The following is a 72089-nucleotide window of genomic DNA, read 5'->3' on the forward strand; positions in this document are numbered from 1 at the left end:
GTCGCAGCGACCGTTCAGCGCCCATGGGAATGATGGGTAACACACATATGCCTGGTCTTCGTACTTGTGGGCGGTGAATCGCACTTGTGGCTTCGTTATTGTTCTGTTTCGGTTTTGTTTCGAAAGAAAGGTTAAAGCCTTCTGAACTTCGTGACCTGTTTTGAAATGGTAAGTCTAAAAGAATAAGATGGTGAAGCGCAACCACTGAACAATTGCTGATTTTTGTTTCGCGAGAAAACAGCTCCAAGCCACACGACCACGCACGGAGCCAAAAGCAGGCCAGAAGTACGAAGATTGGACAAATGTGTGTGCTACCCATCATTCCCTTGCTCGCTGAAGTGCCTTGCGTTGCAGCTCCCATAAACACTAGTGCCAGGGTTCCTTTTAGTGTATATTAGGAAACTCTATGAGTGCAAATCCACAAAAATACTGGTCAAAAAGCAAACCAAGCGCATCCCCCAATGTGCAGATCTAAAGATAACATTTTGTTTCTCTGAGCTGGGATCCTTTCATTACCTCACATGACATGGAGTAACGATGACATTGCTTTACATGTGGCACTTTCTAGCTTTCATAAGTAGACCACTAAACAATAGAAAAAGACAGTTGTCAGTGAGCCATACAGCCCACTTTATGCGCGGAGAACAGCCTTCTGACTAGCGGGGCAGATGGTGTTCTCCATGTAGCAGCTGCAAACTACCTTGTGCGACGGAAGTGTAACATTATAAAAAAGTGTGTAGCAGTATCCGCTGCAATAAAAAGCAGAAGGCAACATGGTACATTCAAACGCACACCGCGCACTGTGTGTTCAAAGCAAAAAATAGTGGCTGAGGAAAATATCTTATACAAAGCAATAGTGCCTATGCGTTTCTACTTTGACGATGCTGTAAAGTATCTAAAGTTGCATTTATAACCCTGAAGGATCATTTCAATACTATAACATTTATCTATCGTACTGACCTCGAGTCAGAAAAGAAAGCCACATTTTTGTAATCTACTGTTGCGGGCTCAGTGTACATGTCAAGTGTTACCTGCATGAAATAACTTGACCAGCACGTTGCAGCCTCCGTGTAAGTAACACTAATACGTCAACCAAACCCCGAGTCGAGCGATAATGATAAATCTGGAGGCAAAATAAAAGTGGGGATATATGTTGCGCATATAATAAAATGTGCTACAAATAACATCAGGAAAAACCTCTATTTATGTTTAACATTGCAAAGCTTTCCCACAAAAGCAAAGCAATCAACGCAATAGCGACAAATTGGAAGGTCATGCGAAAAACGGCAAGCGGATCGAAACGCACCCCGTGTTTCTCTCGCACAAATGACGCAAAAAACGTGCTGGCAGAAACGGATGAACGCAAATAACCATATCAGTGTTTACGTCGCTTAGCATAAAACGTGTTTCTCAAGTTTCAGAGGTCCCTAGTTCGATTGCGCACACCAGAGTCATTTTCAGGGTTATTTTTTTTCTTTTGTTTTCATATATATAGATACGTATACATACATGGTGAGTGATGGTGACGCCGACGTTGACGCCGACGTCGACGCCAGTGGCGAAATTGAGCCGAGAGTGTCCTCATAGTTGCTATCGCAATAAAAGTACAGCGGGACCATAACACGCTGCACACACCACAAAGGCAAATGCCTTAACCACTCGCCTGTACACCCATCTGTACAGCAAAAAAAGTCACAGCATGTCTGAGAAGTGAATGAGGATTACTAGGCGAAGCTCCGAGTAAACGTGGCATCAGTCATGAGTAAACGTGGCATCAGTCGTGATGTTTTTGACCTGGCATCCTCGTTGGGAGTTGTGCTTCTATCCCCAATCTGTATGTGAAGCATTGAAATTTCCACTTACGATGATAGGAATCCCCGGGTACGTAGAACGCAGATGTGCTATCCATTAATAAAATTTGCCTTCAATTTGATGCTCACTAGAAAAAAAACCCCCGTTACAGAAGGACGCACTCTGAGCACTATCTGTGCAGAAACAAATTGCCGCGTTGAACTCGCTGGTCGTAACCTCCCTAGTTTAGGCAAGGTTATGCGAGGGTTGGGCCACACTGTCATGTTTTGGCAGTGGTGAAAGAGGGGAACTAGACACGAAGCTCAGGCCGTAAGACGGCGAGCGCGTGCCGCTTTTTTATAGTCTATTTCTGCCACCTTTCATTTAGTCTTCGGAATGTTAGCTTGATGGCGTTACTTTTCTATCAGGAATATATGATTAATATATGATCAAAAGATGCGAGGTGGTGGTATATAGAGTGTTCACTAAATGGACGAACGAATGAACCGACGCAAGGACGGAGGGTCGAGCAGACAGACACGCAGACAGAAGCCCGGCCGCACAGACGGAAGGATGGATGGACGCGCGGACGGACAAACGAACGAACGCAGGGATGGACGCATGGACGGACGAATTGACGAACGGAAGCAGAGATGGACGCACGGATGGTCGCACAGACCGATGGACGCAAGCAAGGGCGAATAGACGGACGGAAGCGTGAACGGACTGATGGATGCTTCACCCAACTCATCACGAAAAACCCCGTTGATGTACTGTGACTTTCTTTTTGCTATGGTGGAAACGCGCCGGGAAATTTCGGCATCTTGCATTCTCCGGTTTCTCCACCTGTTCTACGTTACAATGCAGCAACACTGTCACATAACTTCGAGGCAAGCGAGGCCACCTGACTTGCGCTTTCTATTTATTCTTTCCTGTATAACCTTGCCGAATAATGGTGTCCGCTTAGGAACCCGAGCCACTCATAACGCCTTGAAAAAAGCATAGGTTGTAACGAAACAGCCTTGCTGTGAAATAAAAAAAAAGGAAAACAGGGTCATTCCATGCTGTTAAGATAACTGATCAGCAAAACTGTACGTAGTCACATATCACCATCCGGTGTACAATGCTGTACGTGTATGAGCTATTGCTATTTTCATAACGGATGTAAAAAGAGGTGCTGCAGGAGGACCCATCACTGACAATATTTGGCAAATAGCTCAGAAAATCAACCGTGATTCTATTTCTCTTTCGCAAAACCATCTAATGCTTTTGCCTTAAAGTTCAGATAGAGTATGTCATGTGAATTTTTTGAGTGGTGCGTAGGTTTAAACTTTAGAATAATTCTGGCGACCTTGGTGCAGCCTGTTTTACTTGCATGCAGCGTTCGTATGGTTCGGTTTTGACAAGGCGCATCCTAAGACCATGGACGCGGATTTGATATTGAACTTTGGCAACGTCTAAACCTTTCGAATGTGTACACTCCTTCATGTTATATCGAAAGAGTTTAGAAGGGACCTATATACCATTTGCACAAAGTTCAACGATGTTTTTTGGAAAATGGTGTATAATCGTGTGTATTGTCCACGAGGAACGTAACTTGTTATGATGGTTCAAATATATTCACATCATACAAGCACGAATATGGAAGTGATTGCTTAGCCAAATACACTGGAATTCAGACCACATGAGCTAGGGTTCCAACGTAGACCCAGTAGAACTTTATCAACAGCAGAACTGTACTACATCGGCGTGAAAAGCCGTCAAAGATCTCGTTAGAGAAAGACTTGAGCGAATGAAAGAAAGAAATTCAACGGAGGAGAGGGAAAATATAACAAAAAAGAAAACAAAAGGAAACAGAAAGAGGAGAGAGGAATGAATTGGGGGATGAAGGTAAAAACTGGCAAAACTTAACAACACAACTGAAACCTGCACCACCTAAGTGTTCATTAGCTCTGCTCTCTTTTTGGCATTGCGCCTTTCGGGAAGCGGCAATATTTTTCATTTGATTACCTTCTGCGTGGCAATCATCACCTTACGTGCGTTGTATCGGCGTACAAGTGTCCATTATTCACAATAGATGTCCTAAGTTGGCCAAGCACAGGCTTTCGACTTTGGGCTGCAATAGTACTAAAAGTGCGGTACTTTAATGAATGTATGCCACTAGCGCATGCCTAAAAATAAGTATTACAACGCGTTGACTCGTGTGCAATCGTGCTGACTTAGTATTGTGGAAAGTTTTTCAGGAAAGGAATGGCTTTTCGAAGAATTTTATTTGTTTAACTTGAGCGTGTTGGAATTATTGGCAGATTTTTATAGCACTCACTGATGTGGTTGTGCCAACGCTAGGATACTCGCCTTGACAATTGCCACCAGCAACTGCTTGTTGCGATTACATTGTTACATTTGATTACTACCTTGAAGTCACACCTGTATGCGCCTGCCACAATGAAGCAATGATTATGGTGTTAGACGGCAGGCCCGCCGGTCAAGGCTATGATCTAAACCGCAGTGGTCGCATTTGCATTAAGGCGAAAAGCCAGAGGCGTGCAATGTCGGTGCCTGTTCAAGAACACAAGATGGTCTTAATATCCGTAACCGTTCAAGAACGGTGCCTCCCATATAGTTGTTTTAACGTAAAGCCTCACAGTATGTGTCAAAGCTATACGCCAGATGAACTCCGGCAAAATTAGTACGTTTTTTTGTTTCTTTTTAACGCGAGCATAGAGTGCTTTTTCGTACAGTGGGCATATCGCGCAGACGTATGAAGACAAACTTCTAATCTTCATTGCTAAAACAAGAAACAACAGCCAAAGGCGTAATTATGTGTTCTCTATTTTGTACTGATTAGCCTCGCAGTTTATGAGGCATTGTATGTCACATAAAAAGCGATGTAAGCAGTTTTTATAAGATTATTCGAAATAAGCGGTGATAAGCTTGAACCTTGAAGAAACAGCGAAAAATTAAGCTCGGTGAGCAGCCAAAAGTTTAATGTAGCCGGTTTTTTGATACACACAAAGAAAATTTATAGTTATACTGCTCTATATGATTCATGGCTCCTTCCTGTGCACGTGTTTTGGCATATTATACCTCGCAGGTGAATACTGATTCCTTTGGGAAGTGAGCGCTGTTCATAAAGTGAAGCTTGTAAGACCATGCTCTGTGCATAGCCATTCACGTGCACGATCCCGGACGATACGCATACATTTCGACGAATGAAACAATTACTTAGGGTGACGCTTATCGTTCAGAATCAAATATAGAAATCGGGGAGCAAAAACTTCCGGCGTTCCTGACAGTCCCAGCTGCCGCCAGCAGTTGTAAGATTGGAATTGCTATGCTGACTGCACAATTTACATTAGCATTAACCAGACGTTGCTGACGTCGGCACCCACGTGCTGCCTCTCTTGCTCAGCCTATACAGTGGCTTTATACACATGTACAAATGTAGCGCTGAGCTATTTAGCACACTCGCTGCCATAGCCACATATACGACCCAGTTTCCGTGAGTACATAACATTTTGGTGCAAAAAACATTTTTTTGAATTTCTTAGTAACTCATACTGTGTGATATTGCACGTCCATGGATACGAATATGTTTCGTTTAGAACTAGTAACGCAACCTAATCAGATGCTCTTTAATATTGGGCACACCATCCGAATCTGATGCACCAGAACATAAACGATCTTAGTTTGGATTGAAAAAAATTTGTGGGAGTATAAATGTATTGTCCGTTGTCTGCAGAACTAATACACGTGAACTTAAAATCAATGTAGTTTTCACGTCCAATACAAGTGTAACCATGCCAATGAGTCGGCACAAAAGATGAGGTGCAATATCTTTAAATTTAGAGTGCATCATCCTATTAGTAAACATCGGCTGTGTCAAGGCAGATTGCAGTGAATGATGAGGAAATCTGCGCATATTAGTGTGAATCAGTGTTAGCTATGGAAAAACTTGTGAACAAAGGGCAAGTCTAGTGACTTAGCTTTATTTTCGGTTTACACCAAATTACTCACGTACAAACAAATAAACCAATCTAGCAATGAAAGAGCGAAATATTGTACATTAAAGTGAATATGAAGAAATGAAGATAGGTTACTGAGAGATAATGATTGAGGTGACACCGCAAATATCCGTGCTGAAAAAACAAATAAAGCACAGACCAAGAGTAAGGTCACCTAAGTGTCAACCAAAATATATCACTTGACTTTAGAATAAATGAAGGACCAGTGAAAGGGCATAGGTGTTTTTTGTTATTTTCTATTGCGGCGAAAAAGAGTATATTAAAACCAATCTACAGTAGAAGGCATCTTCCGAATCAACAGTGAATACGAGGAAAGAAGTGTGCGTACAAAAGGCATAACTGATGGAAGTTAGAGTGAAGAATAAATCAATCTAAAGTACAGCAGAACAAGAATAACCAAATTTAATTGAGTTCGCCTACCAGAGAACAGGCTATGGTTTTAGGGACAGCTGAATAGACCCAGTAGGAGTTTGCGCAATGGTGAATCGGGTGATTTAAACGTTTACCAAAAATATCGACGACCGTTTTGAGATGAAGCCTGAGATTTTGTGCCTACGTTGAAGCAAGCCAACATTGTCGTCACAACTTCTACTCGTTTTGTTGCGGATTTCACGAAGAATTGCAAAGTAGCCTTCACGCAAGCGGCTCTCGAGGCACCGAATGGGTCTCGAACAAGCACAAAACGCCACCACGCATGCTTGCGAATTCTAATCGGAACCATGCACGACCCGAAACTGCAAACTTGGTTCCCCGGAACCACGTACTACACTGAAAAATTGCGGAACTTCATTTCCAACCGACTTTTTCAGTTTACGTGCAACTTTCATCTTGACGTTGTGTTTTCATCATCGAGAACGTGTTTTATCAGCGGAGGAGATTGCAATGCGTACCTGTTTCTTTAGATAAATGTTCTCGGGCTTCGCTCAATACACTGTTCTCAGAAATAAAATGAATGCATCGTATATTGCAACCGGGTTTATTCCACTATGTAATGCGCTGCTGTTCCTACGACGTAAAGAAAATAGTCTCTCAATGTGCCTAATGCACACCGATATAAAACGCAATTGTGCTTTACTGTTTAGCTTTGATTCGCATTGACAGGGTTAATGCCTCATTACGTGCTATACCTAGACGCGCAGTAAACATTATATTAAACACAATTTAAAAGCTGCGTATACACGGGTATACAGGGGAGACACACTAATGCCGGTTTTATCAACATGAAGCTCCAGGCCATCTGCGAATGGCCAACAACCGGTCACAATTTTATCGTTCACGTTCCGTCCATTGCGCAAATATACTTTCTTTTTTCGTCATCAAATTCATCACTTGATCACAATTTCCGACAGCAGCAACATTAGCTAGACCCACAAGGGGTTCCTTTGTGTGCCTCAAGTAAGGAAGACCAAGTCAAGAAGGGACCAAAGTCATCAAAACATGTGGTGCTGATGCAGTCAACGTTCGGACAGGCGGACTTGTAATCTTCGAGGCCACAACTCCTAATCCTTCTCAGGTTATCCAGCATGTTGAAATCTTCTCTTCACCGCATCTTCGAAGGCTTTTTTTACCGCGTATGTGCTGAAGAAGTGCAGCTGTACTCAGTGTACTTATAAAATATTGCTAGTAAGCAACTCAGTTTTGCGTACGTTGATTTTATTTGCAGAAATCGGCAGCAAGAATTCATCCCACACCATGTATTTACTAGCACTGGTTGTGGCATTTGCTCTATACTTCCTGCTGAAGGCAGTTATACAACGGTGGCGTAAGGGCAGAAGGTTCCCTGCCGGTACTGTACGTCCTCCCATGCCACCCAGAAGCACCATTTTCGGTCATGAAGAGCTTAACCGCCCTGGTTTCCACTGCACCAAAGCAGTCGAGTGGGCGAAACAGTACGGACCCGTGTACCGGTAACCCATCTTTTCTCAAGTTGACAGCTCACGACACGCACCCGCTGCATGAATCGTGACTATTCAAAAACTGCATATACGTGAAAAACGTGGGATTAATAATAATAATAATATAATTATTCTTAATTATAATATTTTTATTAATATTATTGTTGTTGTTGTTCTTGTTGTTGTTGTTGTTGTTGTTGTAACCCATAGTGCTAAAAAACAGTGCGCGTCTGGCTATTGAAAATGTTTCCCTCGATTTATGGCAATCATAAATATCAGGGCACATGTGTTTCGACAGAAGTAACCCCGAAAGTGAGTGCATAAATGATGAAATGAAAAACACGAGTGCATAAATTGGCGAAGAAAATTAACGTGAAAACAACCGACGTATGTCTCAAACTAATGACTTATGTTTGTGCCAACACTAATAGGTTGGTTGTATAATTTTTTTCTACCACAGATTGAACCTCAATTTTACGGATGTGGTTGTACTCAGCGATGTTCAGAGTATCAAGAAGTTTTGTAAGAACGCTGACGGATTGTATCGCTCGGGCTGCTTTATCGTTGGTCGCGACTACAACAAAGGTAGCATGCCTTGTTATTTCTAAAACAATCATGTTTACGTTGGTGGCTGTCTTTTACAGAAAAGTCACGTCTCGTTGTGTACACAATACTTCATGTCTGATGAGATACGCAGTTGATGTAATACGTACCTTTGTATTTAATGTTTTTTTAAAGAAGGAAAACTTTCCTGGCCTATTTTTCTTTGTTAGGCACATCACCAATTAAACCTAACAGACGAAAAAGCCAAAGACAGCCCAGGCGCTTTCCTTGGCTTCGTATGACCAGGGCTGTCCTTAGCTTGCCGCTAGGATTCTCTTGGTTTTCTTGCTGGCTATACGTAATTATCACTGCCATTTTTGTTACTTTGACATAGTCAGTTTTTTTCTACATAACAAACACTGAGTGATCCTGGCCGTTCTTACTGCAATTTGAACTATTTGTCGGGCCCTGAGGGTATTCTAATAAATAAATAAATAAATTAGCACCATGATAAATATTTGCGATGTTTGAAAAGCGATCTTTACAACGAAGGTTGTACAGTTGTGTTTTTTTCTGCACAATTATTGTAGCCATTGTAATCAAAAGAATATGATAATCAGGACACGACACATACGAAACCTATAACGAAAATTTAGAAAACGTTCGTAAGTACACGGCATCACAGTAGGAAAATTGTGCAGGTGTGCAAGTTTGGATTAACCAAGAAGCCACGTTACATGGTGAAAGTTATTTTTTTTTATCTCAGTCGTTACAAGAAAAAGGCCAATAAGTACAGACTAGACCAGTGCCCAGAGTTTTTCTTTTGAAGGGAATGGTGAGCTTAGCGAACACCCACAAAAACACCTATTGCTGTTATTCGTCCTCGGTAAAACAACATTTCCCCTTCCGCACTTGAGGAAGGTTGAGGTGTGTGCCTAAGGCACCCCGCTTCCTACGGGCCTAGTACAGACGCGATAATTTTTGATTGAGTAACATATTTCGAAGATATATAACAGCGCACAAGAAAAGACATCAGACACCAGGAGAAGATGGTAATAAAACTTTAGATCTGAACAATGTCTATACCGAGATTTCAAAAAAAAACGGTTTCGAGGTAAAACAGCTCAACTTAGACACTCTTGTAGCCGTTTTTGTGCCGCTGTATTGTTTTTCATCCCAGGACTGGCGACGCAAAACGGGGAATGCTGGGTGGCAAACAAAAGGTATTGCATGAGCGTTTTACGTGACCTTGGCTTTGCGAAAACGTCGATGGAGAAACGCATGATGGTGAGAAGGCCCTGTGCTTGTAGTTTCCAAAACACTTGTATTGTAGGTGCTATATCCGATAATCTTTAAGTATCTTGTCCATGTGCGGCAATACGTATTGCAAATTGGGTATTTGTATATGTGTTTCAGGCACATTTAATAATGTATATTTTAAAATACAAGAAATAATACACAAAAAAGCGCTAGCAGTGTTGTTGGTGCTCTAGGACTGTTAGGTGATGCGGCATTGCGAAATTGGTACTATGCTTACGAGTAAGACAAGACTGCCCAGTGACTATTCCGCCATCACGTGGAGGCTTCGTAATGGTTTTTGCAAGTAGATGGCAACCTGATAACTGACCGCGAAATAGAGCACTGACATCTATAGATAACAAAAACATCACGCAAAAATCACTAACAGAGCAGCTTATGAAAAGCTGTCATCTTAAACAGCAGACGAATTAGTTCTTCCGGTATGAAACCTGTATACTTTGAGCGATAACTACTAAACTTTCGGGATGCAAACAGTTATTTCAATAACTTTAGCCAAGTTAGATTCACATTTTTTTATTTCAGCATTCGTCATAAAATAAATGCTAAGATAGGATCAAAGGACTCTCTTAAAACAGCTTGACAAAGGCCCCTTCCCCTGCCCCTGCCCCTGCAGAATTTCGCAGCAGACAGTGAAATTCTTTGATGCATTAACAAAAAGGTACCTCAAGTCTGCCGAGTTGTTCGCTTGCAATAGGTTGCAATACTCACATTGGCTACTTAACCTCAAAATACTGTTTCCTCCTCTAAACTTCCAGCACACGGTGACTGCATGTCTGTCAACACGTCAGTGCGACGTAGACGTGGTTGGCCGGGTGATGTAGCAGACCATCATCGAGGTGGAGCAGTGGGTGGCTGGTCTCTTGAAAACACTGTTTAGTAAATTGCACATCATTTCAGAATACATGTTAAGGTTCCGATGCTGAGTTGGTATGCTATTAGGATTATTCCTGTAGTATGAAAGTTCATGTCAGCTAAGTGGCGCTTGCAACTGGACAGCACTTACAAAAGTGAATGGCCACAACTTCGGCAGCTCCACCTTTCGGTGGATCACGTGCACCTACAGTTGGCGCAGAAGAATGGATGCGATGCAATTTTTCACTACACGTAAACACCTTTGGCTCAAATTTTAAAAATACATCTTTTTAAAAACATTACTATTAGAACACTGACGTGTGTTATAAAAATGAACAGCTCAATAAATATTTTATTTACGTTCTTTTACATACACACCAGAAAACACTTGTCATTTTTTGCAGACAGTACAGTTATTTCGAAGAAAATCGCCAACCTGTGTGACATGGTGAAACAATACACAGTCTCGGGCACCTAAGAGTATGCAAGATGACTACGTAGGTCTTTGCTGCTTCAATGTGTACATTTTATTTGTATAATTTTAAATGTCCACCAAAAAACCTTAGCACACCTTTGTGATGTATTGTACCGGGCACAATAATCCCGGAAACAGCATCTATCTGTGTTTGAAAACTGCGTGGTGGGGTGTCTTTCCCAGCGCTCAGAACACCTTCCAATCACGTATAAGTGTAATTGTAATTGCGAGTGGTTGAAGCATAAACTTCGGAAGCCATCCTACACACATTGGCACTTACTTTTACGCTTTCTTGTTGCCTGGTAGAGCCAAATGTTTAGCTGAATAGGAAAGATAACATACGAATAGCTGATCTGAGACGTGACGCAGCGTTAAAAATGATCCTTTTATTACATCATTTCTCTGCCATGGGTTTCTGCTGAAGGAAATCACGATCTGAGAATCCGTGTTACCTTAAAGACGATATTCTTTCTTGGGGACCTTTGACGCGAAAATATTGGTCTTTCCGTCTATCTGTACATGTGTCTGTTTGTGCTTTCTTAATGGCACCGGTTACTTGAAACTGCCGACCCCATCCGCACCACCCACAAATGTTGCTCAAGATTTAGCGTTCATACTTGTGCAATTGTCAACTAATAAGCAGTTATTGCACATGTATGGGGCACCATAACAATGCGTATATATTCTGCATGCGCATATTTTACTAGAAAAGGCATACATAAGTAATTTTGAGGACCGTAGCACTTATCACGCTGGCTGACCATGCAACGCTTGCACGAAACGGTGAGTGTTCCCAACGCTTTGTTAAGACGAGGCGGTGGTGGCACCTACCCATCGCCTTGCGTTCTACACCTTATCACCTCTGAGACGGGCGCGCACACCCGTCTCTGAGCCACGTTCTTCGTTTTTCAAGAAAACTGCCAGATGGTGCTCATGTCTCACGTGTGACGTGACTTGATACGCTCAATCGCCTTCGCTGCACTCTCGAGACACTTCAACGCAGCGCCTCCAGAATACCATTCACTGATTCTCTTGCGGAAAGCATCAAATAAATTGTTCACTCCTTCACACGCAAGACTATCGTCTTTCGACGACATTTGCACATTAACATGCATACACGGGGTCATTGTTTATTTTGTATTTCTTGTTCTTTAATGTATTCTCACTTGCTTCTTTTTCTAACACTCGATAAACTCGGTGTTACTAAAAATATTTCAAAATATAAGTAAGTAAATAAATTACCATGAAAACCAATGCGAAAACTTTATTGTAAAATCTAAAATTTATATCCATTTTCTTGGCGGAACTCGCACGTACAGAAATTCTCAATTGGACAAGTGCTTCCACTTCGAACATGTTAAAGGAGACAAAACATAGGCGGAATCAGCGGGAAACGAGGGCGCTTATGCCAACTGTTGGTTTAATAAGACGAATTTACTTACCGTGGCCATAAAAAGCGTTTTTAACTTTGCGTGCTACATAGAGACACATACGTTGCCCTTTCAGTCTCCAGGAAAAAATTTTTCTACTAAAGCCATCACGATTAACGCTTCGTATATCAATTTGTACCTAAGTATTCGAGATCTCAAGGAAAATCCTTGTACTGTTTACTATCGTGTGGACAAAATTTTTGGATTCCTCTAGTACAGCGTCAAGCATAATCATATTGTATCAAGCTCAATTCACAAAACAAGCAATGCGACTGTATCTTCAATTAAAATGACTCGTAACAATATAGTGATTTTGGGAAGGTATACCCATATAAATATTCTTACATGTACTATCTTTTAGGTTGTTTGTATATCTAAGAAAGCCCACTTGAGTGCAAAATAAGGCTAGTCATTAACCTTTTTAATAATAATGGTTTATGTTCAAAAATGTAATCTTGTAATACAGTAGTGTATAGTAATAACCTGTATTTTTGTGTTTCTCAATGGTAAGTATACGTGAAAAGCCTGTGGTTTAAACTACCCGTAAACAACCCAGAGGTCACAATTCAGTTGTGGGGAAAGTGTGCACGATTGTACGACAAACACGGAGCCGTGAAAATTTGTCGAAATGGTGCAGTAATAGTGGAGTTCGACGCGTTTGATTATCGAAACCGGGACGACCAGACCTTTCGCTCTCTCCTGCGCACCATCCGCTTGAATCCTTTCCCACGCAGCTTTGCCCTCTCGCGAAGCACCCCTCCGAATCTGGCGTGGCAAACGCCATTGCTGTCGCGCCGCTTCAAACACCGTCTACTTCCACTTGCCGCTAATCCAACCGTCGACTTCGTCAATTCATACTTGTTGACGAACCGTGGCTGCCGTAATTGTGCCGGTATGGAACCTGCGTTGGGCACATGCCTTCAAAAGATTGCCAACGCGAAGGACCCGTACGGGGACACACCGTGCCCCGCACATGTTACACACACGCAGGCAATACGATGAACAACGACATGCAGTGCGAAGAGCTGCTTGCAGACCGACCGGAGGTCGTAGGCTCTTGCTCGACAGCATATTTGGCATGCTTGACTCGGCGCGCCAGAGATGTGACATGGCACGTCACGCGGAGGCCCGAAAGGCCCGGCAAGGAGGAGGAATTGTTTCTTGGAATTTGTAGCACCCTGCTACGTGCAGAATGATTGATCCCGATGGCATTCTGTACACGATGAGCGCGTTCAATTGAAATGCTGGAAAAAATATTGGAAGTGGTTTAGGGACACTTCAAAGCTTCCCGCCCACGTTAAGATGCCTAGCTTTTAATATTCTTTGTCAGCAGCCACGTGCAGCAAAACAAACTGCACACAATACAATTCCCGGCAAGTTGGACCACTTGTCACCATTGCCTTCAATTTTCGCGAAAAAACTGCATAACTCATGTGTGATGAAAGGCTCTCTAGAACGAAAAAAAGCCACATAAGGCACCAATATTAAGCAACATTTCATCTCGTTTTGCAGGACGACTTTCGCCAGCTCGAGTCAAGGTTAAAGGATTCAAAGGCCGAACCTGTGCACATTCGGCCACTCATCCTTAGATGCGTCACCAGCAACATCATGTCGTTCTTCTATCCTAATGGCCTGCCCGGCGAGGAAGCAGCCCTCCTAAAGGCAACGACTATTCTGGACAGCATGAGGACCACGATGCTCGGAGGAGCGGTCATTCAATTCTTACCAAGCCTGGTCCGGAATTTTCTATACCATCTTCCGTTCACGAGGAATGGGAAAGTGGACGCAATAATGGCTGCTATGGATAATTTTGTTCGGTGGGTGTTGCACGTGTTTTTTACTCCGTAAATCGAAATATCTCCTTATTCACTTGTGGGTAGCTTAATTTCTATTTTTAAATTTAGTAAGATGGCATGCAGAATATGAAGAACAAAGTTATGACCTCCCATGATATTCCGTCACATTGCCGACAATATTGTTACGGACACATACCTCGTTGCAGTGGGCTACTGTAAAGAAAACGCAACAGTGGCGATCAGTACATGCCATTGTTTTTTATGGGCGAAGCTCCTTAGGGTGTGGGTTAGTCCCGCGTCAGCGTCTGTTGCAGCCATCCCTAATACCAGACAGACAGACAGACAGACAGACAGACAGACAGACAGACAGACAGACAGACAGACAGACAGACAGACAGACAGACAGACGGACGGACGGACGGACGGACGAACGGATGCACGATTCACGGTTTACCGATGAAACCCTCCCAATTTTCACCACCCTCATCATCATTCACTCCGTGGATATGCTGTGATTTTTTTCGCAACGTTTCGACGGCACTGTCATGTTTTGTGAAGATACCAAACTAATAACAGCCCCCAGCGCATCGTACATTCCAAGCATGTCTAAACGCGCGCGAGCAGATGGCAGGAACGCGGCTGTAGCAAAGATCAAACAAGCCAGCCCATTTCCATGGCTCGAGAGGCGCGCTGGAAATGCTCATTACCCCCATGTGTTTGATCTTGAATGTACTTGGAAGCGCCAACCAGACAATACATGAAAAGAACGAAATATGATCAGTGTTACACCTGCCATCGTATACTCCGCAGGTATTGAAGGGCCAGTCTTTTTAGGGGCTAATCTCTTTAAAGCGGCACCCGTTCGTCCCTCGTAGTAGCATAGACAAATAAAAAAAAAAAGGTTAAGAGTGGACACTCCCGTAGACCCCAGCGGCCCAATCGACCCTAGCACACCTGGTGGTTGGTGAGAGCAAGTGGCGTGCCCTTCCTGTTTCGGTTTCACTGGCGCAAATTTTGAATTACTTTGCGTAACCGACGTTTGGCTATGACGAAAGTTCATGATTTCAGACCACTTTTCATCGCCTAAATGGATAGTTTTTGTAGGTCGTTTTGATTTAGCGATTCCCTGTTTTGTTTTGTTCAGTGGTTCGTGCGAATTGGTCGTGACCTAATTTTTATTTCGATTAAGTTATAATAAAAAGAGATGCAGGTAATGATAATTCACTACGGTTTTATTCATCGCGCTTGTGTTTTTCTTTTGGAACAAGTGATCAATGTATATATCAGTCAAAGAGACAGAGTATCGGCAATGTTTTATTCAAAGGCAAGGTAGAGTCTGAGAATATAAAAAGCACAATATGACAAAGGTATACAACAAATGCACCTCGCCTTACAAATAAATTGTAACAAATATTGTAACAAATACAGAGAGAACACAGACAACACACACATCGCTAGAGTTGGCAGAAGCCGAGAAGCTGGTGAAGTATGACACACCGAGCCAGTGGGTAAGGAAGGATCTACGGCAAAAACACAGCGCACAATGCTGATGAAGAAGGAAGAAGTGACATATACACAGCAATGAAGTCGCGAATCACGCCTCCTCGGTGACGTGCGGTCGGATAACTTCAAGGGCCTTTGAAGTCGATGACGGTGCTTGGTGAGGCTGTCTCCGCAGTTTTTTGATAGTTTTCCGCTGTGCTGCTACTTTGGCTTGCAGATGTTTAATGGTTTGCTTGTACTTCATCGATGGAGACATTGTCGCTGGCACACAGGAACGCACTGCAATGAACAAAAAAATGGATGTAAAAGCGAAGAACAACTAATCCCATACGAGCACTTTCCTCGCTCTTTCAGACCCAAGGTGCACAACTTTCTGTGGTGCAAAGTTTTCGATTCCTCTACCTAAAAACAAACCATTCACAATGTTGACAATGCACAAAAAATTGAAAATCACTGAGAGCCCACCCTTACAATTTGTAAGTGCACACGTAGTGTCCTTTTGAAGATAGTTTCCTCAGAATGTCCTAAACACAAAATAGCACATTAAAAACAGCTGCAATAAAAGCATAGTCACCATTTTCTCTAGAGCACTCAGGCGTGGAGCTGTTGGCCGAGACGTCTTCTAGAGGGTCTTGTGAAGCTTGTTCAGTGCCTCGGACAGTGCTGTCGGAACATTCTTGCGAGCGGCCTGCGGAAGTCTCTATATCAATACGCTCTGGTGTTGAAGTGAACATACAACTTACCGGTCACACAAGTTCCTTTTGTGACAGCTGAACGGCTGGTTAAGGTTTTCTCCGGCAAGACGAAGTCAGCAGAAATTCTTTCACCAGCTACAGGGGAGCTGCCACTTGCAGAGGTTTGTTAAACAGTCAATTTGGGTAAAAAAAAAGAAATCGCGACACTGAACGCACCCTGCTCATCGGGGCACCTCAATGTGTGGGAGCCGCTTTTTGAAGCCTCTACCGCAGGTCCTGAAGAAATGAAATTACGACAATGTGTCAGTAAGAGGCTTAAAATAACACAAACTGAAGCTCATCCGCACCTTTCAGTGCAGCTTCTGCAGTCATGTCAGAGTCACTATTTGAAGCGACGCTGAGAGAACCTGCATATATGTGCAGTTGGTACAAGTTACAAAGCTTGTAGCATGGGGAAACTTAAACAGCTCTTTCAAACGCATAAATTGGTCGAACGTGGAAGAAAAGAGAAGGCACCAACTGGGAAACAAGTAATTTGTGATTTTTGGAATTATCAACAGCGCCAGCTATCACTGATGAAATGTATATGTACATGTGCACTTAGGCTTGAAGATAACGCGACATAGCCCTTTAAAGTCTTTCAAAACAAGTTGCGCAGGTCAAGAGCATCAAAAAACGACAGAAATGTAAAGCTGCTGTTAAGAAGGTAATAGCCCACAATTCACAAAATTGAAGACTTTCCAAGTGTTACTTGTATAGTGAGGTTTCTCCATCGGCTACAAAGATCTTCGCGGTTAACTGTCGCCACTGATTCAATACAAGTGGCTGCTATTGCACATATTTGAGTTTCAGTCAATCACATACATGGTGCAGCTGGTTGCACACTGGGAACAGCCATTCTTGTAAGCCTTGTGTGCCCAGGTTCCATGAAACTTTGAGCAGTAAAATGGTCGCTACAAACCCTGTACGTTGCGTACAATACGCTGGCCGGCTTACTCAGGAGATCGTCGCGTCCAGCATACTGCATCCATGCCTTCATCCTGCATTGGCTATGAACCATCAGCTGAAAGGGGAAGTGCTTGAATAGTGATTTTTTATTGTTACGCTCACTGAGCAAGTACGAACAGTAAGCCTAAAGGCATGCAAACCATACAAAAGCTTTAACAAACCTGCCGTCCCGTGGTATGCGGAAGAAACTCGTCCCAGGCTTCTTGTGGGTTCTGCCATTGTCGAAGCACCACGATACACAGCAGTAGCTGCCGTAGCTTGGACCGCCAGACGGCATGGCATCAGCGCAGTCTGAAAATGTTAGTAAGTGGATGCTTCGCTGTCAAATTACGAAAAAGATATGTGCACGTCATAAGTGTACCAGCAAACCCCTTTGAATGATTAGCTAATCGATGCACAATACAAAACCAGTGATACATCTCTGACCCATAAAACTCTGACTTACAAAGATATACGTCAAGACCACGTACAAAGATCTTCAGAAGTTTCCAGGCCGCTATCCCTTGTAATGCAATGGTATCGCGGCCTCGGAACTTTAGAACACCTTCGTACGTACGTATTATCAGCAGTACATTGGGAAGAAAAATCGTAGTTGAAATTTGTGCGCTAAAATTATATTGGAAACGTCGAAAAAATTTGTGAGCAGCTTGCACTAGTGGCACAAGGCTAGCGAAGAAACGAAGATGATGGCCACTTGGCTAATCCAGATTTGCCTCCGGCACACCAAGAATTATTCGTGTTCCGAGCCTTCGGGAAACGCGTCGTGAAGCATGCGAGGTCCAGCGAACGCTTCTCAATAATTTTGCACCGAGCCACCGAGCCTATGACCTAGATGCCCAGCTATGCTCAGCGCACAGACGCTCGCGTCCGTGGCAGACGCAGCACGCGTCGCCTCGGCTTGACGCCGTGCCGCCTTTGCTATACTGCATACGTTGCACAATGTTCCCATCTAGCCGCCGCATAGAGCCACAAACTTTCTTTTTAGCGAACCTCCCAGTCCTTACAAGCTTCAGAAAAAGGTTACAACTGCGTGAATGAGACGCCACGTAAGAAACAAACTCGCGCACACGAAGCGCAACGTGTGTGTGTGCATCTTTCTATGTTTGTTGCATGGTGTCTTATTCGCGCAGGCGTAACCGTTTTCTGAAAAAATGACCCATCAAGCCCAACAACATGTCAATCAGCAAGCTTCGCTTGAAAACGTGCCTCACCTGTTATCTCACGCACGAAAACGCCGACGCAGCCGACGTTGACGAAAGCGACGAAAGCTTCTCGCTGTCAGTCATGCTTGGGCTTGTCGCTGGGTGGATGGTGTTTATGACAGTACGGCTGAAGAAAAATAATCGCGTAAGGTGTGTTGAATAAATTGTTTTTATGTATATAGATCATACCAGATTTGGGCGTATAATTATTATTTTGTGAAAACAATTCTGTTGCATTGATTATAACTGTTTTATTTGCGCTTGCGCCCTCTGACGTTTGGTGAGAGCACTAGTTCGTTACGTAGTCGTGACGCACTTCCTGAGGCCAGGTTTCGCAGAGTGTCCTCTCTTGTCTTTTTCTTTCTCTATGGTAGTAGTAGTCGTCGTCGTAGTGTGTAACCAGTCTTACATTTTGACCTCCGCGGTGGTGCCGGTGGGGAATTTCTACTCTGCGTTGTTGAACAATAAAAAAATCGCAGTGTGCGCGTTAACTAAAAGCCGAATTATCATGTCTCTCATTCCCCCTTAGCAGCCATTGGCAAGTACATCGAGAACTATCTGACAAGAAAGGGTTGCTACGTTATACTCGCTGGGCGTAACCTCCTTGGTTTTAGAAAGGTTTAGTGAGCGTTGGGCCGCAGTGCCATTTATACAGTGAACTAGTATATACCATGAACTCGAGGTGGTTAAAGGTGGGAAGTAGACACGAAGCACAAGCCGTAAGAAAGTGTGCGTGCGCCTCGTCTCGTTCAGTCTTTGGAATTTCCGCTGCATGGCGGTGCTTCTATATGAGGAATATAAGATGAAAAGATGCGAGATGGTGGTACTTGGAGTGTTGAAGAGGTGGACAAACGGACACACAGACAGATGCATGGACAGACGCATGAACGGCTGCACGGACGAATGGACGTATGGACGGACGAAGGAGCAGATGCATCGACGAACGCAGGGACGGACGCACAGATGGACGTGCGGACGCACGAACAGACGCATGCCCGGACGGGTGGAAGCACGCATGGGCGGCCACACAGACGCACGCATGGACAAACGGAAGCAAGAACGATTGGACGGACGGATGCTTCGCCCCACTCTCCGTCATTCACTCCGTGGATATGCTACCATTTTTTTGAACGAGCAGAAAAGAACGCGAGAAGAGTGGGGTCACTCGAGCAGCAGCTATGAATATCGATTCTAAGAGTGCAGTCAGGATCACTGGCATGCGCTATTTTGACCAGACTGAGCGGTCGGCTCGTATAACGTGGGCTTTGAACGCCAAGAGATTATGCGAAAATGACATTTCTCTGTGGAGAAACCGGATTTTTTTTTGCCACAGCGATGTGTAAATTATGCAATATGGGATCAAAAAGGCTTCATGGGCGAACTAAATTCATATACACTTTGATCTTAGCCAAAAGGCTGAGAAGCGATGAAGTTCATATATAATAATGCGAACACATTCATTGCTTCTCCCTTTCGGTGAAGCTCTATGTTTTCATACGGAGCATATGCTTGCGTAAACAAAGCTTTTGGACATTTTCTATCTATATATTTAGGTATCCACCTCGAGGATACTTTCTGACATTTTACATGCAAAAAAATAGCATGAGACGACATCGAGGTACAGCGAACACGTGTTTCGGAGCATTCTACAAGATACGTAAGGCGTTTTCTCTACAAACTATGAAACCTTTCGCTTCAATCATTGGGGCACATGACGGCATACCACGACCTATTGAATGCCAGCGTTCATCTGCTAATGAGAAGCAACACAAAATAATCCCAGGGGTTGGTATAGGGGAATTTGTTAGAAGTAACTGTAATGTAAATGTGGATAGAGGAAAGCAGACGAAAAAATAACTTGCCACCGGCAGAATCCAAACCTGCGACCTTCGAATAACGTGATCAATGCTCTATCTCTGATCTACGGTGGCGGTTATATCCTCGGCCACTTTAGAGGGTATATATGAGTATTTACACGTAGGAGCGTCAGTCAGCGCTACCTGCTGCCATTGCTTCGAGTGTGGAACACTCTGTTAGCTGCCATGTCGTAATACGTTCGCGTACTACGCACGCCAAACTGGCAAGAAGTCACTGACATTTGTTCTTTCCATTCGTCCAGTCAGCGCTGTCTATATCAACTTTTTTTTACCGGTCAAACGTTAATTTTGCCGATGTGCGTTCTCGCCTTTCTGAGCAGTTACAAAAGCCTATCCCCAGTAGCACATACCTGCCCTGGGGTATGTGTCATTGTTTTTTGGAATATGTTTGGTGACGTACGCGACGATATTATGACATGATTCTTGTGATGATCAGCGAGTCGTATACGACAAACCACCTTACCCTTCCGTACTCATTTTGATTGATTGATTGATTGATTGATTGATTGATTGATTGATTGATTGATGCCCCGCTGCGGTGGTCTAGTGGCTGAGGTACTCAACTGCTGACCCGCAGTTCGTGGGATTGACTTCCGGCTACGGCGGCTAGATATCCGATGCAGGCGGAAATGTTGTAAAGGACACAAGCTATAAATATATAACGAAAAGACAAAGGGAAAAATATAGCAAAATAACATAATAGTTTTTTTTCTTTTTTCCCTATTTTGCTGAATGGCGAAGTTAAGATAAAAACGAAAATTCACATATGCTAAACGTTTATACACAACTTTGAAATCTGTTTACTGCTGATTCATCATATCAATATACTTGCGATTATACAATCATAGTTACACATTAGTACGTAAGCTTTACAAAAAATATAAAAAACATACCTTCTATGCACAGGTAGTGGAATGTGGGTAGCGGGATAAATACCAATAGTAATATACATCAATAAGTAAAGGCGCGAAATATTTCTAGTTTTATGTTTGTGCATCATGTAAGTAATTTTCGAGTATTGACAAAAAGGTAGTGAGGTGGTATTGGTAATATTGGGAGGTAAGTCGTTCCACTGTCGTAGGGCTAGTGGAAGGAAAAAGTATTTAAAGCAATTTGTATAAAAGCTATATTAGTTTAGGGTGTATGAGTGCTTTAGTCGAGTTATTCTTGTGTCTGAAATAGAGATGTACTTAGAACTATCAACATTTAGGTTGTTATGAATTATTGATGAAGCAAATTTAATCGGGCGAGCGCAGCGCGGTTTTCAGTTGTGAGTAATTCAGCCAGTGCCCACTGTTCATGCAGTGGCTGACGACGATGAGATGGCTGAAGTGGGTATGCGCCACAGTTAATGGGGGAAGAAGAAGCTTTTGTAATGGGTAGGCTTTTGTAATAAGAAAAAACTGCTTCGAAATTTTATTCAGAAAATTAGGAATATCACTTAATACTCCCAATATTTTGTCTTTTGGGGCCATTTCATTGGGACACAGCGACAGGAACATCTGCGGGGCTCTCTGCGAATTCATATATAACACAAGAAAATTACCTTGCTGAGTCAGCGATCAGCTCTCGAATTTTACTAGTCACACTACCACTTATTATTTAGCTGATACACTGCAATGATTCAACTTTCAGGAGAATTTCATATAACGATTCCACCACAGATATTCAACAAATTCTATTATTTCTCCCCTCCCCCCTTTTTTTTCTTTTTTTTCTGACATTGCACCAAATTAATTTCACAGTCAAAACACAGTAATCATATTCCCCTAATCTAGAAAATCTATAGGTATTTACTTCCATTAACCACCGGCTTCTTGGCCAATCCCCCTTAGTGGGTGAGAGCCACAAAAGAAAGAAACAAGCAAGCAAGCAAGCAAGCAAGCTTTTGTAATGTGAGGTTCATATGAGACTATATGTTCTCTTGGCCGATCCCCCAGAGTGAGTATGAGCCATGGATTCCTGGCTACAAAAAAACAAAAAAACAAACAAACAAAGAAACAAACTAATGTGTTGGATCCTGCCAAAGGCAAGTTTGCCGATAAGTCACAACCATCGGCGTAGCTCAGTGGTAGAATACTGGGCGGGCACCCAGCAGACCCGGGTTTCGAGGCTCACTGTGTCTTTTGTGCATAGGTTTTCTTTCTAATTTCGCATAGAAACCGGTGGCGGCGGCAGAGGAAAACTGCACGTGACCCGAGTTGTGATCTCATAACAGCTTTAGCTGTAAAATGAATCCTAATACAGAGCCCTGAGGTACCCCTGACTTGGCCAGTAATTGTGAGGAAGAAAATGTGTTGGCAGGGACAACTAGTGCCTGTTGTTTCAGATATTATTATCCAATACACAACCTGGCTATGAATATTAAAATAGCGGAGCTTTATTAAAGCGGTTGTAAGCTACCGTATCGAACGCCTGGTGAAGTTGATAATGAGGAAATCTATTTGCGATAAATCAAAAGTTGTTTGAATACCAGGAAATAAGGACATTTTCCTCAATGAAATGGTGGATGCATTAGCTAAGTGATCATTATTGTCCCAGTTATTCACCTACTTCCAGCATCTGAATCCGTTATAGGGGCTATATTTAGGATAAAAATGATCTTAGAACAATTTCCTTTGCCTGTCTATAACGGGCAAAGGAACAGCAAATTTGATGACAAGCGTGCAGTTGAAGTCACAATCACAAGACTTAGGTGCCATACTCCATATCTCAATTTTCATTTACACAGAGCTGGTCTGGCTGCTTCCCATAATTGTTGGTTTTGTGGAGTCCCTGATACATCAGAACATTATCTGGAATATTGTAAAAAATACGCTACATTGCGCAAAATGTCATAAGATGCCGTGTTTCGTCTCGTAGGATTGGAGTTGACCACTCCAAATGTACTTTCTTTGGGGGCTTTGTTCCTAGAATTCACTGACGGGAAAGTTAGCGATGCCTTGTTGGAATTTATTGAAACTTCAAACATATTCAGACTGTAGAACTTATAATTACTCCTAAATTACTTTTTTCAAATTGCTTTCTTTATTCATTTACTTTTGTTGTTGGCGAAACTATGTGCTTCGATTTCTATATTTAGTATTTCTAAGTGTTCATTTTTCATTTATATCTTGTCATTTTTCAATAGTTTAAAAAATTGTGAGCCAACAAACAAACAGTCTTTCGTCAGAACTACCCGGTTCCTGGCCAATCCCTTAGCAAGGCTGTGTGCCACAGTTTCCAGTCACGTCCTCCTTCATTCCTTCAACGCCTTCGCAAATTTCTGCGACCACCTTGAATAACTGCGTTTCGCAAGAGCGACCTTGCAGCAAGTCGTACTGGTTGCTGAAAACATGATTGCGTTCTGCGAGATGATTCATGATTGCCGATGATATGGTATGGTCTAATAAGTTGCATAGTATACAGGTCAGTTAAATGGGCCTGCTGTTGGTGACAGACGACTGGTCTGCAGACTTAAAGACTGATACTAATTCGGAAACTTTCCATCTACCAAAAACGCATCCTGACTAAATAGATTCTTGGAAAAGGCGTGAAAAAAAAACGCCAGAAATAACAGGTTTAGTCAACTTCACTAGTTTCGATCAAGTACCACATGAACCCGACACCGAGCTAATAGAAAGACGATCAATAGCAGCCACGAGTTTGTTTTCGGTGATCACGATGTCATTTCTGATGGATGTGACGTAGCTGAGGTAAAGAATCTCATATGAAACAACGGAACAAAAGAAGGAATTGAACGTAGTAGTGACTTGAATTCGTTGCTTTGCAGTATGGATATGAAGCATGAAGATGAGGGCTTCGCGTTTATTACCTTCCAGAATTTCTTTTCGTTGTCAGCATGTTGGAAATATCATGGTGGGAAATTTTGTCTTATTCTATCTCGATTTCGGTTTCGCATAACGGTGAATGAGCGCCATAGCCTTCCAGGCGTCATCAGGTTGCAAAGTTATAGCCTTCGAATAAAAATGCTTTTGCTTAATAAAGCATCGCTTGACGTGGAGGGTAAACCAAGCGCTTCCTGTAGACGTAGATAACTGCAATCTTATAATGCATCATTTGTGTTTGATTAGCTTGGTACAGACAATCTTCCAGTTTTACTTTCTGTTGCGATGCTTCATGTCGTTTAAATATTCTATTGGAAAGAACCACAGCTTGTTGTTGTTGTTGTTGTTTTCTTCTGGTAATGGATCGTGCGTAAAGGAGGGGATCGGCTAATTATAAGATAAATTTGTCCGATACTTACAGCACTGCGTCATTCCTAAAAACTTTTGATATTTAATCATGATTTGAAGTGCCAATTGCAACTTGAAGAAAAAGAAATGGAAAAATAGTGAGACCATAATTTAGCAAGAAAATTGTTTAGTCACAGTGATGTATTCCTACACTGCGAAAAAAACATCCCTGCGGCTGAAACCCGGTGTAGAGGCTCCAAATGAAAGAAAATAAGGTTGTGATAATTGCAAGCCCAGTTTTTGAAGAGGTGGTGCTAGTATGCTTTGCCTGAATAAATCGAAACGGCGACAATGTAATAAAAATGACTGATCGTTTCCTCTTGATTACAGTAAATGCACATAGGCGAATTCCATAAACCTGATCTATGCAAGTAAAAATTTAGGGAGGTAACGCGGCAACAGACTTTTTTGACGGCAATTTTCATCATCCTTGAATTGGACAGTTCACTGCGTCAGAGAAATAACAAGTGGTTGTACTCCGGAGAAGCCATCAGTGCAGGGTCTGATAAATTTTGCCTATTTTTTAGTGTGCTCAATCGCACCACTGTAATTTGTACTGTATGATGAAAAATAAAAATGATGGGTGTCGCTTGCTGCAGATTATTTCAACATCTGCTTCTTTCTCCTATTCGAATCATTGTTTAAATGAAATTAATAGACTCAAGTGCCACAAGTTTTCAAAGGAGGCATTTGTAATGAAATAGGCGTGACATGGTTAAGCTAGTCTTGATCAGTTTTGCTGTAGTTAGGTAATGTAACAATGCTCATCATTTTACGTCGTTTAAAGGGACCAGAATGAGAAGTACAAGCCTAGAACAAGGGAAAATGGACGGCTGGGATTCATCGAAGGTTACGCAAAAAAGATTGCAGAAGCAAAGCTGGAGCAGTCACCGAACTTTGAAGGTGCGTATCCATACATTAAGAAGAGCGAACTACTTCCAAGACATTTGCATTTAGAGTGGCATATCAAGTTAGAGGATTTTTCCTGAAGAGTAGGAATAGAAGTCAAGTTTTCAGTAACTTGTTTTTTTTTTCGCCTGCCGAAGAATAGTCTCTAGCTGTTGTGGCTAGCAAGTTATCACAAATCTAAACCATTTGTTGCCCATCGGAAGGACTAGGTCATACTTGGACTTGTGTTCACTCAGAATTGCACTCATTCATTTAGTTTAGGTCGCTGCAGGGGCAACTTTTCTGTCGGCTTTAGGAGGGCTTTCTATATCTGGGCTGCACTGTGGAGAAGAAGATTTTACACGTTCCACGAAATGGTGGAGATGCTTTGTTGTACCGACAGGTTTGAGGTCATGTGCTGATGAGCTCAGGGGTCCCACTTTTGTGCTTCATCACGAGCCCTCGCATGGTCCCGAAGTCATGCTTCAAGGTGTCATCACTTAGACGACGAAACGTTAAAACTGACAATTTTTGATTGACGTCACGGCAAAACATAAATGACGAGAAAGGCAAACTAGTGTTCAGTCACGTTTTTGCAGCAAGTGTGGCAGACCAGGCTTTTTTTTTTATTGAAAACCGATGAACCAGAGGTTTAGATCACGTTAAGTACTCAGGCGAGTGCAGAGATACTTCTGCCTAGCAGCCCATTACTCGCTGCAATATACTGCAATATTGCAAATATGCAAAGGTGCTGCTAGTATTCATGAGAATAGGGACAATTTCTGTGAAAAGAAATTGAACCGTTAAAAGTGGCGCCAGCATCGGCGGGCCTTCGCAAGATCAAACTCCTCTCCGAAGAAATCGTCTGTAGCTATGCTACTACTTGAAAAACCTTTGCAAAAACCCCAGAAAATTTATTTGATGTAAAGTACGGATGTTTAAGCGGTAAATAGGCACAGGTAAAACATGTGAAGGAATTCTTTTTACTATAATTTTGCAAAAATAATACTCGCCTTGAAGTTAGCTTAGAGATTTCACAATACAGCATGCATTTATGTGCACGTTTAAGAAAAAAAGCGGCAGGTCATTGAAGCTATAAATAAATGCTTTTTTATAAGCATGGCATGTTTTTAGCCATGTAAACCTTTTATTAAATTATCAATAATATTATCAAAAGAAAAAGAAATATATTTAGAGAGCGTGGAACACAGGCACACATATCGCCCTTGGCTGCAGGCTGACGCAAAATATGGGCTGTTCCTGTGCTGAAGAAGGGGGACGATGCGTCAGTGCCTCGGCTCCTCTGTAGACTACAACCCGTTGAAAGGGCATGACATAGGTGAAAAGATAGCAGATAGCTATTTGGCTTAGCTCGTCGGTGTAGGCTGTTCATATCAAGTTTGATATCGTAAATACTTGCACGAAAACAGAGTATAGTTTAGGCGCAGTTACCAGTTTTCATCAGCACAGTTACCTATATAGGACAGTAGCGTAGCCTTGCTAGAGTAACTAGCTGAAGTTTTCACTTTTTTATCCTTACAAACAACAAAACAGGTGCCAAATGTTTTATTCACTGAGAGACCCACAGAACCTATATTCCCGCTACTTTTTCAGGCTGCGGCGAAGCTTTCACCTTCTTGTTCGCGCATCGCAATCATTAGATGGCCTTCCCTATAGCAGTGGTGGTTGCACATAACATCGGGGTACTGTCAACAGCTGATTGATATGTGGGGTTTAACGTCCCAAAACCACTATATGATTATGAGAGACGCCGTAGTGGAGGGCTCCGGAAATTTAGACCACCTGGGGTTCTTTAATACTGTCAACAGCTAGCTAAAATATAGGAATAATAGAGAATCGCCACGTTTACAGCAGCCAATAGAATACCGCTCTTAGCGACAAATAGAATACCGCCTCGTATTCTTCTCATCCTTTCATGGCACGACACTACATTGAAACATGTCACTTTGATTGTGATAACAAGGCAAAAAGTAACAGCTTCGCTTTACCAATGTAAAACAACTACACGTGAATTTATGCAACGTCCAATAACTGGGTGGCCGCTCAGCAGAACTCATGCGCCCCTTATGTATTTATCTAAGAACATTAATGTATCTATCTTAGAACACTAACTAGAACACTAATGCCATTTTCTTCTTCTCAGTCCTTGTACGGCCTGCAGACAGAAAGATTTAGCAGGAAGGGGGGGGGGGCATGTTGAACGGTTGAAAAAAATGCCTATTTTGTGATTTTTTTCGCAAAACGCCCCCTTCAATCTGACCTTCGCGCAAGGGGGCTGGCAGGTGTCATAGGACGCACCTTCTGGCTATGGGCCTGGCCGATGTATGGATCTTTCTTCGTGCTATCTGCAAAAGCTGTCGGCATCAAAAGTGATTTGGCACTGCATGCCTTTAAAATCAGAAAAAAAATTCATGATTTTGTACTTGACGTGCTTTGACACTGGCTTTGCGATCAGGCCGCCTTTCAAAACGCCAGAATTTTGTGCGTTATCAAGTGTGTAACGTCCCGATGACGTTATTGTGAGTCATAATGGCAGCAGATGGCGAGATGTGAACTCATGATCGCATCAGGTGGCAAGGTATCGACACCACCAGCGTCGACACCACCGTCCCAGGCCGCCAACGCCAGCGGTTAATTTTCACAATTTTCAAGTATCTGGAGCTTTCCCCATACACGTAGAAATATAACTACTGCACCACAATCCCATTAACACAACCCTCTGCCCAGTGCCGTTGTCATCATTATCATAATTATTATTAGCCTGAAAACGCCCTAAGCAGAAAAGAGCCTCTTCTATCTTACGCCACTCAGTGCAGTGTTGTGCTTGCTGCTGCCTCTTCATACCCGCTAACTTCCTAATCTCATCTGCCCACCCAACATTCTGTCTCTCTTCACCCGCTTGCCATCTCTTGAAAGTCTATCAGTTCCCCTAATGAACTTTAACAAGGTGCTTGATTGGGCTGGTTGGTGCTGCATGGTAGACGAACAAAATGCTTAACAGCGCAAACGACAGAAGGTGATGGAAGAGACGATAACAGAGCGCTAAACTAACAACCAAAATTTACTGCAATCCAACTGCAATATATAGGAAAACAGAATCTGCGCATAACTACGCAATATCAGCGAAATCGGACACACATGTGCCGAACGGCCTACCTTATCTGGAGCCAGTCATATCAGGGGACACTAGATAACGAAATTCCCAGCCGCGAAGAAAAATCAAAGGTACGCTAACACAGGAAGCACCAAATTGTTGAATGTGGAAGGCTTCGCTAACTCGCGCTCACGCTCATTTTTATATCACCCCATAATCACACACTTGTCAAAAATTGGCGACTGGCAGCCACACTTTTTACAATGGTCCGCCAAGTGGCTGAGAATGGAGCCTTTTAGAGAGTAAGCGTGCTCCTTCAGGCGATCATTTATGCATCAGCCTGTTTGGCCAATGTAACAGAGCCCGCATGTAAACAATATCTTCTATACAATCGATAAAACACATTCAACATAGCGCGTAGCATGTTTCTTAGTACATGCTTCTTTCTTTATGTCCTTCACTATTAACTCTGCGACATAGCCCAGCGAGCTTGTCGTACAACTCGTACCACTCGTAAAACTCGTACAAGACCACTCGTACAACTATTTTTCCAGTGACCTTCTTTGCCTATGGGAAACCTCGTGTACATACACTCTAAAAATTTTTACACCCATAAGGGTGTATTTGTTTTTTCCCATGGGCAACACTCTTTTAGGGTGTCTAGGAACACCCTGAAAAATAAGCTGTTTAGAAACACCTTGAACCCGTAGGGTGTAAAGAAACGTTACACCCTACTTTAATAGGTGTTTTTAAACAGCCCTAAACTATGGGTGTTGGATGAAGCTACACCCATGCGAGTGGGGGGTACACTGAAAACCCTTTTGAAACGATGGCAGTTATATGGATGAGCATACTTGTTCAAATGAAGCGCAATTAACGGGCAACAAAAGCAGAGACACAGGAGTTGACGCTTAGACTTGTGTGTTGAGGAGAGCCGTTCACGGCACTTCATTCTATCAAATATGTATCACCAACTGGCCGAAGCCCCAATTGTTCTCAGGGAGAAGCATATATGAACCTTCTATGCGTCTTAAAGGGAAGAAGGAAGATACTGGTGTCAGCCACTGTCACGCACCTGTATGCATGCAGCTGATAAAATAAGGTGCCATGGTCTTGAATGAGCTGCATCAGATCGGTGTATATAGGTGTACGTAGACTGGGCCGTACACGACAAAGACGGGGAAGACACACACACACACACACACACACACACACACACACACACACACACACACACACACACACACTACACCATAGTAGTGCAAGCAGTAACCTGTACCGTAAGGTCCAACCGAACATAACGCCAAAGCAAAAAAATTATTCCCATATTTTAACATCTGCCTTTATTATATAAAAACTGCAAATCTGACAAACAGGGCTCCGATGGCATTCTGCAAACTTTTTAAATATGTCACGGGACCATGTTGCTTTATCTCTATACTAAAAATTCATTGTTTTCAATACAGTAAATCTCCACAAATTTCAAAACATTTGCACTAGTCGGGCAAATGACTGAGACGTATGCCGTTTGATTGACACCTATACAATAAAAAAACACGTAGAAAGATTAAGCGAGTTTCTGGAGTCACATTTACAACCTATTACATGTCGCAGTATAAATTTCGGCATTAAAAAAGAGAACATTCAGCAAGGTTGTCTAACTGGGGTTGTATTAATGTAATGTCAGTGTTGGTATACTCCTAACTACAAAACCACTCGTCACTGCTGCTTGCACCATCATCTTCAGCTGCTGAGATGACTGGTGCCTTCGAGAGAAGTGGGGCGAAGCTGTTCTTTCTGTACAGAAAATTCAATCCCTGAAACCTAAAATAATTACACACGGAACAATGGCTGAAATTTCACAAAGAGTGCAACATACAGTGTGCACCATGCATAACTAACTGCTTTCTTATGTGTAAGTATAAATTAAGTGCATAGCAAGCATATTCAGTGGCATCGGGCTCCACTGCAGTGAGAAACGCTAGAAAAGGTATGCTGAGCAATAAACGCCATAAAAAGCGTGCTGCGGCAGAATCATTATGCATTTCGTGCCGTAGATATGAACCTTACTTTACCCTTTCAGCTTGCTCGTGCAGGCAAATAAAAAGGTGCTGCTCCAAGTTGATAATGTTCCATTAGCTGCATGCATCAACCACTCCAAGTGAATGTCAAGTTCTATGCTTAAGTATGCATCAACACAGCTGCATGTGTATTTTGCAGATCTATTATGGTACTCATTCGATTAGTTTATTAAAAGGAATACAGTAAGACGCGCAACAACGTATACATATTTTTTCTCTATTGCACAAAAGCACAATGCCACTGAGCATACATGACGGTATGCGCATTGAGAAGGTATTCAGTGCAGGTAATTTGTAAAATTAACTACTGTACAGTTACGTATTAAAATGCAAATGATACTAGTGTTCTTGAACTGGCTCAAATTGACACTATTATATAATGTAAGAATTGGCTATTGGGTCATTCCACATCAGACGTCCAAGCCATTTTGGTGACCACCGCAAATGTATTCGAAAAAAATCGCACTGATTTTACTGCATTAAAAAAGGTAACTGCTAGAATATTTCGCAGACAAATAGTTTATTGGTCACGTGTCTGCCTCCTGAACTTCCCGGATTCTCGTCTGGACGTTTGTGAAAAAAATTATTTCATAAGCATCTCTTCTTCCATGTCAAATTTGGTCTACAAGTTAAGTGAAAGGCTTGCGTAGAGTGTTTGAAGCTCAGTAATATTATTACCATTTTTCGACCACATACGCCTCAAATAATTTACCCGAATTGTGTTATATCTGCATTTTTCTATATCAATATTGCACTTTGAATTACTATCTGAGGAGTGAATGCTTAATCCACATAAGGTATATTTGGAGGATAAAATATTTTAGACCTCTCAAGCTGTCAAACATTACGAGAAAAAATTGCAAATTTCACAAAATAATTGTTTTGTCTATAATGAGACGCAACTTGCACCATGTGGTGGTTGAATTAAAGTAGACGTTGCACCTAAATCGAAGCAAATAAACCGTTCTTTTCATGTGCCAAATTTTGTCATAGCAATTTATGTTTTGAGAAAAAGATCACAGCATATCCACGGAGTGAATGATGATGAATGGGGCGTAGTGTTCGTCTGTCTGGACGCACAAACCAATGGACAGACAGTCTGCGCCAGTATGAACGAACAGAAAGACGGACGGACTCACGGACAGACCGACACACGGAAGCCTGGATGGATGGATGCAGAGACGAACGTACGAAAGCACAAATGTGCGGATGAAAGATTCGCCCTACGAATCATCATTTTGTCCGTGTATATGCTGTGAAAACCACTAACGCCATCTATTATGCAACTCATCAAGTGGCTACATGATACTAGTACGACTACAGAGGAGGGAATGATCCACGGCCTCAAGAGCTTTGCCCCTAATTGATTTTTGAAGTTCCAAGTTCCCCGTTCGCCATTTGGTCATACTGCAGCCGACGCCTCGAATTTCCCCATTGCCGTTGATGGGAAAATTAAAAAAAAAATATTTTATTCCTCGAAATAGAAATTGTAATGAAACTTGTCACATACAAAGAACTGTTTATTTGCTTTCAATTTAGGTAGAAGGTGATTTTTCATTGAACCACCACATGGTGCAAATTGCGTCTCAATACGGACAAAATTACACTTCTGTGAAATGAGTTATCTTTTTTCGTAGAGGTTAACAGCTTAAGGTGTCTAAAAATAATTTTTCATCAAAATATCTTTTCTGTGAAGTAGGTAGTCACAGCTCAGATATTCATACAAAGTGCAGTATAGCAATGAGAAAATGCAAACATAACACACTCTGCCTAAATTCTTGCAGACGTAATTGGCCGAAAATTTGTATAATATTACCGAGTTTCAAACACCTTACTTAAGCTCCATTACTTAACATGTTCCAAAATTGGTATAAAAAAAGGTGCGGTACTTGCAAAATAATTTTTTCACAAACAACACTCAAACAACAGTCTGGCAAGTTTGAAAGGCAACCACGAGACCAAAAACCTTTTTCTCTCCGATATATTCAAGCAGTTCACTCTTTTGAGTGCATTAAATCAGTACGATTTTTTTTCAAACACATTTGCCATAGCCACAAAATTGGCTGGAAAATTTCGAATAAAGTGACCCTGTTGCCTTCAGTCAATTACCGTTGCATACTGCTAAATTAGGGCCATATGTTTCAATCATGCTGTCAGGGTGAGAAAGCATAACTCCTTCCCGATGCAGCGTAGGCTGTTCAGTGGCTGTGCGTGTTGTGTTCTTAGATAGATATGCTGCCCAGTCTTACAATTTGGCTGCAACACATGCTTAGATACCGTGCAGTATGTATAACATTAAAGTGTTTTCGTACAACAAAAAAAACTAATAATACGCTTCACATAGCGAAAATACCTTTAAAATCTGAAGTACTTAGCGAAGTTAAACGCCAAAGCGAGGCGATTACAATAAAACTTTGAATAACAAAAATATAATGAAAGTTGCACATGATGGAAAAAATCTGAATAAAATGTGCTCGAATGTTAGCAGTTATGTTCAAACAAGCGTTTGCGCTGTTCAAGTAGGCAATTCGACCACACACACAGACTAAAAATCTGTTCCAACAAAAGTCCAGCTTCAGTGCTCCATCCGCTACATAGGCACGGCTGTCGGCAGTGTCACGCTACGTTGCGGGTGAACGAAAATACCGGTGCAGACAAATTTAGGGAAATTGAATGTATTAGCAAGTAGGCAAACTTCGCGAGGTGCACCTAACGCGAAACAATATTCTGTGTTGTCATCCGATGCATCAACCTGAGTTATCACGGTAGTGTTACCGCACAAACCGAAAAAGAACCGAAAAGAACGACATGAACACCACGGCCTTGTTTTCCGTTCTCGGTCTTTTTGTGCAATAAGAAAAAAAAGAAAGTAAATGAACTACCGACATGCCCAAGCATATGCGTCTTGCATACGGTTGATGCTTAGAGCTAACAGGCGCCGTCCGCACACATGTATTAATTAGTAAACTAAAATTGATGTGCAGCACGAGCGGGCCCCGTTAAAAACGGCTTCCAACAAAGGGCACCGCAAAAATCTGTTCAATTTCTTCGCTGAACCTCAGCGGCGCACGCTCACTCTGCTTTGTACTCCCAACGATCTAAACAAACAAACAAAAAAGCTTGCCCACAATCACACTTCGCCATCATCCCCGTGAAACAGTTCGGACAAATATTCTCGCTAAGTAAACAAATGCTGATTTGTCATCAACTAATTGAAAATAAAATTGTTCGAAGGCGTTATTCTCGTGCTCACGCAGTTAACAAAGCGCTGAACGGAACAACGTGAGAGCGATACTCACTATTTCAATTCGAGTGCTGCAGAATATGAATCCACACGTCCAGTCTTCAGGATGGTGCACTTTCGCAATAATCAGCACTGACAGAACACACTGGTGGAGCACAGAGCGCAGGCACATTTCAAACTAAACACCGACTAATAAACTCTACCGATCGAGAAGCCACGCGCACCACACGCACACACACGGGAGGGTTTTTCGCCAGCGCAAGCAGTGACATGTAAGACGATGTCGACCCCTTTCCCGCGCTGTGCGCCCGGCGCGCAGCAATACTGGGCAGGCAAGGTTGTCTAGGCGCCTTGTGGCGCTCTCAGACCAGCTAGATGCGGTTTAACGCTAGCTCCGGCCCTCTGCTGATAGCACGGGCGCTGCTTTTTTTTTTTTTTTTTGCGGCAGCGATCTGTTGCGTTATACTCGTCCTTTAACAATGCATCTGAATCGCAGTGAACATAGTGACGGTGCAGTGTGGCCAGCACGAGCTACTAGTCAGAACACGCATTTGTAATATTGAGGAGCAATGTTTAGCGCACCTTCACCGACCTAATGTAGTGAATTTTTGTAAAAAAGCTAAGCTCATGCTTTTTGCTTAGCTGCATGGGTCTTTAGGGACTGTACATTCAAGGTCACCCAGGCGATATTTTATCAGCACTTTCATTTCGGTAAAGACATTGCAACATTGCATGCATCGGCCGTCACAAAATTCGATGAGAACATATTGCTACGCGCGTACTGCTAGGAAGACGAAGACGACAGCGCATACGCGCATCTGCACGCTTTTATGCAGCAAGCAATAACAAGAAAGAAGAGGAACGCTCTGGCACGCAGTAAATAAAAATACTGACCTGCTGGTACTTTCTCGACCTGTTGATTACTACTTCTGTCTTCACGTTGTGGGAATACATTTGTACTTAGCTTGCAGTCCCTGGAACAAGACCACAGCTGAGAATATTTCATCAATGCTGTTTTCTCACTACCTACAAAGTCAAGGCTTTGACCGAAGCACGTCTGCTGGGAAAGTTACATAAGTTAAAAGAAGGGGATCCACAAAAAAACGGGGAGAGGGAGAGAGAGAACTAGAGAATGCGTTTTGGCTCTCCTGAGGAGAGCTCTGTTCGCAATTTAGTCCACAAGGTTCCCGTCATTGTGAGCAAGGCTGCGTCAAGGTCATCGAAATGTCCTTATTCTGCAATTTTTTTTATGATCGCTGTCCTCTTCCTAATTTCCATGACGCACTCTTAAGGACACATGAAGAGAACATTCGCTACAGTAATTAAATAAAACGTGCCTGCTAAAAATACATGACGTCAATGTTCGTTTTTAAGGAACCTGATGGCCTGCTGACGTGGTTATTATGGCTAAACAACTGTGCTGTTTTTTTTGCAGGTGGTGGACGTTTTATCTCCAGCTTTAAAAGCTTCGATATTACGGGGGAGGGGGGGAGGGGGTAGTGTTCTATGCATGGCTACACCAATGTGCGCAACATTACCTTGTTCAGGCAAATCAGTGTACTTTGTGAGTGTTGACTAATCACGCAAATGACACAGATGAAAGAAACAGGTACAGGAGAATTGGCCCTTACTCTATTGAACAAACGTCGCTCCTGTTGTATCTTCCATCTTATAGCAGTTTGCGTGCTTTATCGATGAAAACTGCGTTTCGATCACATTACTTTCTGCTTCGATTCATTACTAGACTCGCACGCAGCTAGTAGTGGGAGCTTTGCTGGTATCAAGATGGTTAACGTATACTAACAGTATAAGCAAAACGGCTCGAAAATGTGCATTTGTAGCCTTGTAGGCACGTGTGCTCAGATTTGGGTGCACGTTAAAGAACCCCAGGTGATCGAAATTTTCGGCGTCCTCCACTACAGCGTCTCTCATAATCGTATGGTGGTTTTGGGTGATTAAACCCTACATATAAATCAATTATTTGTAGCCTTGTTCATTACACTCCAAATATAAGGGTGTAAATGGGGTGTTTTGAGGGAGTTTTATTTACGAACACCTCAAGTTTCAAAAATGGGGCGTAAAAAGGGTGTTCATATGAGTGCTTTTAATGCGAACACCCGTTTTGCACCTTTTAGGGTGTAATTTTTTCAGAGTGTTGTGAATAACAGCCGTGCTGGAATGTGGTTTGCTGAGCAGGCTGTTGCTTTGTCCCATATCAAGCACTCTTAGTGACGTAAGGAGAGTATCGGCGATGGAAGTTAGCAGGGGATTAGGAAAACCTGCTTGTTGAAGGCGATGATCTTGGTTTGAAAAACTACATTCTACCTGGGGGTGACAAGAGCGAGTTAGAGCGGTCTTTAGGCAAGAAAAAGCGATGCCACGCTTGACTAGCTTTGAATGGCGTGACGTAAAAGGAAGAAGGCTTTTCTTTGAGCGTGGCTCGTACCGCCAACAGACATGGTCCACCAAAAAAAGCATTTCCAAGTCTAGAAATTGTAGATTGTCATCAGAAATAAGCTCCAACGTTAATTCAAGTTGCTTCATTGCTTCATTCCTTGGCTGCCAAAAAAGAGAGGCTGACGCACCCCACCAGCACAAGAAGTCGTCGTCCTTGGAGACGTTGCTGTTTCTGCAGGTGTAAAAAAGGTGTTGCAAAATTGACCGAAATTCTGTGAGCATCCAAACCTGGACAAGGTGGAGCTCATTGGCCTCGTAAGAAGCACCGTTGGACGAGTAAAAGATGACGAAATTGGTCGACTCGTCCAGGAGGGAGTTGATTGCTTTCCGCAAGACGTCAAGACGGCTCAACAACGGTCTAGTGCCATAGTCGCCAGCCCACGAAGAGCCGAGGTCAAGCTTATCCAATCTGATAAGGAAGGAGGGTTTGTGTTTATGCCTAAGCATTTGCATGACAGCAAGGCTGAAGAAGCCCCGCGGAAGAATTTCAAGGTGCTCCCAGCCATCAAAGGAGCTAGAGTGAGGACGCAAGCGGCAAAACTGTGCGACGAAGTGGGGCTAACCACTTTGGCAAAGTCCGTAAAAACGGCATAGGGCCTGAGCCTTCGGTCTTTTTTTTCAGTGAATACACACAAAGAAAGCAATCTCTTCAGAGCAATCGTTTCCGAGCGCGGTACTTGGCAGCATCCTGTTGCCTTGTATCTGCAGAGGTCTTTAGCAGTCCTGCCCATTGATGACCCCTGTCGAATCAAGAGCCCAGACACTGTCAGTGATTACCTCCGGACTGAGTGCTCGAAACGAGTAAGCGCCTTCTGTGTTGATGGCAAGGACTTAATTTATTCTTTACCTCATGTCCTTGTGTGCGATTAAGTTAGCCAGTTTATTGAGCGTTATGGCTGCACCAAATTTCAGAATGCACGTGGAATTCTTGTTCACAGGCTTTTAGAAATACTGCGCTTTTATGTGCTTTCGAGCTTTGTACTTTAAAGGACACATTATACACTCAGCAGGAAGGAGTGTGCATTGACGCTTCTTTAGCTTCGGTTCTTGGTGACCTTTTACTCGCACGGTATGACAGAAGTCTCATGGCTAACCTTCATCAGACAAGCACAGTTAAAGTGTTCGGCTACGTTGAAGATTTTTTAGTGTTTCACCCCATCGACCAATTTGACCCTCGACGAACCACCTGTGAGAATTTTCACGTATTTCGGCATGAAATGAAGAAACTTGTTAACGTTGGAGCTTATTTCTCATGATAAGCTACGATTTCTAGACATAGAAATGCTTTTTTTGGTGGACCATGTCTGATGGCGGTACGAGCCACGCTAAAAGAAAAACCTTCTTCTTTTTTCGTCTGCCCATTCTAAGCTAGTCAAGGGTGGCATCGCTTTTTCTTGTCTAAAGGCAGCTCTAACTCGCTCTTGTCACCACCAGGTAGAGTGTAGTTTTTCAAACCAAGTTCATCGCTTTCGACAAGCAGGTTTTCCTAATCCCCTGCTAACTTCCATCACCGAGACTCTCCTTACGCCACAAAGAGTGCTTCATACGGGACAATGCAACAGCCTACTCAACAAACCACATTCCAGCACGGCTGCTATTCCCTACGTACACGAGGTTTCCCATAGACAAACGAAGGTCGCTGGAAAAATAGGTGTACGAGCTGTCTTCTGCGAACACGACAAGCTCGCTGGGCTATGTCGCGGAGTTAATAGTGAAGAACGTAAGAAAGAAGCATGTACTGAGAAACACGCTACGCGCTATGTTGAATGTGTTTTATCGATTGTATACAATATATTGTTTACATGCGGGTTATGTTACATTGGCCAAACAGGCCCATGCATTATTCATTGCCTGAGGGAGCACGCTCACTCTCTAAATAGCTCCGTTCCCAGCCACTTGACGGACCATTGTAAAAAGTGTGGCTGCCAGCCAATTTTCACAAGTGTGTGATTATGGGGCGATATAAAAATCAGCGCGAGTGCAAGATTAGCGAAGCCTTCTCTATTCAACAATTTGGTGCTTCCTGTGTTAGCTTACCTTCAATTTTTCTTCACGGCTGTGAATTTTATTATGTAGAGTCCCCTGATATGACTGGCTCTTGATAAGGTAGGCCGTTCGGCACATGTATGTACGAATTCGCTCATGTTGCGTAGTTATGCGCAGAATCTGTTTTCCAATATATTGCAGTTAGATTGCAATAAACTTTGATTGTTAGTTCAGCGCTCTGTTCTCGTCTCTTCTATCTCCTCCTGTCGTTTGCGCTGTTAAGCACTTTCTTCGTCTACTACCCTTAATTCATCAGCGTTTATCCTGCCTACACGTTTTACACTCGGCCCGTGTCCATCTTTTCTTCTTGATATCAACTATCATATACTTAACTCTGATTTGTCTCCTGTACCAGTGTCGTATTGACATTTTATTGTTTAGGCAGAAGCCTTAGATACCTCCACAAATGTGAAAATTCAGCGTCACCATTGCCTGTGATGCCGGGCGAATGCTTAGGCGAATTCTAGGTCTAAAGCGAAAGCTAAGAAATCCAGTGAGTTTGTTTCACTATGGCGTTATGAACTGAAACAACTTGTTTTACTGCCCTTGCTAAAATGCGCAGACCAAATCACTTGCAGCTCTTCAGCTCGCATATATCCCCGACCGAGTACCGTGGACACCATTCTGGAATGTCATCCAGAGAGCTCATTGCGAGTGAAGGTGAGGAAAGCAGCCCTAAGCTTCTTGAAGGTAACAGACTTGGACCAGCAGTCAGAATTACTGTGACGTGTGACTGAGTCCACGTGCCGTCCTCTCTCCTTCTTTCCGTCTTTCAACCTCCCTCATTTTTGTCCCTAGTGTAGGGTACCATACCAGTCGCTCCGGGTTGCTTAACATGTCTGTCTTTCGTTGCGCTCTCGTTCTCTGGTGTGTTGCTTTGTACTGACTAAAAATGAAATGCTTTGAACGCCTAATTTTTGATCAGATATCTCATAGCTGATATGCAATTTATGACGAGGCCGCAATGTTTCGGCGCCCCGTTGACGCAGCGTCATCGGTCGTGATTTATGCTTCCTTACTTGATTTCATTTTCAGTAAAAGAAAGCCTTGAGAAACATTGGTAGCACCAGTTATTAAACATGGTTCTTCAAGCACTGCTTCCAGCAGACGAATACGAACGGCCTGCATAAAGTGTTTAATAACTTCGCCATTTGCATGCATAAGTGGTATAATGGTGGTGCAAGGTTTACGTCGATTCAAAGGAATAATAATTTTTTGCGCTTGCAACTATGCTGCGTGTGTTTCAGAAGAGAGCAGAGAGCAGTACTTGTGCATGACACTTGTGCGCATCATGCTACCTCTATAATACTAATACCATCATGGCTTCGCTTATTTCTAGAGACAAAATGTTTTCACCGAATTTTTGTTAGTTGTAAGCATAGGTGATATTACGCGCTGCACTGCGTAACATTACCAAAAGCATCCTCTCTACATTCAGTATTGACTTCTTTATTTTAAATTCAAAGCACCAAATGAAGTCTTCAGAAAAATTATAGCCAGTCTAATTACCTTTCGAGAGCTGAAATACGGAACATATAAAATACTTGTGGATTTTGTATCATGAAAGGAACTGACAACTCTGCTTTCGCTTGCTCTTTACTCCCAAAAGAACGATTTCTCATAGGCAACGTGAAAACCTTCCTGATAGCAGGGACTTTCAGCACGACAAACACGATGCATTGGCACCTTTTGAACTTTGCGACCAGACCAGAATTACAAAGAAGAGTGCAGCAGGAAATTGACGAAGTCATTGGCTCCGAGAGATTGCCCACTTGGGATGACCGGAGGCATATGCCTTATACGTTAGCCTGCTCCTGGGAAATTCATCGATGGAAGCCGGCCCCACCACTTGGAATGCCAAGAGAGTAAGTCCACTATAATTCCTGCTACTCACGTTAAGTGACTTGCTATGCTTCAAATGAAAAAAAAAAACCCATGAACTGTAGTTTTATGCTTGACCCATAGTTGGGCAGAAAAGTGCAACTCACTCAGACTCAATCAATAGTTATATTGTCTGCTTTGGATGCACTCGAACTCTAAGGCGTCAAAATGTTCCTGAGATGGACACACTCCGGCACACTATCAAAAAAATTTTCTCTGATCAAACTAAGTCCGGCTTGAGCTCCCCAAATTTTCACTTACCCGGACTTATTCAGAGACAGACTCTCGGCTTGATTTGAGTAGGAGTCCAAGTGAGTCAAATCATCACTGTGTTCACCAACCTGGGGACCGAACCGGCATTTCTACAAGTATACTTGTCCTCCACGAGGCTACAACGTTACTTTAAAGCTAATACTTCAGTGCTCGTTCTGTACTTCAAGGCTAGAGCTTTACAGATCTACAAACTTAGTTTTAGTCTTCGAGTATGCAAGTCTGTTTGTATTAATGTCGGCTCGAGGAGACTAGCCTTGTCCACACACATTTTTCATGGCAATCTCTCATTTTCGCCTTTCTGTCGTTTTTTTTCATTGCTGTCGTCGAGGTCATTCAAGTTGGGTTTGCTTATAGCTGGCAATTTACCATGTCTATATTATGAAACTTAGAACAATAAGTCGCACCACGTACCAACCATTATACACACTAATATCTGCAGCGCTGCGAAATATTGCTTAGGTCTTTCAATTGTGAAGTTGTCAGTGCCTGTTATGTCAACGCCTACATGCCGAACAGATAGTGGGGAATGGTGGCTCTCGCTCTCAAAAAAGCAGACGTGAATAATTAACCGAACCTTCTGGGATTTCACAAGACATCCATGCCTCCGTGGCTGACGTCATACCGCGAGGTGCAGCTAGGCCTCAGTTCTCCCACATTGGGTAATATTGCACACAAAGATCATTGAGAAAATGCAGCCATTTATATTGACGGTGTGCGTGAAATCAGGCCACTTGCCACTCCGATGAATTTTTTTCGCAGTCAGGCTTTTCCGCGAATATAAAGGAGAAAGCCGCCGCTTCTTAACACCGCTACTGTGGAGACATATCTCTCTCGAAGACAATGTTTTGAGGTGGATAGTTTACAGCCAAGTTTCTTAATTTCACATAACAGTGATCATTTATTTCCCAACAATATTTTGGAAAATAATAATTGGGCTTTACTGCATGGTATGTATACGTAGTGGCATATGCGGTTAAATAGAACACTGGCATCTGAACTGTGTTTTTTTCATGGTTTAAGTGGACCGCTTACGTACACGTCCCGAAAGACGAAGAAGACAGGTACCTCTTCTTTTCACATGCACACTTCTTACGTTGCTTTTGCGCCATGTGATTCTTGCTACATACAGAGCAAACAAAGACGTTCTGGTCGACAACTTTATCATACCAAGAGGAACTGTCGTCATTTTTAATCTGTGGGCAGCACACTACGACGGCAATATTTGGCGCGAACCACATCGTTTTGACCCTGGCCGATTTCTTGACAAGGATGGGGTCTTTCTGCCAGAGAAGCTCGAGGATGTTATTCCGTTTTCAGCCGGTAAGTTATGCACCTGCTTTACTTACCTCAGTAGATACTCAACGAAACATTTGGCCCCGTATTTGCATGTTCCACTGCAAATGTCGTGAAAAGACATTAATCTCGCATGTAGAGGGAGTGAACAAAACGTTTATTTGATGTTCTGTGCGAAAAAATTGGTGAATTGTATTCTGAAAACATTGCGTTAGAGTGTCTCCATCCATGCAGTGAAGGCGAACGAGCGCATCGAGGCACGTTAAACACGAGCTCTATTGGCAGTTATCTTCGAAAACGAAAGAAGGCGTGCGCGACTGTCTCGGGGGCAATAAGGTGTATAACGCAAAGCGACGGGCAGGTGCCGCCACTGTGTCATCTTAGCAAAGTGTTAGAAACACTTGCCTTTTTGAACATAGCGTTGCATTGTCAGCTCAGCTTGATAAACGCTACGGTCCTTAGCATTGCATATGTATGTCCCCTCTAGTATAAAGACACACATAAGGAATATTAACCTGCTGTCATGGTTCCTCAGATATGCGCAATAATTGCTTTTTAATTGACAATCGCACAAATATGAACGCTGAAACTTGAGCAATATTGGTGGGCGCTTAGGATGGGCGTTGGTCGTTTGGGGGTTTTTGGGGGGCTGTTTGGTGCATTGTTACGACGGACAAACAGATAATTGTATAGCAGACAGGCAGACCAAATTTTTTGCGCCGAAGTACCCCGAGAAAAACTATCGTCTTTACAACCTGTATTATTATTATAACTACTCTTTGATTATCTGGTGACTGTGCCTTGTACATAACTCACAATGCTTGATGTGGCACCCGTTGGAAAATATCTCAGCCCATAAGCGTTCTGTGGGAAGCACATCGTGAAAAATGAGAAGCCACGAGACAAGCATCACCGTCACAAACTTCACGCGTTTGTATATTGTGCAGGCTATCGATTCAGTATTGCAGGAAAGATGGCTGAAGAGGCTGCGCAATGCTGCTTTGTTGGCGTGACATCAATACTTGCTCAAACAATTATCTGATAAATCTTGAAACGAGATAACTAAAACGAAACGTGAACTACCTGCCACACTGAAAGGCTTGCTTGGCGATTTGCTGTTATGTACGGGAGTCATAACGACTACATTCAACATGTGCGTTTAGGTTCCTTGATATAAGGGCTATTTATTCTCATGCTTCGTAGGCATTCCATGAATGAAACTCTGACATAAAAGCCAGCCCGAGCCAATCTACAAAGTCCTCATTCTATTCTAAAAATTGCGCTGCTCGAAAGGACTGTCCAGTGTTATAAACGCAGTCTTCTAGTGTTCTATCTTTTCGAATTCAGTTTGTCGATAGCTCGTCGATCTAAGAGAAGCACCTTGCGTGTCAGGGTCGAGCAAAGGCGTCGTGTATAAGCGGGAGTTTACATGCGTCATTTTTTGTCATCTTCAGCGACAGTGACCGACACAAGAACTCAGAACGCCAACCCTCTTCGTCAAGGCTACTTGCGATGGACCACTGCAATAAACTGAGTTGGACTAGTTGGCTCGGGTTCATTTTGAAGCAGCGCAGAAGACAAACACACAAAAGACTTAAAAACCGAAGTACTGACTGAAAACTGAGTGCTGCATTTCAATGGAAACGAAAAGAACGCGAAAAAAAGTAAAACTTGCGTGAGTAACCAATGCACATGACAAAAAGATTAGACTTGCATCAAAGTTAAGTATTATCTAAAGATGCAGCTCACTATCAAGACCCGCCATAGATTCGGGGCTGTGACACACCTTGCCATTTTTACTGATAGCGAATGCTTCAGCTATCAGCCTTATGCAAAAGGTCATAGTGCCCAAATATTGTGATTGTGTGGCCGAGCTCTGGCAACAGCCGCAAGAGGACCATTGGGTAGATAAAGGAAATAACGCGTACTCTACGAAGAGCTGTGGTAGCCACGAAGGGAATGATGAGGCAGCGCGCCGTTTTCCTCACAGAAACGTTCCCGCAAGACATCGCAATTAGAATAGGCAAGATAGTTTTGGCAAAGAATAAACTGCATGCTGTACTTCAATGCGCACATTCTGCTAGACAACACATTTTTACTGGAGGCCAATTTATCAATTTTGACTGACTGGTTATCCAGCCTAATATTAGTGGAAATGTAGACGTTGACATAAAACCTGTCAACAGAGTGTGATCTTGGTTGAGCGAATGCATCGCTCGAATAAATATTTGTGGCACGTTGAAAGTGTAGCATCATACTCAGTCCCCTCTTTTTTTTCATGCTTCCGCAAGTTGCGCAACAGATATTCTAATAAACTCGCCAGCAATACTTTGCATAATGCAAGATACCATGAATACATGGATCACGGCTAAGCTCTCAGGCTTTCGTTATTTGCAAATTAGGTAGCGTTGCTTGACATCCTTAGCTTTATTCAAAGCTTTTAAGACTGCTCTTGCAAACAATAACTATCACTTGAGCGTACAAGAAGTTGCAGCTTCCGCGACAGTGTGAACACAGAATAACAAGCAAAGGGAAGAAAGTAACAGAGAAGAGTGTTAACGACCCCACTTTCTTCACCGAGTACACTCAGTGCTATGCTAGAACGTCGAAGTGTCGCCACGATGTCACGGTGATTTCTTCTGAATGCAAAAACGCTCTTAAAGGAAAATAATGCAGCGCAAACTAGAAAAAGACAAGAAAAGCAAAAGATAATAGGACGGCCGCTGCCTTTTGGCAGAATGTTTAACTACAGAACAGACAAATTTATCTGGGCTCTCGTAATGATATTAGAAAAGTTTGTTTGTGCCAAGAAATGAACTTTCTTGAGAAGTGATAACGACGGGATACTGAATCACCTTTTTTGTTCACTCATATAATGTTTTTATTTTTGCGCTCCATGAATTTTTGTAGATTTCGGCATCGCACATCTAAAACGAACCCTTTTAAGCGGCAATTCATATTTTAGCGGAAACAGCTGTGTGGGCCACATTGTAATTTTGATGCTTATTGTGACAACGTGAGAAGTTGATCGTGTGGTAGATATGTCGTACCAGCCTAAGAAACCAAAGATATTCTGAGAGATGTGCTTTATATATATTAAGGTGCATTCTTTTTTATATCGGTAACATTGTGCAACGATATTTTCCTTTAGAAAGTTAACTATAACAGCAAAGGAGATATTCAGCTTGGAAGGCAGTAGTTTACTTGTGTAACACAAGGAAAGTCATGCCCCATTTAGAAACACAGTGTGCTAGAAAAAAAAATCCTCATAATATCTTTGCATAAAGCACTACAGGGGAAGACGCGATTTTTAGGAGCGATGCAAAGAGTAATAGTATTTAATTTTACAAGCTTCGGCTAGCTTCTGCCATAATATATGCATCGATTCGCTTTGAGCTGGCGTCACTTCACTTGCCGAGCTTTTTGCGTGCACTTGCTCAGCTGTTTCATTCACTGAATGCATTAAAAAGACCATTTTTGTGGCCACATGCCGCTTCAGCGGGATTGCTTGAAGTTATGGACATCATTGTAGTGTTATATTAAAGTGAAATTTTCAGATGCTTCATCAAAAGCGACTAGCGGTCTTTGGCATAAGCAGACCTGGTAGAGCCACTCACTGATGGAATATTTTGTAGGTTTACAGTACGCATTACAATTTACATTGTAGGATTGAAACATTTTCCTTATGACCAGCCCACTCTGCATAGCATTGCAAGACGAGGTAGTTAATATAAGCACATCGCAGCCTATTTTAGCGCACACTGACACACAAACAAAGAGAGGGAACCACACCAGTGCTACTATAAACTCAAGACTTTATTTAAAAACACAACACACACACACACACACACACACACACACACACACACACACACACACACACACATATATATATATATATATATATATATATATATATATATATATATATATATATATATATATATATATATATAAGATCTAACATACAATAACGCCAAGGAGTGTTTAGGGGAAGTTATTAGAACCAATGTATTGTAAATAGGAAGAAAGAAAATTGAGTGAAAAAATAACTTGGCGCGAACATTATTGTCTGTTAGATCTAATTATTATGGTGTCAAAACACGGTAAAACGACCCCTTAGGTGCACACTTCTTTCCCTTGTGTGTGTGTGTGTGTATGTGTGAGTGCGTGTGTGTGTGTGTGTGTGTGTGTGTGAGTGCGTGTGTGTGTGTGTGTGTGTGCGTGTGCGTGTGCGTGTGCGTGTGCGTGTGCGTGTGTGTGTGTGTGTGTGTGTGTGTGTGTGTGTGTGTGTGTGTGTGTGTGTGTGTGTGTGTGTGCACCATCGTAATTTCAAAGCCCGGGGCTATCACACCATATCTGATATTGTCATTTTCCGCTTCAGCAGTCACACTTCTTTTTCTAGAATTGTCACTGAAGTGTGGCTGATGCAAGATTGTTGCCTAATGTTGATGTAAAATGCCTCCGTGATCTCTCGTATTGTGCGATCATGATGCCTAAAGAAAATTATTCTATTTTAGAAGAGTGCCTCGCATCCGAAATTCGATCAATGTATGGCCAGATGCGTTAGCGGCGCACCCTGCTTTAAGGATGAGTAGCGCTGCGTTAGGCGTATGTTTATGCAGTGGCCAGCCTGCCTCACATAGACTCACATGTGGACATGTGAGTGTGAGACATGTGGACGAGTGTGAGTGGGGCAGGCTTTATACGAAAATAAACGCTGCATGAACGGTAGCCTGTCTGCGGTGACACTTGTGGATTCCGCTAATGCACTGCCTTTTGTGGTCTTTGGTTAGCGAGGCACTCGCGCTTGAATATATCGCATAATTAAAACACCTTAACGGCTGAACACGAAATTCGCAACCTGTACTTGTTGGTGACTTTCCTTAGCAATATTTACAGCGGCGAATTTCGCTTGTCCTTGGTCAAGCCTTTAGATTTATGCCTGCATTGACGCCATCTTGATGCCCCAATGAGGTCTCAGTGAAACGGAATGGTAATGTGTGAATTACGTAGAAAGTGAATTGAAGCTGTGCGATTGACAGAACACGGGAAGAGGGCACATGAAATATTGTAAACTTCGGTTTTCAGGCCAGATACAAATAAGTGCCTTAGTGAGCTTTCCGTTTTTCTACATAAAAATGAGCTTGAATCAATACGGTAGCTAAAGGAACTTGAATATATTGTGCGATAGTGCCGCGACTGCTTGTGCGCATGCGTGTGGTCAGAAGTACAACTTTGGTGTTTTGAATACATTTGGTGGTTAGTCTGCACCCGTCCTGTCCACTTCACCTCATTATAAGTCACCCGCGCAGATTAAATTCGGTTTCAGGCTCATACCAAATAGTCCCCCGACGCAGATCACCTGTGTACTATACAGTTACACGTTTTTGTGCTGATCAGTCATGTTTAGAAATAGAGTGTGTGGTGGGTAACTGCTTTAATCAAGTTGGGTTGATGTACAACGTATAGTTTGGGTGCACGTTAAGGAACCCCAGGTGGTCAAAATTTCCGGAGCCCTCCACTACGGCGTCTCTCATATACATATGGTGGTTTTGAGACGTTAAACCCCACAAATCAATCAATTACAACGTATAGTTTAACAGCAGGTGGCTCTGACAGGGAAAAAAATCGCAATAAAACTGATTGAGCATGCCATACGTCCCCAGGTTCACTGTGACAACGAGACCGCAAACGCTAAATAATGTTCAGGACGATTCCAGGCAGCAATAAACCATGCTGCCGTTCGAATAATAAACGTTCCGCGAAGAAGCATAATACACTGGACTTATTTATTGAAGCATATTCAAAACTGAGGTATCAGAGAGAGGCAAGCAATAACACATTGCCTCAAAAGCATAGTTAGTACGTGGCCTCGGCACATAACTGTTAAGAAAGTCAGTCGGGGTGTATAGAACTGTATAGCTGTACATTAGATAAACTTCTACCTAAGTGCAATTTTTATGGCATGAGATCAAAGGGGGTCATATACAGTATTTGTATGGAACGTGTGTATTGAATATTTTCTATTCAACAAAAATTATTCAAGCGTGGTGCCTAACTGGAAACTTTGAAACATGTCCTAAAGCCGTTTTTTTAAATTACTAACGTGTTACTTTTGTGCTAATGTAAGTTACCTGATTGTTACGTGTTTCGACGTATGTTGGTCAGTCCATTGCATCAGAATAGCCCTTCTGTACTATATCTTATTTTGAGTCATGTGCGTGTTTCTTTGTTTTCTCACAATGAGCACCATGAGAATTTTTTGTTCGTGGCAATGCATTTCAGGAAAGAGGTCATGTCCGGGAGAGGTGTTTGCTTCAATGGAGGTCTTCCTGCTGGTCACTTTTCTTCTGCAAAAGTATCGTATCGTCCTCGAGAAGCCGCTACAGTGTGATCTCAATGACCCGAGCTTAAGTCTAGACAAACTGGATCATGTGAAAGTTCGATTTTTTCCACGCATTTTAGCGTGAGGCTTTATTTTTAGAATAAAACCTTGAGCCAGCACCACTTCAAAAGTAATTATTTATTATTCTATTCATTTATTATTCAAAGTCGTTTATTACTTGCGAACAATGTTTGTCAAAACCAAAAATGCTTATTCATGCGCATTCATCCTTCATCAGACTGTAGTGTTTACTTTTGCACTCTCTTGCGCGAACATCGCGGATTGTTCAGTGACGACATGCCCCCCTTTATCTGACAATGATGTCGGGGGGTGGGGGGGGGGGGTTGTTCATAGGCAGAGCCAGAAATGTTCTCCATCTTGGAAACTGAATATCTTCAGCACTGAGACTACCACGCTACCTTACACTCCACCACCTTTTTCCTTCACTGATCTTGGTTAATTTCACGAAGGTTCCCCCCTCGACGTCCTCCACAAGGAGTTTTCTAAAATGTGTTGTAGAGGGGTCTCGGGTGCTGCGATCGTTCAGTCACTATAGGAATAATGGAAAATACACAAGTTTGCCTATTCTTTGTGCTTACGGCTTGAAACATTATTGTTGTTTTGTTTGTTGTTTTGTTTCGGCTTTGTCTTGAACAAACAAAACGGGCCGTTATAAACGTCGTGACCCCACTTAAATCGCTTAGCTTAACAAGTGTCCCTCCTAGCAAACACTGTTCGACGAACTAAGAAGATCAAAAATATTATGCAGATATGAATTTAAAAGGGAAGGAAGAGTGAATTGCAGACGTTTTTGACCCGAATTTATTCTGGTAGTCTGGGGTCGGCACAACCCAAGTTCACCGTAAACATCCTTTGAAGGAATAGCCTTTCAGATGTAAGGCGTCTAAAAAAGCTGATCGTCTCGGCGTTACCATTCTGCACACATGTTTTCCACAAACTTTACACATTGGGGGAAAATCGTATTGTACGGCACTTCATCAGTAGATGCTGGTATACAGTAACTCACGCCATATTGCTTGGCGACGCTTTTCAGGTTGCACCCCAATTTATTGTGAATGCTATCGGTTGTTTTGTGGACGTTGGCAGAACTAAAAGACTAGGATGAACACGGTAGTTTTCCCGAAAGTCAATGTTTCCCGGTAACATGAGTGAAGATCTCAAACTACAGGCGAAGGCAACACTTGATGCCAAATAACGTTTATAAGGCCCCGACCTTTAGACTAGGCATTCATGGGCACTCACATGCTGTCAAGTACAAACGCAAGAAAGTGTGTTCATAGGTAATACTGCAATACTGAAAACAATCTTCATAACATTTAATTTATGGTCTTATATTCAAGTGTAGCGAGAGGAAGGCGAAGAAAAAAATAGCCGTTTCCCTAAAATCGGATCTCTTGCAATAACACGCTCAAAAAATGAACCCTTGTGATTTTAGATTTTAGGCCATTTGTCCTTGCAATCAGCCGTTCATGAAGTCTGTGAGGATTTCAAAGAACAAATGCATTGGCTTTTGTCATTCTGAATACTCTTATAAACTCTTCTATTCTGAAGAAACGTTACCCATTTTCGTGAGACAGAGGAAGAAGTCACCTAAAGCAAGAGTCAGCTCGTTTCTTCGCTTCAGCCGAGTAAAAGTTTTTATGTTTCCAAAAAGACCCCTGAAAATGCATTTTAAGCAACGGTGAGTGATTAGCCACACACGTATGCGAAATGAATATTCAAGCTGGACGTTACATGACAGCAGTAAAAGTTAAACTACAATCATGTCCCAAGTGCCTGAAGTTCACCGCTTGTTCGTCTAACGATGAATATGCTGCATTGTGCTCTTTTCGAATCAGTTCTTGAAAACGTCTGCTGTCGGTTCACTGCAGAAAACAACAAGTTTTTATGAATGTGAAAAATAATTGGCTCAATGAAAAGGACCACGCAAGCGGCACCCTCGCTGTCATACTTTTGAGAGCCATAACCACTTTGTGGAAGATGTTCCAGAAGTGTTCTAGCAACAGCACACGAAGCACGAACAGCTTGGATCATAAAAAAATTGCGCATGTTTCTCCATTCTTCGATGCAAAGGACGTCGAAAAACAATAGTCTTCTGTCTCCAGGCACTGCGTGAGATATGGCGCCATCTAAGAGTAATGGGAAGAAACGAAAATTTTTTTTGTAGAACGTAGAGCCAGCGGTAGATTGCAGAACCGGGTTGTTTTAGATTTAGCCCCTGAATTTTTAGCGAATAGTGTAAAACAACTGTCGCATTCGCAGCGGAGCGTAATAAACACTTCGGTCTCTAGAATAACGTAGCTGTGTATTTTCTACATAAAAAGACAAACTTCCTAAGAGATACATAATGAGTTTGTGCCTCGAATATTTGTAGTACTGGCTGTTTGCTTAACAATGTTCACAAATATTAACGCAGCCACTAGACTAAGATGTATGAGCTATATTCGTGGACTCAAAGTTTGGCCGGCTTGCTGAATTGTTGAACAGGTGCGAAATAACCTGAAGCATTTGCGCGTTGAGCTATCGTAAGAAAGACTTTCGTCTTTAAAAATGGTGGCGCACAAGCATACAAGAAGCGAGCACCATAAAAATGTCGACGACCACGATCACCCACCTCACCAATGGCTGACCACAAAACTTTCCAACAAAATTCAAACACGGCGACGCCACGGAAACCACGAGCGTCCACTGGACGCCATAAATTGGGTGGGCTGCAGTTTTTAGCAAAGTGGTTGGACGCAAATTTTTGCTTTTGTCTCGATTGTGTGATGACGTCCAAATTTCCTCTGCAAGTAATAAGGGATTCCTTCACCTTTACGGTTAACGCCGAGACTCAGTACCACTGCAGTGACGGCAAGCGTCAAAAACTCTTTATTTGCTTGCGAGTGTGACGCACTGCATGATCTTTTCACGAGCTTAAGCTGAGAAATAATAAAACATGGCATACTACCTGAAGTAATCATGCCGACCATAACCAGACTTTCGCTACTCGCTCTCTGAATGACAGACATGAAGAAAGCCTACAGCCTCGATTTCTCTGTTAGGTAATACTAATTGGAAACCATCAGATAATTAAGCCAGAGAGTGTAATGTCGAGGCCGATGGTATGAAGCGGGATGATTTTATTGTGTATAGTGCTCCATCGGTTGCCTTGACAGGTAAGGAAGTTCACGTTTGGGAGTGTGTGCATGAGGCAGTAAATTGGGTGGGCTGCAGTTTTTAGCAAAATGGTTGGACGCAAATTTTTGCTTTTGTCTCGATTGTGTGATGACGTCCAAATTTCCTCTGCAAGTAATAAGGGATTCCTTCACCTTTACGGTTAACGCCGAGACTCAGTACCACTGCAGTGACGGCAAGCGTCAAAAACTCTTTATTTGCTTGCGAGTGTGACGCACTGCATGATCTTTTCACGAGCTTAAGCTGAGAAATAATAAAACATGGCATACTACCTGAAGTAATCATGCCGACCATAACCAGACTCTCGCTACTCGCGCTCTGAATGACAGATATGAGGAAAGCCTACAGCCTCGATTTCTCTGTTAGGTAAAACTAATTGGAAACCATCAGATAATTAAGCCAGAGAGTGTAATGTCGAGGCCGATGGTATGAAGCGGGATGATTTTATTGTGGTTAGTGCTCCCTCGGTTGCCTTGACAGGTAAGGAAGTTCACGTTTGGGAGTGTGTGCATGAGGAAGTCACATAACGCATCCGTTTTGCCTTTTTTCTGACGCTATCGGTGGCATGTCTAACAAAGTCTTGACTTTCTTTTTTCGGCACATACGCTCTGGACACGGGTTGGTGCAAATGAACTCTCCATAGGGATAGCAGGACCTTTTATTCAAGTGTTTATCTTAGCCTGTCTTGTTTTCATGCCTTTTTCCCCCTTCTGGTAGCTACACCTAAATATTTGGTGTTCCTTTCTATTCAAATTTCAGTTGAAATGTGCTTATGCTGTGTCTTTCGCTCGTCTTACGTGCGTGTCTTTATAGCTTCCAAAAGCTATGTGTCAGAACTGACTCACCCGAATTCAGTGCATTCGCAGTGTATAGAAATTACTGACATAAGTTCTGACAAAAATGCCAAGAATCTAGTATAAAAATGCAACTTGACGCCAATAATAACGAGAATCTCATTCCCACAGATGCGATTACTTCACGCCATATGCGTATGTAATATGTGTATCTAGTCAGTTCTCATATCGTAAAAAAGATCACTTGTCACTACATGTCACAAGAAAAATAAATGTTACACAACCTCCACCATGGCTTTGATCGTCGCTGACTAACGCTCCCAGGTTTAAAGGGGCCCTGCAACACTTTTATATCATGGTCATAAAGTGATGCTGATTGGTGGTAGATGCTACCGAGAACACGCAAGTCAGATAATAAAGCGCTGCATGTTGCCTGGAATTCACAATATATTATTATAGTCAGCTAAAAATTGTTTTCTCTTCTTTCGTGAAATGACAGAAGACGCTCAAAAGTTGCGTTTAGAACGCCATATATCAGCCATTGACTAATTTTAACATGGCGTGCTCAGTCGTTACAGAGATCACCGCGAGAGTTCATGACTTGTCCACGTGTGCGCGTGGGATCACACGAAACAAACCGCGTATTACAAGAAAAAAAAGTAAAAAGTACTCAAGGTTGCAAGGTGTGCGCGACGTGATTTCTTTGCCCTTGTCATTCATCCCTGCTTAGCGTTTAGTGCTTTCATCGGGACGAGAAAAGAAAGAACGCGATTTCAACATGCGACAGATATTCATAATCAACTGTACTGGTAATGGACGGATTCTTAAAATTTTGTGGCGTTGAATTTGTGAGACAATGGGCTCTCTTAGTGAATGAATTCCACGATTACTTTAAAAAGTAGTTAAGGGCCCCTTTAAGTGTACAAATATTCGAAACAAAGTGAACAAGAAGATATCTCAATGGGTCGAGCACCACAAGTGGTACTCAGTATATTACATTTGGCCTAATGGTAAGTCGTTTTTTTCAGTTAACTTTAATTCCTTCGCAATCAAGTGATATTACTACAAATAACGCTTCCTTCCTCTACCAATTCAACCAGGGCAGCACTCACCTCGTGCACTTTCTCGTTTATGTATGTTCATTTAGTTTCCTACGCTTGACGCTATGATGGCGTGTGGCAGGCCGTACTCGAAAAAATTCCAAGCATTTCTACGCGTACTGCATGCATTTTCGGCATCTATCTATCTATCTATCTATCTATCTATCTATCTATCTATCTATCTATCTATCTATCTATCTATCTATCTATCTATCTATCTATCTATCTATCTATCTATCTATCTATCTATCTATCTATCTATCTGTCTGTCTGTCTGTCTGTCTGTCTGTCTGTCTGTCTGTCTGTCTGTCTGTCTGTCTGTCTGTCTGTCTGTCTGTCTGTCTGTCTGTCTGTCTGTCTGTCTGTCTGTCTGTCTGTCTGTCTGTCTGTCTGTCTGTCTGTCTGTCTGTCTGTCTATCTATTTATGTATCTATCTATCCATCTATCTATCTATCTATCTCTAGCAACCTACGTAATGGTGGTGACGAGGTCACCCCCTCAATTTGGGGTAGACTAAAATCAAACTAGGAAGAGTGAAATTGTTGAAAGAATATGAGTGCAGGTCACTCCACCAAGATTGCGATGCTCCCGTCACGTACGTCATCAAACCCTTTCCGCCAGACGTGGGCCACATACCGGCGGGCTGGTATTTTCTACAGGTGAATATTATTTTAGATCCACCCAGGAACGCTGCGAGCAAAACATCAGTAAATTTTACTCGAAAGCTTCAAAATTCTCATATCGACAGCATTGATTTGACGAATGCGAAAAATAAACATGAGGGCCCAAAGCGGAATCAAACCCAAGCATTCTGCGTGGCAATCAACTATTACAACATATATCCAAGCCACGTATCGGTAGTACTCTGCAAAAATACGCTATTCAAGTATTATGTCAGTAAAACGTCAATTGTGGAGTCTTTAAGAATAAAATACTAGCTAAGCATTTTTATAAACATTGCATAAACTCACAAGATGCAGCTGTCTCTTCGGGTTAATGTCCATTGCAGTCAAGTGCTATTCACTCAAGTTTATGCTCGTAGCTTTTTGTGTTGCTAAAACTGGGTTGTCGTTGGCATCGTTGTGCAAGTTCAAACAACTAATTATGTAAAAAAATATAATCCTTCTCAACGTATGTTTGCGTTCAACTTTTCTACATATATTTAGAGTCGTTTTGTAATGTGTCAATCAATAGAATTTACAACATGGTCATCTTTACGTCCATGTGATTCGTTGAACGCCGATACCTAAGGTACGTGAGGTGTCTTACGAAAATGTTAGCCCACGCCACTGTTAGAAACAAAACAAAGCTAAACGAAGGCCAGATGGTGCAGAAGATTTCACGCACAGGATATGGCACGAAAAATTGTCCGACAGCTCTACACGACCCACGAATGATTCATCATACTCGTTTCCCTCGGGCTCACCTGTCCAGAGCACTGACAGCAGTATGTTTTAGATTTGTGAGGTACAGGAAAGCGATAAGTTACTGGTAAACATCCGCCAAAGGTCATGGGCACGAGCATAGAGTTTCCCAATATACACTAGAGGGAACTCTGGCGCTAGTGTCTATGCTAGCTGCAATGCACCGCGCTTCAGCGAGCATGGGAATGATGGGTGGTACACAAATTTGTCTAAACTGCGTACTTCTGGCCTGCTTTTGGCTCCGTGTGTGTTCGTGTGGCTTGAAGCTGTTTTTTCACGAAACAAAAATCAGCAAATGTTCAGCGATTGCGCTTCACCACCTTATTTTTTTCGAATTACCTTTCCGAATTGGGTCACGAAATTCAAAAAGGTTGAATCTTTCTTTCAAAACCAAATCGGAACACAACAATAAACGAAGCCTTAAGTACGATTCGCCACCCGCAAGTACGAAGACTAGGCAAATGTGTTGACTACACATCATTCCCATGGTAGCTGAACGATCGCAGCGCCAGAGTGCCCTCTAATTAATTTTGAGAAACTCTATGGGCACGAGTAAGCAATCTGGCACTTAGTTCGAAGCTTCGCGTACACCTGCATAACTCTGTAAACATCCTTTCATTACAGTGAGTGCATGCCACCTTGCTTACAAAAACATAATTGGTTGTATCAAACAGTGGGGCAAGGTATGTTCAACCGAACATGAAGAAATCTCATCCAAAGTGATTCCATAAAAATGTAGATAGGAAAATTCCATGAGTATGACGTCTCGCAGAAGCAGATGCTTCGAAAAATGTTTTGAACAGCGCTTCGGCTTCCTTTAGGGTAAGAAGTTGCCACCTAAAAGAAAAAAAATCCCCCGGCCAAAACATCGGCTCCTGTGACACCCACTTTCACGGTATTTTCGATACAACACTTTTTTCTTAATTCAAGGAACTTATTTTAGTGTAAGTACAAAAAACATGTCTGAAACGTCGGGCCCCCACTCGTTTTCACACATCAGAACGTCACTGGCCTTAAAAGCAGGGAGCAGTTACCAAAAGCATCAAAATAAACTTACCGTAACTCACACTATTTTCACAGATGGGTTTCGGCAGCTCAAATCATAGAATACGATGCAAGCACTCGACCTATGCGTACTTGTCTATTATTATTTGTCTGCCTACGCAACAAACAGTCCTATTTCGTTTCATTGGTTTTAGCGACTGTACGATGATAATGTGAACTTGTGCATAGTGGCGTGCACCGCTTAACAAATTCCAGGTATATGTTGAGGATGTGTGGTTCCTGAATCAAAAAAGTGTCATCCCAATGCTGCTCGATAAGCTTTTACCACGTGCTACGTGACTCTAACAGGCAAAAAAAAAAGGCGCTGCATACTCCCCATAATGGGCACTGGCAGCACGGACTGAAGCTGTAACGTTTACATGCTGATATACACACTATAAAATGCATGAAGGGATGACCGCCACCGCAGTTCAGTGGCAGTTCATTGGAAGCGTTCATAAAGATCGCAGGTTTGGCCTATGACGGCCGATAGTTGTCTTTTCGTCTGTATTTCTTTTTGTATATTTAACAATAACTCCTAATAACAATAACTGTAATTAGGAGTTACTAAATATGTAATTAACAATAACTCCTAATAAGATTTGCTATAATTTACTGGGCCTACTTATCAGTTTTTTTAGCATGTCCAAAGGCAATTTTTCTGCTTTGAACACTTTCGCAGTTAGTAGTAATAGATTTTAAAACTGTGGTGAAAATATGACCTTAAAAATTAAACCATCTCTCACTAAAAAAAACGTGAGCAGCATGTGAAGTGACTTATGGGTCGAATTAACGTTCCATTCATCACGCGCACCTCGCCCGATGTGAAGGCGTCCTTGCCAGTGGCTGTTGCTGTTACTCGTCCCTAACTCTTGTTGGAGTACGCCACGCAGGTTCAACTCCCCACCACATGGCAACATACAGATGAATCACTCGTCTGCAGAATGTCATTCCTCGACGTCTTCAATTTATGGCTTGGAGAAAGTAAGGGAGGAGGCCGCAGCCTCTCACACAGCCACTTACGCAAGATCAAATGCGCTAGCGCTTGTAATCGCGTTCTAAATAGGTAACAACACAATGGATCATTGCACGACTGCAGAATATCGATCCCCGAAGCCATTAAGAACATGATTGTTGAAAGATTGTAACGGGGAGAGGCCACAACGTCTTAGCCAGCCCATTACACAGGCCGGAACGAGCTAGCATGCGGACACATTCTGGGAGCGCTTGAGTTAGGGTGATCACTCTAACTGCACATGTGCAGTATGGGCGATCCCGCGGCACACCTCCTGATCTAAGTCCGCCATAACTCTTTCACAGGTAGATAGGAATCGGCACTATTTGTGGCTCCAATTGAGCATATGGCAATTAGTGGCCGCACCTGAACACAACGCAAACAAGGTGAACCTTGCTATAAAATATGTTACGATGTTGTGCGCGTTGGCAAGGGGTCGCATAGTTCCTTTATTTTTGTCATACCGCACGAGCTAGCCCCCAACAAATTCACAGCATATCCACGGAGTGCATGATGATGAGTGTGGTGAAGCGTCCGTCGCTCCGTGCTTGCTTACGTTCGTGCGTCTGTGTGACCATTCGTGCATTCATCAGTCCATCCGTGCGTCAATCTCTGCATCCATCCACCCATCCGTACAACTGATTGATATGTGGGGTTTAACGTCCCAAAACCACCATTTGATTATGAGAAACGCCACCCCCATCCGTACAACTGCCTGTGTGTCTGTCTGTTCATCCGTTCATCCGTCCGTCCATTCTTGAGTCTCTTCATCCATCCATCCGGGTAGTGAACACTCCAAGTACCGCCATCTCGCATCTTTTCGTCATATATTCATCATATATAATTAACGCCAATCAGCGGACATTCCAAGGACTAAACGAGAGATGGCACAGCTGTACTAGAGGAGGGACATGCGAGAACTGTCTTACGGCCTGCGCTTCTTGTTTAGTTCCCACCTGGCAATGTGGCCCAACCCTCGCTAAAGCTTACTCAAACTGAGGAAGTTACGCCCAGCAAGTTTGACGTGGCGATTTTTTATTAATTGATGCATGGGGTTTAACGTCCCAAAGCAGGAATTTGATTATGAGAGATGCCATAGTGGAGGACTCCAAAAATATCGACCACTGGGGTTCTGTAACGTGTGCCCACATCTAAGCGCACGGTCCTAAAGACCTAGCAATTTTTTCTGGAGAGATAGTGTTGAAAGTGCGTGATTGTGTTATTGGCTTTTTCAGTAAGCATTAAATTCAAGGCAATGATTATTGGAGATTAAGTAACTGACACTCGTTTCTGTAGGTTATTCCATCAGAAACGTAACTTCTATATGATGAATATATGATGTAAAGGTGCGAAATAGCGGTACAAGGATTGTTCACTAGACGAACGAACGGATGGGCGAACGAATACACACATACAGATGCGCGGACAAATGAATGGACGCAGGGACGGCCACACATACGGAAGCAAGAATGGATTGACTGATGCTTTGCCCCACTCATTATCATGTGCTCTGTGGATATGCTGTGATGTTTTTCATGATATGCCACACATGATGTGAATTATCTCTTTATTCATGATTAACGTGCGCAGGTATCCCTATCATTTCAGAAGAGTGTGCGCGTGCCGCTCGTCATGCCCGGCCGTTGAAGTGGCGACCAACAACAACAACAACAACAACAACAACAACAACAACAACAACAACAACAACAACAACAACAACAACAACAACAACAACAACAACAACAACAACAACAACAACAACAACAACAACAACAACAACAACAACAACAACAACAACAACAACAACAACAACAACAACAACAACAACAACAACAACAACAACAACAACAACAACAACAACAACAACAACAACAACAACAACAACAACTACTACTACTACTACTACTACTACTACTACTACTACTACTACTACTACTACTACTACTACTACTACTACTACTACTACTACTACTACTACTACTACTACTACTACTACTACTACTACTACTACTACTACTACTACTACTACTACTACTACTACTACTACTACTACTACTACTACTACTACTACTACTACTACTACTACTACTACTACTACTACTACTACTACTACTACTACTACTACTACTACTACTACTACTACTACTACTACTACTACTACTACTACTACTACTACTACTACTACTACTACTACTACTACTACTACTACTACTACTACTACTACTACTACTACTACTACTACTACTACTACTACTACTACTACTACTACTACTACTACTACTACTACTACTACTACTACTACTACTATGCATGTAGCGCGTACACAGAATAACCACTGGTCATTAAGGGTAACCAACTGGATTCCCAGAGAAGGCAAGCGGGTTAGGGGGAGACAGAAGGTTAGGTGTGCAGATGAGATTAAGAAGTTTGCAGGTATAAATTGGCAGCAGCAAGCACAGGACCGGGTTAACTGGCGGAACATGGGAGAGGCCTTTGTCCTGCAGTGAAAGTAGTCAGGCTGATGATGATGATGATGATGACTACTACTACTGCTACTACTACTACATATATCGCGGACTCACGACCCACGACATAAGGAGCTTCACCTCTAAAAGAATGACCGCTGCTGTGTGCCACAATGGGTGGCATGGCGGTGGAAATATGGGAATGTACCATTTTCATTACTTCCCCTTTCCTGAAGAACACAGAGGGCGCGCGACCGAGAAAGCCGTCTATAGGAGAGAGAAAGAGAAAGGAAGGCCGAGAGATTAACCAGATCTTGGTAACTGGTTCGCTACCCAGCACTGGGGGTGGAAAAATAGGGGCAAGATAAAGGGTGAAGAGACACAGAAACAAAAAAAAAAGGAACGTGCCCTCGGGAGAAAATGAAAACGCAAACGATGGGCATTCTGGCTACCGCTTTCAGAAAGGCCGGTCAATCGTGGTCTTCTGCGTGGGATGAGCAGGCAGCTTGATCAGCCCTTTCATTACCCATGATTCCATAGTGACTGAGTAAGCACTGAAATGTAACTAGGTGCCCTTTCTTAGGTGGTGTATATCGTCTGCTATTTCTAGTACCAGCTGCTCGTGCCATCCACGGCGTAAAGCTGATAGTAGAGACTGCAGTGCCAACTTTGAGTTGCAGAGCATAGTACACTTGCATGTAGGCTGATCGAAAAGAAAGTCTAATGTGGTACGAAGGGCTACCAGCTCTGCTGCCATTTATGTCTTGCGTGGAATGTCTTGAATGTAATCGTCGTGACCAACCTTAATATCTCCGGTTGCTCCGGTTGACTGCTCCGGTTGAGCTGTTCGGCCGAACCGATCCCTCAGAGTATATATGTATGGAGTCTGGATATTTTTTATACAAAAGAAATAGCGTGAGCTGCTAGAGAGCCGGTGACGACAAATAGGTTTTTCTCTGGACGCCAGGTATAATTATAATGGCAATTATTGGTTCTGGGAGGGACCATGGAGGAGTCTTCTGCTTAGCGGAAGGAGAGAACGAAGTTGGGATCGACTCAATAAGTGTGGTCACTGTTTTGCAGTAAGATGTGCGTGGTCAGTTCGCTGGTAGAGAGGCTAGGTAATGGAGAAAAGATCGAGCAAGGTGTCTGTCACGTGTAAATATCGCATAAACGTCGACGCGGGCCACTGAGCACTGAGGGACAAAAAAGAAGAGCACGGTGGCACGGTGGCACGAGGCGCGCTCGCAGTGTTCGGGCCAGGCGTGCAATTCTGAGCTCGGACGAGTGAGACGTTCTGCCGGGCGAGACGCGTGCGTGTGCATTGAGGACCACGGAGCCGGGCGAGGTCCAGGGTGGGCGAGGATCCAGGTGCCAGGGGAGTTGCTGGCTGAATCGAGGATCGCCGAGCGGTGCCGAGCCGTACCGAGCGACGCGCCAGACTCGGACATGGGCTACGAGCTCACGAGCTGTGGACTCGAGGGTACCTGGCAGTGCCCTGGCCAAGGTGAGGAACACCAGTGACTGAGCTGCCGCACCGCAGCTGTGGCGAGCAGCATTCCAGCACAGCACAGACGATGCTGTGCTGGCCAGAACCCGCACGTGGAACCACTTCACTCGGGCGGTGATCAAGAGCTCGGAAACGAGGTCCAAGGTCACGCTGGTCCAGGCATCTGCTATACGATGCCACCACTGCTCGAGAGTCGTGAGACCACGGGACACTTCTTCCTCATGTGCCGTGGTGGTCGTCGCGATGGCGCCCACATCACCGACTTTTCATATCGTTTCTTTTTCATATGAACGTTTGAACCCCTTACTAGCCTATGGCTATGGGTCTAATCAGTGTTGTGCATTTCTTGAAGTGTGGTCATAACAACCTCAATAAAATGTAAAAATGTCATAAAGTAAAAAACACGTCTCCCTGTCTGTTTCGTGCGCCGCTGCACAGTAGTGAAAGTGCTCGAACCGGCCTAAACATCACAATTTTATGGCGTTCGCGACGTCGGACCAAGCTCTAGCTCAAACTTTCAGAGCCACACTTGCCTTTTGTGCCATGGGCGGAAATGGATTGGGAGAAGTGTATTCCGATTGGCAAGAAACTTGGCTTGTCGGGTAACGAACTCATGGAGTGGATTGAGGAGCAGCAGAAAAAAGAGCGTAACAGACAAGCTGAGGATAGGGACGCGTCGCGAATAGCGCACGAACAGGAGATTGCTTGTCTGGCGGTGGAACAAAGTCTGCTGGCGGCTAAGTGTCGTTTTGCTGAGCGCACGGCTGGGATGGTTGGAACCGGTGGAGAGAGCGTGGAAGCCAGCAGCGAAGCGTTCAGAAGCCCCCACAAGCTTATTCCTCCCTACACTGAGGGCCGCGACGATTTCGACGCGTACATTCAGCGCTTCGAGCGGGTAGCCACGAGCCACGGATGGCCAGGCGACAGGTGGGCGCTCTCATTAAGCTTATGCCTCGCAGGTGAAGCCTTGAGTATTGTAGGATGTATGGCTGCGGAGGATGCCTTAGACTACGAAAAGCTCAAGCAAACCTTGTTGCAAAGATTTCGGTACACCAAAGAGGAATATCGGCAAAAGTTTCGCGAAGCTAAGTCAGAGAATTCTCAGACAGGGTGACAATTTGCTGGTCGGCTGCTCGGTTACTTCGATCATTGGCAGCAGATGGCGTTTGAAAAAATGATGGTGGTGTAACATAAAAAAACATATGACGCATTGAGAGACAGCATTCTGTAGGAACAGTTTTTGCTTAGATGGGATGAGAAACTCGCCATCTTCTTGAAAGAGCGAGGATGCCGAACGCTCGATCAGCTAGCCGAAACGGCTGACCATTATCTGGACGCGCAAGGCCTGACAAATATCGCGAAAGGGAAACAGGAAAAACAAAGCGAAAAAGTAGAATTGGCGAGCAAGAGCCGTGATAAACAGTCCGGAAAAGCAAAAGTGCAATGCTTTTTATGTGGCAGGCAAGGTCATCGCGCTACAAACTGTCAGACGCGGTCAAAAGGCCCGAAGCCCTCGTCTTGCTGGAAGTGCAGGAAACACGGTCATTAAGCGGACGAGTGTCCAAATGTAAAGAGCCACAACAAGGAGGCGTCAAGTGCTGTTGCCAACTATGACCATGCACCTTTTGCTCGCAACAAGGAGAACTTGGATTGTACCCCTTCATCAGCAGAGGAAAATGTACCATCAGAAAAAAGATATTTGTCTTGGTCTGCTAAGACAAGAGATACCAACGGCAACCGGATATCTCGAGGGACAGCCTTTGACGATGCTAAGGGACTCGGGATGCAATACCGTGGTGATCAGGCGTTCACTGGTACTGGAAAAGAATTTCACTGGCACCACACGTACTGTACACCTTCTCGACGGTTCGTCGAGGCAGCTTCCCGATGCAAAGGTATACATCGACTCTTCGTTCATCCGAGGACCGACACTGGCACTCTGCATGGAAAAGCCACTTTATGACATCGTTCTCAGCAACATCGAAGGGTTCATCTTCCTTTCTGGTTCTACCACGTCACATCACCTGTCGGATTTCGCAAGACTGCATAAGGAGTCGGCACCAGTAGGGGAGCCTGCTCCATATCCAAGCGTGTCACCGGATCTACCGACTTTGAGTGCAGCGACAACAAAAAGGACCAAGGACACGAAGTTAACTGTGGCAGCATCTAATGAACTATATGTGACCCCTCAAGTTCTTGAAAACTTGCAGAGAGAAGATCGCAACTTGGAGAGCTGTTTTTCGGTGATCGGGAAGACGATAGCGAAGCGATCGGCAAACATAGAGTATGTTTTGCTTAAGGGAATACGTCACCGACACTACAGATCGCAAACGAGAAAGGAAGTTGACCAACTGGTGGTTCCGCAAAGCCTCCGTCAGTTTGTCCTAAAAATGGCGCATGAGGGAAGTTATGGCATTTTACCAAGGTATTAAACTAACAACTGATATGATTCTAGAAGCATTATATTGGCCGGGAATGCAGGCTGAGGTGACACGATTTGTGCGCTGTTGTGACATCTGCCAGCACACTGTGCCAAAGCACTTAGTCGGACGTGTCGCCCTCGGAAAAATGCCGGTGATTGACGTGCCCTTCCTACGTGTAGCGATTGACATAATCGGTCCACTATTACCGACATCAGCCAAAGAAAACCGTTTCATTTTAACAATGGTCGACTGCGCAACGCGATGTCCTGACGCTGTTGCATTACCAAGCAGAGAAACGGAGATGATAGCAGAAGCGTTGGTGGAAATGTTCTCGCGCGCTGGAATACCACGAGAAATCGTGAGCGACTGCGGAAGGTCATTCACATCAAGCCTAATGCTGGAAGTGAGCAGATTACTGTCTTTCTGACAGTTTATGGCAAGTGATCTTGTAGAGCGCTTCAGTGGTACATTAAAGCAAAGGATACGTCGCATGTGCCATGAAAGTCCAAAGAACTGGGACCGATACTTGGCACCATTATTATTTGCGTACAGGGAGGTGCCTCTGTCGAGCATCGGCTTTTTGCCATTAGACCTCCTTTACGGTCGATACATTAGAGGCCCAATGTCCATACTGAAGGAATTATGGAAGCGAAAAACCTTGGATCCCCAAACGAAGACTACGTACGGCTACGTCATGGAGCTTCGCGATCGTTTGTATGAGACGTGTCAAAGGGCGCACGAAAAGCTGTAGAAAGCCAAGCTGACACAAAAAAAATACTACGATCGCAAAGCGAAGCCTCGTCAGCTCTGCGTCGGAGACAAGGTATTATTACTACCACCTTCCGACACCAACAAACTGATTCTCACTTGGAAAGGTCCCTTCACTGTACTATAGAAGCGGAGCGAGATCGGCTATGTCATTGATCTACGAACCCGAACCAGTTTGTTCCACATCAACCTCCTTAAGAAGTACAAAGAGAGACCACCTTTGACAGACACGGTGGACCGCGTGGCTGTCATGGTACAAACGGAACAACCGGAACAAGAAGCGGAACTACCGTTGCTCACAATTCACCAGAACTAGACCTATCATAATGTCAAGGTCGCTGACAACTTGGACATGAACCAGAAAGCAGAGATTGTGAGGATTCTATCAGACTACCAAGATATCTTCTCAGACGTTCCGGGAAAGACTAACTTTGTAAAGTTCAAGATCACAACAGCTACTGTGCAGGTGAACGTACGCTAATACCCGATACCCTTTTGCTGTTCTACAGGCGGTAGAGGAAGAAGTACAGCAGATGATGGCGCAGAGAATCATAGAACCGTCAGACTCACCTTACCAGTCGCCAATCGTCGTAGTAAAAAAGAAAGACGGCAGCCTGCACTTATGCATTGATTTCCGACAGTTGAACAGAGTTGTCGTATTGGTAATGAGCTTATTCTACGAGTGGACATGATGTTCGAAAACTTACGAAAGGCTCGCTATTTCTCTAAATTTGATTTTAGAAAGGGGTACTGACAGGTCCTATTGCACAAAGATTCGAAACGCATGACAGCCTTCATGTCAATGTGGGGCCTTTATCTGTTCTGCAATATGCCTTTAGGCATCAAAACAGCTCCAGCAGTGTTCACGAGACTCATGAGAAAAGTTGTGGCTGGCATTTCGCACGTACATCATTACTTCGATGATGTTCTTATAGCCAAAGACACATGGGAGACGCACCTTGCCACGCTCGAAAGTTTTTTCCGACAAGTATGGCGTGGACATCTCACAATCAAGCCATCCAAGAGTGAATTTGGGGCAACGATTGTGAAGTTCTTGGGCCACATCGTTGGACATGGGGTCTCACGGCCACAGCTTGAAATGCTTGAAAAGATACAAGCTGCAAAAAGACCTCATACAAAGAAAGAAATCTGCTCCTTTCTCGGTCTCACGGGATACTACCGAGACCTCGCACCCAACTATTCCCACGTGTCTCATCCCCTAACAGAGCTCACTTAGAAGCGTGCTCCGAACAAGGTGATATGGGCACAACGTCACCAGGAGGCATTTGACGAGCTTCAACGATTGCTGTCCACTGGTCCAATCTTGAGGTCTCTTGACTTAGAGAAGCCATTTTTCTGCGCACAGACGCATCTTCTACCAGTTTGGGAGCCATGCTCATGCAGAACTATGACGGTGTTCTCCATCCCATCGGCTACGCAAGCAGGAAGCTCCTACTACAGGAGGCACGGTACTCAGCCGTAAAGCGAGAAGGACTTGCGCTCGTATGGGCTGTCCAAAAATCCCACATTTATCTCTTCGGCAAGCAGTTTGAACTGCAGAGCGATCACCAGCCACTGGCCTGCATCAACTCGGCCAAGCACACAAATTGCCGAATTCTGCGTTGGAGTCTGACACTTTTGAAATACGACTTCATTGTGGAATATATCAAAGGAAGTGACAACGTCGGAACTGATGACTTGAGCCGAGTGTAGACTTGAAGGGTTAGGCACATGTAGGCTTTTATTCCTTTCTGAACACTTTGTGAACTCCATGTAAACTCCCTGAACTGCCGGTAAACCAACCTGTGAATGCGTGTGAAAAAAAACTGTTTACATGCGCACACTTTCCGCCTTTCAGGCTGTAAGCATTCTCTATACTCATGCTTAGAAAAGTTGTTGAAGAGAAACAACTTTATGAAGTGGTGGGTAAAATGTCACGTGTAGATATCGCAAAAACGTCGACGCGGGCCACCGAGCACTGAGGGACAAAAAAGAAGACCGCGGTGGCATGGTGGCACGAGGCGCGCTCGCAGTGTTCAGGCCAGGCGTGCAATTCTGAGCTCGGCCGAGTGAGACGTTCGGCCGGGCGAGACGCGTGCGTGTGCACGGAGGACCGCGGAGCCGGGCGAGGTCCAGTGTGGCCGAGGATCCAGATGCCGGGGGAGTTGCTGGCTGAATCGAGGATCGACGAGCGGTGCCGAGCCGTACCGAGCGACGCGCCAGACTCGGACGTGGGCTGCGAGCTCACGAGCTGTGCACTCGAGGGTACCTGGCGGTGCCCTGGCCAAGGTGAGGAACGCCAGTGACTGAGCTGCCGCACCGCAGCTGGGGCGAGCAGCATTCCAGCACGGCACAGACGATGATCTGCTGGCCAGAACCCGCACGTGGAACCGCTACACCCGGGCGGTGATCAAGAGCTCGGAAACGAGGTCCGAGGTCACGCTGGTCTAGGCATCTCCTGGATGACGCAACCAATGCTCTAGAGTCGTGAGACCACGGGACTGTTCTTCCTCATGTGCCGTGGTGGTCTTCCTGACGGCGCCCACATCACCGACTTTTCATATCCTTTCTTTTGTATATAAACGTTCGAACTCGTCTCCCTGTCTGTTTCCTGCGCCGCTGCACAGTATAGTGGAAGTGCTCGAACCGTCCTAAACCTCACAGTGCCATGTATGTGTCCTCAGCAGTTCAACAACTATTTTTGTCCTAATGAGGTGGCCCTTTGCAATGGCGATAGATGACACTGTTCATGCACTTTGAGGCAAGCCCCAACAAAACCAGGGTGCTTAAGCCTGTACAATTTGAAACATGCGAATGCTTGTTTTACTTGCATTGGTAACGCAGGCAGGCTGTACCGAAGGAATCCAAGGAAAAGAACCATGTTTCATCACAACAAAGGAGGATTAAAAATAGGTGGAGTGGAAATGATTGCCCAGGAGTGAAGCCGTACTTATGACAAGGTGGCGGATACGGTGACCATGTTATTAGAAGAGTGAGAAAGTTTCGCTGTTCAGCAATAGTAATGGGGTGTTTCCCTCGCACGCCCATCGAGTTTCATGTGGAAACTTTTTCGGGTCGCATAACGCTCCAAGTGCATCTTAGTTTTAATTATTTTCCTTGAAAGCCTTCAATCGGAGGCAAAGTTTTATGCAAATTTAGTCACCCATACTTGTTCTTGTGTGTTATTCCGTCGGGACCAACTATGGTTTATTAAAAAACTGTGTAGCATTTACGTTAACGTATCAAAGCCACTTCATCTTTAAGTGGGCACTACCAGAAACGAGCACGTTTCCAGCATCTTGGCAGTGGAAAAAGCTGGCTTCACTTCTGCTGGCAAAGCAAGGCAGGAGCTTCCACTCCAGCAACTTTCCTTTAATCCTTCTTCGTCGCAACATTGCGGCTGTGTGCATTACCGAATTCCTTGCAGCGAAGACCGTGAACGAATGACAGATGCCTGTCAATCCCTTTTTCGTGTATGATACATGTGGGCTCCATGAGAGTTCTCTGCCAGTTAAAATACCTAGGAAATTGTAGGATCGGCGGTAAGGTATCCTTTTGCCGTTCATCATAACGCTTTTGTTATCCATTGGTTTTCGCATAAATGCCACAAGCGCACATTCTTTCACAGGAAATTTGCAGACCTCGTTTACGCAGGTAAACAACGCCTTGAGTGGCGCCTCGCTGAATTCACGCTCGAAGCTTTAGACGTGTTACTGCAGACGTCCAAACGCAGATGTCGTCCGCGTACATTGACAATCTGACAGCACCTGGCCGATACTCAGGGAGAGGGATTAGCTTCAGATTGTATAGTACAGGGCTAAGTATGCCATCCTAGGGAACACCACTGTAGCTGTAATACAGTGAAGTGCCACTGTCCTCGGTTCTTACGAAAAAGGAGTGCCCGGAGAGATAGCTGCGTAGCCACTGAAACATCTAACCGCCCATTCCTACCTCTTTGAGAGCGGCGAGGATAGCTTCGTGAGTTACGTTATCATACGCTTCTTTAACGTCAAGAAATAAAGAAGTGCAAAGACTTTCACGGTCTTTTTCGTGTTTCACGTAGCTGACCAAGAAACTTAGCCATCAGATAGGAGGTGACAGACACTATGGTGGTTTCTTCTAAGCACTTCGCTTGTGACGACTTCATTTTTACCGGTTAATACATACATATTGCGCGTGGTGCGTTCTTGTCAACATTCGGGCACCTCAAAGCATTCACCACAATTTTGTTGTAGAAGCAAGTGCTTTGGGATATTTGATGCGTTATGTGCGTGACTATTTCAGGTGCGAAGAACCTCTTTCACTCGCGTGTGTAACTCCGTATAAATGTGTGTTGGTACGAACGCACCAGAACGCGTTCTCTTCGCCACAAGTGTTGGAGCGGTGCCAAGGTGGTCACGCCGCTGCCGCGCGTTGACATCACGCTCCCCTCGAAGGCTTCCCTCACAGGTGGGCGCTTACGTATCTCTCTCTCTCACGCACATCAGGCTCGCTGCAGTGCTAGTAGCTGCCGGCCCCTCCGCCCGTTCGCAAAACACTTCTCCACTGCCTACAACGCTGGACGGCACGTCGAGCGGAAACTCTCTTTTGCCTGATTTATCTGCGATAAAACTCAGACAAAACCAAAACCACCGCCTGTGTCTTTGGTTTTCAAACAAACGTTAACTCGGGTAAGCGCGACACCGACACTCGGTTTCTCTTCAAGCCGCTTTTCCAGCTCCCGCGTCGATACCCGTTTCAACAAGGTCAACGCTGTTGCCACAAACGAGCGCTCCGAAAAAGCGCGCGCCGCCAAATTCTAGCGACAGTAACGATACCAAGCGCAGAGAGGCGCCTCAAGGTCTACAATACATCCAAAAGGCTCCCCGGGCGCACCGTCTCTCTCCCCCCCCCCTCGGAAGCGTTGTCTCGCCGACCATCCTCCTTGCATGAGCGGCCGAGCAAGCCCTGGCAGGTTCTCGAAGGAAAGGGGCGTGGTGATGCAGAGTTGCGTCACGTGCAACGGACGGCTTTCAAAACGTCTGGCTCTTTCCCCAGCCTTGGCTGTGCATCGCGCCGACGAAACAATGAGAATTTTCTGGAATCTAGCTCGAAACGTAATTAGGCGAGGAGCGGAGAAGGGAAATCAGGAGAAGAAGGAATTTCCCGCCAGTGTGTGTAAGGTATTTCCGCCGTGGTGTCGGCGAAGCCTTTTGTTCTCAGTGACAAAACAGTTAACGAAGAGGATTTCCACCTGAGGTGTGAAGACTCGTGCTACAAGCAGAAGAGTGGGAGATTACCGCCAGAGAGCGAAGACGCGTCCTGCCATCGCAACGCGTGGGAAGCCAACGTGTTACCGGCGAAGTTTGGTGCTTTGAGAGCGGCCAATTGAAGACGTGAGGTTTTCTGGAAGAGAAACTTCGGGGGCAGCGGCACAACAACAGCACTGGACTTTGAGTGGGTGATTCTCGGAAGAGTATCATTCAGACTTTGTTCCAAGGGCTTTGGACTGAATTAGTTTTCGAACTGTTTAGTCTTTAACTGTCTTGGTTGTTCGATGCATGCGACTGCATTGTAGTGCGTATTGTTTGTGTCCGTTGTTTCGAGTGTGGCTGATTGTACTGAGTAGTACGTTGTTTGATTGGTGACATATCGTATTCAACTATTGTCAAGTGTGCATATCTTTGTATAGATTTGATCTGCCATAATTGAGAATATAATTTTGTTTTGTTAATCAACTCTTGGCTTTGACTCGTTCTTAGGGCCACAGCCGGCGTCCGCTGGCGCGCCGAATAGGACCACTCCTAAATTGTCCACGCTTTCGTGGTTCATTTCGGGGGGTAGATATTTCGGCCCTTGGAATTAGCCCGGCGATCGCCTCCCTAATTAACGGGACATGTGACAGCCGTGCGCACCACTGCTGCTTCGCATTCCATCAGGAGAGATGGTCCATATTGTGGGCAAAGCTCCCTATGCCGCGATGTATGTAGTCGTCGTAGTAGTTGATAGCCACCTCCCCGGCTGGACTAGAGGAGCGGCATGCGCGTGCCCTTTTCAATCGAAGAAGAGACCCGCGTAGGTTAATCATAAATAATATACTGTTGATAATGCTGAAATAAATTACAAAGACGAGTATTGGTCACTAAGTCTCAAATAAAATTTTCATTGAAATTGATGCTAACTAAAAAAATCTAGTATCAAAAAGACGAACTTTCAACACTATATATCTGACCAAAAAGGTTGCCACGTTAAACTCGCTAGGCATAACCTCCTTAGTTTTTTCAAGGTTCAGTGAGGGTTGGGCCGCAGTGCCATGAATGTAGTAAACTAGTATATAGTCATGAACTAGAAGCGGTGAAAGGCGGGAAGTAGACACGACCCGCAGGCTGTAAGAAAGTGCGCGAGTGCCACCTCTCGTTCAGTCCTTGGAATGTCCGCTGAATGGCGGTACTTTAATATGCTGAGTACATGATGAAATGATGCGAGATGGCAGTACTTGGAGTGTTCACTAGATGAACAGACGGACACAGATGCACAGACGAACGCACGAATGGATGGACGAACGGATGCTTGATAGGACAGACACAGAGACAGACGCACGGACAAATACACAGATGGACGCACAGATTGAAGGACAGACGGGTGGACGTACGAACGGACGAATAGGTGCACCAATGGTCGCACAGATGGACGTGTGGATGGATGCATGGACGGACGCTTCGCTTCACTCATCATAATGCACTCCGTGGATATGCGGTAATTTTTCTTGCGTATGCTCCATTTTTGCGCAAGTTGTAGTGCTGCCCTTTTTGAAATTAGGCGGTGTAGTATTTCCTTGTCAATGTTTCTGAATAATCATGTGCGTATATGCGAATGTGCCAATATTCATAAAGAAAACGTCTACCTCTCTAATAAATGTTTCTCGCTACACCCATGTAAGCAAGGCGAGTGGATCGGCGTTTATGCCTCCAGTTTGATTTGAAAAAAAGAATAATTGTCATCATTGTTTGAATATATCAAAATGAACAGTGACGAAATGGCTGGTTCATTTGCTAAGCACCTTTAATCCAACTGCTTGGAGGCCTCGGCATGAGATTGATTTCCTTTTGAGAGGGCTGATTAGCTGGGCTGCATAACTGAGGGAGTTCCTGCCATTCAGCGGCGTTGAAGCTGCAGCTTGGGAATCGGTCCTCGCAAGCTGGAAAAAGGTCCACTTAGGTTCAAGGGTGCCGGGACGGTGAGGCAGTTGGCCGCCCACGCAATGTCCTCTATTGAAGCCGCGGCTTTTAGAGCGAACCGCTTCCCACAGTCTTGAGGTGCAGAGGGGTGTACTCAACAACGAGGATATAGTCCGCCCGACGCCCAAGTGTCCCTCGCTGGCATGGCGTTGCTGTGTAAGTTGGCGGCAACAGGGTTCAAGGGCCTTGCTACGGCGGGCTTGTTTTAACCAAAGAAATTCCGGAAGAAATACCCAGCCGAAAGGCGTTGACAACAATTCCAGAACGCTGCTGCGTTCTCACTAAGCGTAGTGCGCTCAGAAGTGTGGCAGCTTGGGCTAGTTGGTATGGCATGACGATAGTTATAGCGCGAGAACAAAACGACGACACACACCACCCAAATCTGTCTTTCGTGTCGTTCTTGTCTCTGTGTCGTCGTTTTGTTCTCGCGCTATAACTATTGTCGTAGCGCGCAGACAGGTTTGGTTCATCCAATGCCACCAAGATATTAGGCTTACTCACTGCCACTGTGACGTCACGCACCTTGACTCAGTGAGCACGCACGGGAGGCTGTCCAGCCACTGCCACCATCATCTTGCGTGAAAAGATAAAACGTTCGCGGTGATTTTTACAAGTGCGCAACAGCTTCACTCAACCTTTTGTATTTTAACTGGTGCTATTTGAACAATTGTGTCTCGCTTTAAATAATTTCGTGAATAATTTGTAAGCTTTCATTTTATTATTCCATCTGAATGTTGGAAAATAATGCGTGCTAGCAAATACGCGATCGATATATAGAAGTAATGTACGGTGGCCCAACAAAACGCAAAAAAAGTAAG

The 72089-nt window shown here is 43.7% G+C and overlaps 1 protein-coding gene and 1 long non-coding RNA gene across 4 annotated transcripts; one reads left to right on the forward strand and one right to left on the reverse strand.

Annotated features, from left to right (window-relative positions):
• Nucleotides 1-7363: 7363 nt before the first annotated feature.
• Nucleotides 7364-48447, forward strand: LOC142764772 (cytochrome P450 2C20-like). Its single transcript, XM_075865295.1, has 8 exons — nucleotides 7364-7723; nucleotides 8172-8296; nucleotides 9435-9541; nucleotides 13844-14148; nucleotides 25435-25550; nucleotides 40088-40343; nucleotides 41762-41952; nucleotides 48214-48447. The coding sequence occupies exons 1-8, from the start codon at nucleotides 7509-7511 to the stop codon at nucleotides 48396-48398; spliced, it is 1500 nt and encodes a 499-aa protein (XP_075721410.1). The 5' UTR covers nucleotides 7364-7508; the 3' UTR covers nucleotides 48399-48447.
• On the reverse strand, nucleotides 15429-17849 carry LOC142764771 (uncharacterized). 3 transcript variants are annotated; one of them, XR_012883869.1, is made up of 6 exons: nucleotides 17495-17849; nucleotides 17190-17365; nucleotides 16542-16601; nucleotides 16374-16471; nucleotides 16205-16318; nucleotides 15429-15909 (listed from the first exon to the last, which is right to left on the reverse strand). It is a non-coding gene; the product is annotated as an uncharacterized LOC142764771 (long non-coding RNA). The 3 variants fall into 3 exon arrangements; XR_012883870.1 differs by lacking the exons at nucleotides 17190-17365; nucleotides 17495-17849 and adding an exon at nucleotides 16673-17179; XR_012883868.1 differs by lacking the exons at nucleotides 17190-17365; nucleotides 17495-17849 and having other exon boundaries at nucleotides 16374-17179.
• Nucleotides 48448-72089: the final 23642 nt, after the last annotated feature.

This window comes from Rhipicephalus microplus, chromosome 6 (assembly GCF_043290135.1).
Source record: "Rhipicephalus microplus isolate Deutch F79 chromosome 6, USDA_Rmic, whole genome shotgun sequence".
Lineage (NCBI taxonomy): Eukaryota > Metazoa > Arthropoda > Arachnida > Ixodida > Ixodidae > Rhipicephalus > Rhipicephalus microplus.

Coding starts and splice junctions, on each gene's coding strand:
- LOC142764772 (XM_075865295.1), top strand. CDS start 7,509: ATGTATTTACTAGCACTGGTTGTGGCATTTGCTCTATACTTCCTGCTG. Junction 9,542..13,843: donor CGATGGAGAAACGCATGATG/GTGAGAAGGCCC, acceptor CTCGTTTTGCAG/GACGACTTTCGCCAGCTCGA. Junction 40,344..41,761: donor CCACTTGGAATGCCAAGAGA/GTAAGTCCACTA, acceptor TGCTACATACAG/AGCAAACAAAGACGTTCTGG.